We start from the raw sequence: 72089 nt of genomic DNA, 5'->3' as shown, positions 1-72089 counted from the left end.
AGGAGTATCAACCCAGCGTGATTCTCATGTTGATGTTCTTCGCAATCTCTTCAATTGCTTCAAGAGGTTTGACAATGAAAACTGCCAAGATACCTTTGATCGCCTCACTGACATATCAAATGAACTGCAAGCACTGGGAGCTCGAGACATTGCTGATCACGAAGTTGTGAAGAAACTGCTAATATCTTTGGATTCTTCATTTGATACTTTAGTTCTGATGATTCGAGAAAGACCAGACTACAAGACGCTTGATCCAGCTGATATACTCGAAAGACTCAATACTCATGAATTCCAGCAAGAAGAAAAGACAGATCTATATGGACCAAGCTATTCTAGACCACGTACACTGAAGGCTAGAGCAATTTCCTCATCTGAAGAAGAAGACTCGGATGATAGCATTAGTGATCCTGAAGAATTTGGATAGGAGCTTGCAATGCTCGTGAGAAAATTCCAGAGGTTTACATGACGTGGCCAGTTCGGTAAATCTTCAAGAAGAGATATGAGGAAATCAAAATCTTCATCTGAGGACTACAAGAAAAGAACCTGCCACAAATGCAAGAAATCAGGTCACTACATTGCTGATTGTCCCCGTTGGGGAAAGGAATCAAAGAAGAAGAAATACAAGGATGATAGTTCTGATGACTCGAAGAAGAAGAAGAAATCTTCAAAATCCTCATCTTCAAAGTCCTCATCACACAAGAAGACCAGTTTCAGAAAGGCTTGGGCACTTATTGGCAAGGAAATGGATTCCGAGGCAGAATCAGATGAATGTGATGAAGAGGAGGGTTCTGATGAATACTCAGAATCCGGACAGGCTAGTCTTGCACTTGCGACCACTTTCGTCAGCAAGTCAATCTTCAACCTTGAAGAAGATGCTAACACCATCCACACTGATGACTATGCTGATGACTTCGCTCCAACCTATTGCTTCATGGCAAAAGGTTCAAAGGTACAGAATGATGCTTCCTCCTCTGATTCAAGTGACTGTGAACCTCATGATTATAAAAAACCCAGTTACGGTAAACTTGCTATCATTGCCACTAAACAACAAACTGCCCTGGAAAAGCTTCAGAAACTGCTAGATAGAAGCGATGATCTGTTGAATGATGAAATGAATCTTACCCAAATCCTCACTGAAGATATGAAAAGTCTTCAGTCTAGATTTGATAATCTTCAAGATCGTCATGATACACTCCTCGCTGATCATGAGAAACTTTCCTATGAATTTCTTCAAAGGAAGCTTGATCTAGAGAAGTTGAGGATTTCTCATGATGATCTTCGTATGGAAAATGATTCATTACTAGCTCAACAGATCAGCGCTGCTCAAGCTGAATTCATTCCTCCATGTCTTAAATGCATTGAACGTGAAACTGCTAATTCTTCACCAGAATCATCAAATGCTTCTATTGCTACAACTTCTTCAACTGCTCCTGTAGTGTCAAATTCCTCACTTGAGGAAAACACAAATGTCACTGATGAAAATGCAGGGCTGAAGGAATTTTATGTGACAGGCATATACAAAAGTCTCAAAGGACATCAAACCCTTTGTGATGTCCTCAAAAAGCAGATCTTGAACAAGAATCCGAGGAAAGAAGGAATTGCCTTTGAGAGGAAATTGAATGCTGATGGATCTTATTGGAAGCCTGAGAAGTATCCCAAAACCTCATGGGTTGCTGCTACTCGGCCTCCTTTTGATCCATCCAATCTAACTGGATTTTCATGTGAATTATCCTATTCCTCAGATGAGTCATTTGAATCCAACTATAAACTGTTCAAAAATCAAGCTGGTGAAGTATTTGCTCGATATGATGGAACTAACTGCAGGAATGGCCCTCCCCTGAGGAAAATCTGGGTTCCCAAAAGTTGTCTTGAAAAGCTTCAGGTGAATGTTCTCATGACACCACCGATGAAGAATCTGAACCCCAGATCAAATTCCTCAGGAGGACGAAAGTCTTCAAGAGGATCAAAATCCTCAACTAGTCAAAACTATGCTAGTACCCGTGCTAATGCTTCTAACATGCAGGGAAACTACAAGGAATATGAATATGAGCGTTACTCTTCAAATCATTATGTTCATAAATCCTCATACCAGTTCTCTGCATATTCATATGAGTACTTTAACCCCCTACTGCTAAGAGAAGTGCATTAGCTTCTATGCCCCCTTTCTCATATGGTGCTCGCAGGATGATGAATACTTTACCACCCCTTCATATGTGGGTGGTGAATAAATTGAACTAATCACTTCTGCAGGTCAGGTCTCCAGATGAAAATCACCATCTGAAGAAGTTGTTGGAGACCTGAGGAAATACTTGATAGGACGCAAGCTAATATTGATGAAATAGAAATATTTCACACGTCCTTATAATTCTGTTATGATGAAATTTCTATCTGATGAAATTGATATCATATTCGTCAAGTCTGAAGCATATGAGATGGTAAGTTGTACTAATTCATCTGCAGGATGACAAACCCAAGAGTACTGAGTGGGTTCTTGATAGTGGCTGCACACATCACATGACTGGTGATAAAAGCTTGCTGATGAATATGCCACTAATTCCATCACCTCTGAAGCAAATCACATATGCTGACAAAGGTAAAAGCAAGGTATTGGGACTTGGCAAAGTGGCTATTTCCAAGGATAGGCACATGGACAAAGTGATGCTTGTTGAATCCCTTGGATTTAACCTCATGTCAGTCTCGATGCTTTGTGATCTTGATATGATTGTTATCTTTGGCAGATATAGATGTGTTGTGATCATGGAATCTGACAAATCCAAAGTCTTCGAAGGTGTCAGAAGAGGGGGTTTGTACATTGTTGATTTCTCTACAGGTCCTCAACCAGCCACTTGCTTACTAGCAAAAACCTCTGAAGGGTGGCTGTGGCATCGAAGACTCGGTCATGCAGGCATGAGGAATATGCACACGCTCGCGAAGAAGAAGCATGTCATCGGCATCGAATCAGTCAAATTCCTCAAGGATCATCTCTGCGGTGCATGTGAATCTAGGAAAATGACCTGATCCAAGCATCCCTCGAAGACTATCATGACCACTACTCGTCCATTCGAATTGCTTCACATGGATCTATTTGGACCTACTCACTATGCCACACTAACAAATGCAGCATCTTTATATGGCTTCGTCATAGTTGATGATTATTCCAGATATACATGGGTGCATATCATCTTATATAAAACTGAAGTGCAGGAAATCTTCAAACGATTTTCTTCAAGGGCCTCGACAAACTTCGGCATCAAGATCAAACATATCAGGAGTGATAATGGAACAGAGTTCAAAAACACTGGTCTTGATGATTATCTTGATGAACTTGGTATTACTCACGAATTATCTGCTCCTTATACTCCTCAACAGAATGGTGTCGTCGAAAGGAAGAACAGGACTCTGGTTGAGATGGCAAGAACCATGCTTGAAGAATATCAGACTCCTCGTCGCTTTTGGCCTGAAGCAATCAACACTGCATGCCATATCATCAACAGGGTATATCTTCACAAATTCCTCAAGAAAACCTCATATGAACTCCTCACTGATAAGAAACCCAATGTAAGTTATTTCAAAGTCTTCGGTGCAAAATGTTGGATTAGAGATCCTCACCATAGCTCAAAATTTGCACCTAAGGCACATGAGGGTTTTATCCTCGGTTATGGAAAGGACTCGCACACCTATAGAGTCTTCAACAACTATCACAACAAAGTTGTTGAGACTGTAGATGTGCGGTTCGATGAAACTAATGGCTCGCAAAGAGAGCAATTGCATTCTGATCCAGATAAGCTGTCTCCTGAGGAAGCAATAAAGCTCAAACCTACTGAAGACATTGTTCCCACTGAGGAAACTGATGAAGAAATCATCCCCATCACTGATGAAAAACAAGAAGGTGCTCCTGAGGAAATTGCTCCAGAACCAATTCCTCAGCTCAGACGAAATCCTCAACCAGCTCATCCGAGGATTGCAAATGAAGTAGAACTTGACAAAATCCTCGATGACATCAACGCGCCAGTACCTCTTACTCGCTCAAAAGCTTCACACTTAGTTAACTTTTGTGGGCATTTCTCTTTTCTATATATCACAGAACCTTCACAAGTTGCTGAGGCTTTCGTGGAACCGGAGTGGATCCAAGCTATGCAAGACGAACTTCTTCAATTCAAGATGAAAGATGTATGGGAGCTCGTCAAACGACCAGATCCTCGCAAGCACAATATCATCGGAACCAAGTGGATTTTCCGAAACAAGCAAGATGAGGATGGTCAAGTGGTGAGGAATAAGGCACGACTTGTAGCCCAAGGCTACACCCAGGTTCAAGGAATAGATTTCGATGAAACCTTTGCACCTGTTGCTAGACTTGAAACTATTCGAATACTACTTGCTTATGCTAATCATCATAACATCATATTATATCAAATGGATGTGAAAAGTGCATTCCTCAATGGTAAGCTTGAGGAAGAAGTATATGTTGCTCAGCCCCCCCGTTTTGAGGATCCAAAGAATCCAGACAAAGTCTTCAGACTCAAAAAGGCGCTCTATGGTCTCAAGCAAGCCCCTCGGACATGGTATGATACATTGAAGGAATTCCTCATGAAGAAAGGCTTCAAACCTGGTTCACTCGATCCAACTCTTTTCACTAAATCCTATGATAATGAGCTATTTGTGTGCCAGATATATGTCGATGATATTATATTTGGTTGTACTGACAAACGATATAGTGATGAATTTGCTTACATGATGAGTGAAGAATATCAGATGTCTATGATGGGGGAGCTGAAATTCTTCTTAGGTCTTCAAATTTGTCAACAACGCAATGGAATCTTCATATCACAGGAGAAATACCTCAAGGATGTTCTGAGGAAATTCGACATGCATGAATGCAAAGGTGCCAAGACTCCAATGCCTACCAACGGCCACCTGTGCACTGACGAAAATGGTAAAGAATTCGATCAGCAGGTATATCGCTCTATGATTGGCTCTTTATTGTATTTATGTGCATCTAGCCCAGATATAATGCTTAGTGTTTGCATGTGTGCACGTTTTCAAGCAAAACGGAAGGAATCACACCATAAGGTTGTGAAGCATATTCTTTGATACTTAGCTCACACACCAACACAAGGATTATGGTACCCCAAGGGCTCAAATCTTCATCTGGTAGGGTATTCTGATTCTGACTATGTTGGTGACCGTGTGGATCGCAAGTCAACCTCTGGCACATGCCATATCCTCGGAAGATCACTAGTTTGCTGGTCCTCAAAGAAGCAGAACTGCGTATCACTCTCCACTGCCGAAGCTGAGTACATTGCTGCTGGTTCATGCTGTGCTCAATTGCTATGGATGAAGCAAACCCTCAAGGACTACAGCATCAACATGAAGAATGTGCCTATCTACTGCGACAATGAGAGTGCAATCAAGATTTCATACAACCCAGTACAACACTCGAAGACCAAGCACATCTAGATTCGTCATCATTTTCTTCGGGACCATGTCCTCAAGGGCAATATCCTCATCGACCATGTGAAGACTGATGATCAACTGGCAGATATCTTCACCAAGCCCTTGGATGAGAAAAGGTTTTGCAAGTTATGGTGTGAGCTAAATATCTTAGAATCTTCAAATGTTTTGTAAAAACATGCACACATCCTAACACTTATGCAAAATTGATGACTTAGATGTGCAACACACGATGAATCGATTTTCTTCAACTGATGAAGAATATCACTCTGAGTGTGAAGAAATCAATGAAGAAATTGATTCTCAGGGCCCTACAACAATTGTACGCGGCGTCTGTAATCAACATTCTTATATGGTGGGTCACGCCACCGCCCAAGGTGAAATTCCTCAAGCTTAATTTCTTCAAAGTTTCAATTCTTCAAAATTTGATTTTCTTCGAAACAGTTGTTCTTCAAAATCGGTTTCTTTTGTCAAAACTGAAATTCATCAGAGTGACGATTTGTCGCAAAAATCCTCGAGTTATTCAAATCTTCAAAAACACTTGATGATTTTCGTTTACTTAGATAGACTGTGATTTCAAGTCCTCAACAGCATTCACTTATAGCTATTTCTTCAATTTGATATTTCATCTAAGTGAATGTGATCGGACCCTACTTTCCCTCTATGCTATTCTCATCCAGTCTATTCAATTCTTCATGTGCGTTCTACTTGAAACTTTGTTCAAAATCCTCACTGCGTCCTTGTCAGCTGATGATTTTGTGACAAAATCCTCAAATCTTCAAAAGTTTTTTTCACTGTAACTGAACCCCACTTTCCTCGTTTGGATAACCACGATCTCCACGATCTCCACTACTTCTCTCGTGAGCTACACGTGTCCTACGGAGTCGTAGAGGCAGGGGCTATTTGGTCTGATATTTTCGCGCCAACAGTTACCACATGGCTATAAATATGTCCTCATATCCCTCGGTAAAATCTTCTTCATTCCATCACCCTCCTGCTACAGCAAAGCTCCGAACCCTAGCGCCACCGCTGGAAGTCTCGACGCTGGCGAAGAAGAGCTTCACTGCCTCGACTTTTCCATCACCGAAACCACGCCGGCGTCGGACCATCCTCGTCCGCCACCGCTGTAGACGTCCTCTGCTGCCGAGTTAGGGCGCATTGGACACGCACCGAAAGAGCTTCTCCTGCTACTCTTCTCTGTTCTTCATGCACGCCATTTAGGGTAAATAAAAACCCTATTTTTTACAGCAAGTTTGATCTACTATTTTACCTCTGAGATGTGAAATCTGTTTTTCCTCAAGAATCCATCCGTTTCTTATTTCTCAAACACTGCCTATCACCAAACTATTGATGAACTTCACTAAGCATCTAAGTTTTTCACGAGATTCCTCGGTTGTGCGAATTTTCGGATATGTACAACTCTGGAACCCAAGAACAGTATGCTTAGGCAAATTCCTCAACCACTAGTCAAATTCCTCAACTGTCAAAAATTTTCTATTTCTTCAAATCTGAGAACGCATATGACCTCTCCAAACTCCTCGCAACTATACTCTGTTCATAGGTACACACATGGCAGTTGATGAATCTCTCGGTTCTCATCAAATTAACTCATTTGCAGCATTTCTTGAAGAAAATCTTCAAGTCTCATCAGAATCATCAAGAGTTCAATCTTATCAGCAAAATCCTCAGCTGAAGAAAATGGAGGATGACAGGAAGCAAAAGGGAGGCAAGAAACTTGAGCAGAACACTGTCGCAGATATCCCTGAGGATATATACCTAGATTACTGCACACCTGATGGAAATGAAACGATGCCCAAGAGAAAAATCAGGCTTCAGAAGATAGAACGCCGATGGGCTAAGGAGTGGAAGGAGTACAGATTCGTCACTCCCATATACGCGAACAAATTCGCTCTGAAGCCTCCTGGCAAACGGGCTCCACTTGAGGATTATCAAGATGCAGACCCCTCAAGCCTCAGAACAATTGATGACTACCCTGAGGAAAAGGCAAAACACTTGTCAAAGCTCAAGAAGCAGGCAGAGGCTGCTGTGAGGAAATTCAACGAATCATCTGCTGCTGCTTCAACTGTCGCTACTTCCTCTGCTGCGGAGACTTCTGGTACGGCAATTCCTCAACAAAAGTCTGTGCCACCAAAACCGAAGGCTTCAAAGCCTCAAGAGAAAATAGCTCAAGCATCAGCGCCAAAACCCTCAGCACCAAAATTCTCAGCACCACCACAGGCTTCAAAGCCTGAACAGAAGCTGGTAGTGAAGCCACTGCCCGCTGCCTCCAGCTCCTCACTCCCATCTGCAACAAGCTCGGAGACAAAGTCTTCACCCACTCCTCTGAAGACTAAGGTGACTGCTGGGAGAGGAACAAGACCCAGCCCAAGCAAAGTCATCACGGTCCCTTCTGCATCAGAAGGTAGTGATGAATTTGACGATGAAACTCTGCAAGCAATGATCAAAAACAAGCAAGAGAGGGTAGCTCAAGCATCTGGCAGCTCTATTCCTCTGGCCATGGACCCAAAAGTCCTCCTCGACTACATCAATATCTGGTATGAGGACCCCAACACTCCACTTGATGATTTGAAACTTCCCCCAGGCATCAGCCACATGGTGGCCACATTCATCAACGAGGCCAAGTGGAAGGAGGAGCAAGCTAAACAGGCCAAGGTTGCTAAGCTCAAGAAGGAGAAATTCCTCAGGCAGAATCTCCTCAACCTGACGCCTGATGCACTGGTGTCAACACAGGCTGAGTTGAAGACCTTGACAGATAAGTACTCCAAGATTTCTGACCGTCAAAGTCTCAAAAGCAGTTTCATCAAACTTGCCACTGAAACTATTGACAACTACAACAAGAAGGATGCCCCTCCAGTACCATCTCCTCAGCCTCTGATTGAAGAACCAGCTGATGAACCTGCTCATGTTGAGGAAATCCCTCAAGGAAGCCATGTGGATGAACCGGCAATTGAGGAAATCACCACGAAAAATCTAGGTTATGAATCTGCTACACCTGGTGAGACTGCCTCTGCTCCAGCTGCTGCTTCAAAGCCAGCTGATGACTCTACTCCAGCTGGTTCCTCAAAGCCAGCTGATGAAAATGTCTCTGCTGAGAATACACCTTCACCAAAAGCTTCAAAGGTGAACAAGGTGACTCCGTCTGCATCAGACGTGAAAAAGACAAGGGCTGCTGAAAATGAAGCCAAGAAGAGAAAAGCCTCTTCAGCAGAAGAAAACACTGAGGCCAAGCGCCTCAAAGCACTTGAAGAAAATGCTACACTAGATCATGTGCCTCTTAACAGCGCTCCATCTTATGAAATGGTTACCTTCGCAAGCGAAGACTAGGAGCAAGGGCAGATGAGGAAATGAAGGATGCTGAATCTGAGGAACACACTGACGAGGAGATTCGCATTGACGACAGTCCTCAACCTTCAATTCCTCATGAAGAAACTGCACAAGGATCAGCTGCACTAGCTGATGAATCTGGCACCGTCACCAAGCAAGTTGAGGAAAAACAAAGTGAAAATCCTCAGCCTGATGAAAGTCACGGTCCTGAGCAAAATCCTCAACCTGAGGATCAGGCTGACCCAACTCCTCCTCCTCCTGAGCAAAATCCTCACGCTGAGGCTCAGGATGAACCCATTCCTCCTCCGGAGCAAAACCCTCAACAGGATGCTCCAGTTGACGACATTCCTCAGCCTGAAGCTCAACCAGACCCCATTCCTCAGCCTGAAGCGCAACTAGAGCATGTTCCTCAGCCTGAAGCTCAAGCTGATGAAATTCCTCACCCCGAGGACCATGCTGAGGAAAATGCACCAGACCAAGAAAATGCATTCGTCGTCCTCAACCCAGAGTCTGCAATCGTTGTCTCCCCTCAGGTCCAACGGCAAAACCTTCAGCCAATGCAGCGTAAGCCGTTCTCCAAGCGGCCAAAGTTTCAAAAGGGATCCTTCTTTGAAGAACGCATGTACTTCATTGGAGAAAATCCCTATGACAAGCCTCGCATCAGGCATGTGAAGTTTTGGACGAGGACACAGCTCAATTACTATGCCTCTATGCTGTGTGGAAGAAACAAGATTTTCCAGCACAGGCATATTCCTCATGTTGAGCTTGAAGAAATACCATGCCTGGCTCCGGTCCTCAACGTCCTTCATGAAGTTGGACTCCTCCCAATGTGCTCCGATATCTGTGATTGGAACAGTGAGCTTATTCTTCAATTCTATGCAACTTTCACATATCAAGAGACCCTACAGACATCAACACATGGGTGTTTGACTGGATGACGCAAACAACACACTACAAGGCTCCTGCCATTGAGCTCCTGCATGAACTGCCAGTGTCAATTCCTTCAGATCAGGCCGTGAAGCTTTATGATGAACGTGAGCTGCCCAACAAGATGATGGAAGTCCTCATGAAGCCTTTGGCTAAGGGGAAACCACCAAGAACGACTTTCCTCATCCATGAGCTCAAATATGAACCAAGGACTGTTTACAGAATCCTCTGCAGCGTTCTTGAACCGATCAAGGGCCATGATGATGAAGAAGATGTCGTAGGCCTCATGAAGAATATGCTCTTCGACATCATACATGGTATTCCAATTAACATCTATGACTTCTTCTTGAGGACTTTGGCCGACAATGCAATGTGTCCTTTTGATCACAAGATATATGCTCCATGGATCATGAGATTCATCAGAACAAGGTCAAGCATCAATTATCACGTTGATCATAACAACCATGTTAGTTATATGCCTCCTATAAGGGTCAACAAGACGACTTTCGAACCTGTTGAAGGAAAAGGCAAGTCTGTCATTGATGAAGGCCGTAGGCCCCTTGATGGCTAGTTCAGAGAGCCCGAAGCTTATTCTTCATGGGATGACACTGAGACTCATCCTCCAAGTCATGTTGCTCCTCGTGTGCTGAATACCAGAGAGTTTCTTCTCAGTCTTCACCAGAAGGTGGATCAGAATCACAAGTGGGTCAAATGCCAGTTCGGCGCCATTGTGAGAGATGATCTTAGCCGGCGGAAAATACTTGGATATATAAGCATCTTTGCACTTATCCAAAGAATCGATACTATTTTTGGGCAAAGAGGAAAACCAAGTTTTTGCGCGATCTCGCAACGAGAAAGGAAAAAGCTTCAACTTAATCACGTCATTATCCACATCTCTTTTCTTTTGCATATCGCAAAGCTCAATGAAGGTATTGAGATGGGATGCGGCATCTTCAGTAGGAAGGCCAGAGAATTGCTCTTTCATAACAAGATTCAGCAAAGCGGCATTGATTTCGTATGACTCCACACTAGTGGCGGGAGCAATCGGAGTACTAATAAAATCATTATTATTAGTATTCGAGAAGTCACAAAGCTTGGTATTTTCGTTCATGGTGACTTCAGCAAGCAAGCAAGCACACGAGCAAACAAAAAGCGGGTGAGAAAAAGGGCGAATGAAAAGGCGAACGAAAAGGCGAACGAAAAAGGCAAATTGGTGAACTGGGGGAGAGGAAAACGAGAGGCAACTCGCAAACAAAGTAAATGCAAGAGATGAGTTTGCGACACTTACTTGGATGAGTTGTTGACTTGATCTTCCTCCCCGGCAACGGCGCCAGAAATCCTTCTGCTACTTCTCAAACAACAGCGCCATAAATTGACATGTTGACGGAGATTGGGCTTGTGTTGGTTTTTCCCTTGAAGAGGAAAGGGTGATGCAGCACAGGAGCAGTAAGTATTTCCCTCACTTTGAGAACCAAGGTATCGGTCCAGAAGGAGGGTCTCGTCAAGTCCAGAGTACCTGCGCAAACACAAACAAGCTTGCACCCAACGCTTCAAAGGGGTTGTCAATCCCTTCAAGATTGTTTGCAAAGTGAGATCTTAAGGCGGAAAGTGCAACAAAGTAAAAAAGTGTAAGGCTGGAAATATGGTGTGGAGTAGACCCTGGGGGCCATAGTGTTCACTAGAGGCTTCTCTCAAAATAGCAAGTATTACGGTGGGTGAACAATTTACTGTCGAGCAATTGATAGAACCGCGCAAAGTCATGACGATATCTAAGGCAATGATCTAGCATATAGGCATCACGCCCGAGACAAGTAGACCGATACTTTCTACATCTACTACTATTACTCCACACATCGACTGCTATCCAGCATGCATCTAGTGTATTGAGTTCATGATGAACAGAGTAACGCTTTAAGCAAGATGACATGATGTAGAGGGATAATCTCAAACCAATGATGAAAACCCCATCTTTTTACCCTTGATGGCAACAACACGATACGTGCCTCGCTACCCCTTCTGTCACTGGGTGAGGTCACCGCACGGTATGAACCCAAAACCAAGCATTTCTCCCATTGCAGGAATCATTGATCTAGTTGGCCAAACAAAACGCACAACTCGAAAAGAATTACAAGGATATGAAATCATGCATAAGAGAGATCAGAAGAAACTCAAATAAGATTCATAGATAATCTGATCATAAACCCACAATTCATCGGATCTTGACAAACACACCGCAAAGGAATATTACATCAGATAGATCTCCATGAAGATCATGGAGAACTTTGTATTGAAGATCCAAGAGAGAGAAGAAGCCATCTAGTTACTAGCTATGGACCCGTAGGTCTATGGTGAACTACTCACTCATCATCGGAGAGGTCTTGTATTGAAGATCCAAGAGAGAGAAGAAGCCATCTAGTTACTAGCTATGGACCCGTAGGTCTATGGTGAACTACTCACTCATCATCGGAGAGGTCATGGTGTTGATGGAGAAGCCTTCCGTGTCCGAATCCACCCTCCGGCAGGACACCAGGACGTGCCCTGGATGGGATCTTGCGGAGAAAGAAGCTTGCGGCGGCGGAAAAGTGATTGCGATCGTCCTCTAATTTTTTTGGGAATATTTGGGAATGTATAGGCGCAAGATCTAGGTCAGGGGACCTCCAGGGAGCCCACAAGCCTGCATGGTGCGGCCCCCTTAGCCGTGGGGTGGGGGTTTGTGGGGCCCCTGGGGTTCTTCTGGCTTGGCTCCCAAGTCCCCCGATCTTCTTCCGTTCCAGAAAAAATCTTTTCGGGGATTTTCTTCCGTTTGGACTCCGTTTCAAAATATCCTCTGAAAGGGGTCAAAAACATGGAAAAAATAGGAACTGGCACTTGGCACTGAATTAATAAGTTAGTCCCAGAAAATAAATAAAAGGCATGCAAAACATCCAAAGTTTGACAAGATAATAGCATGAAACCATCAAAATTTATAGATACGTTGGAGACGTATCAATGACAAGCAAAAGTATGCTGCTTATGTTGCATTGCATACACTTTGTATGAGTAGAGGGGGAAAATTTAACAGAGATTACAAGAAAAAAGTGGCCTAATTTTTTGGAGTAGGTGTCTGGAATATTCAAAGAGTTTGGAAGAAAGCGATGAGGCAAATTGCACAAGGTTTGGAGGTTGACGTTTCTAGTCAGAGAAAAGGGAACTTTGGAAGAAAGGCAAAGGACATCAACCTAGACCAAATCCCTACAATCCCTCTGAACAAAAGGTCTACCATCAGGTCCCTTGCTTGGCAACTCGGATGCTGCCCCACCACACTCCACAGGAAGTTCGTGTTGAAACTGATAAAGAGGCATTCAAATTGCGTGGAACCAATTTTTAAGGAAAAAACATGAAGGAAAGATTGAAATTTTGCTTCTCCATGCTCGATGAGACAACAATAGAAACTGGAAGGCCTAAATTCAAGACCATGCACAACATTGTGCATATTGACGAGAAATGGTTCTATATGACAAAAAGACAAGAACTATTATCTGCTCGATGAGGAGGAAGAGCCTACAAGAACTATACAAAGCGGCGTTAGTATTGGAAAGGTCATGTTCTTGACTGCTGTTGCTAGGCCAAAGTGGGATAGTGAAGGAAATGTGACCTTCTCTGGGAAAATTGGAATTTGGCCGTTTGTGAAAGAAGTTCCTGCTCAAAGGAAAAGCGGCAATAGGCCTAGAGGAACAATGGAGACAAATTCCATAAAAGTTAATAGGCAAGTGATGAGAGAGTTCATGATAGATAACCTACTGCCAGCAATACAATCAACTTGGCCTGATAATGATGCTGGGCAAACCATCTTCATACAGCAGGACAACGCAAAGCCTCATATCTTACCCAATGACCCATAATTTTTAGCAGCAGTTGAAAGCACAGGACTAGACATCAGACTAATTCAGCAGCCTGCCAATAGCCCTCATTTGAATGGGCTTGACCTTGGATTCTTCAGTTCATTGCAATCACTGACAAATTGTCTAAGCCCAAGAACTCTTCAAGACCTTATTAAGGGTGTGTTGGAAGAATTTGAAAACTATGAGGTTTACAAGCTGAATAGAGTTTTCTTATCCCTATAGGCTTGCATGACTGAAATTTTGAACCATGCAGGGGGAAATGGCTATAAAATACCTCATGTGAACAAGGAAATGCTCGAGTCTCTTGGGTTGCTACCGCTAAGACTTACATGCCCTCAAGAGGTTTACCAAACGCCCTACACAACCTACAACTAATGGAGAGGTGAGGCTTGTCATTGAGATGAGGCTTGTTGTTGAGATGCTAGAGATGCTAGAGATGCTTGTTGTTGATATGAGGCTTGTTGTTGAGATGAGGCTTGTTGTTGGGATGAGGTTTGTTGTTGATATGAGGCTTGTTGTTGGGATGAGGCTTGTTGTTGATATGAGGCTTGTTGTTGGGATGAGGCTTGTTGTTGATATGAGTCTTGTTGTTGACATAATAGAGATGCTAGAGATGCTTGTTGTTGATATGAGGCTTGTTGTTGGGATGAGGCTTGTTGTTGAGATGCTAGAGATGCTTATGGTTGAGATGAGGCTTGTTGTTGAGATGAGGCTTGTGTGGAGTATGTGTAACTCCTTGTTTGTGTGGAGTATGTTTAAACCCTAGAGATGAGGCTTGTTGATATGTTGATATGCTTGTGTGGAGTAAATGATATGCAAAGTTTATGGAATTTGAATTTAAGTTGCTGCAAAGTTTTTTGAATTTTCTAATTTTTGAAAATTTTCTGATTTTTGAATTTAAGATGCTAGAGATATTTTTTGAATTCAGTTAAAGTTTCAGAAGCAAAGGACTGTCATAGCCATAGATGGCAGTCTCTACGAGCCTTGAGATGAGGCTAAGATATGTTGCTATTCTGCACACGCTTGAGCCTTGAGATGGCGGTCTCTACGAGCCTTTGGAATAACTTGTGACCAGGGGAAAATGGTTATGACAGTATGGCATTGGCATGGATTACAAGCAATACCTAGAGATGAGCTATCTTCACTTCTTTTCAACCAAATGAACACCGTAGAAGTTGCAATTAGCTCTCGTGCACCTCTTGTGACCCTAGTCAAGAAATTATGTACCATCTTTAATTTCTTCCTTGGAAGAACATCTTTTTTAGCTAATGACTGATGCAACAACCATGTTAGTCTAATTTGTGCCATATATGCATGGTCCATGATACATGGAGCGGTGCATGCCCATCATCCACATTAGTGCAACATAGTTCCAGCTAATGACTGATGCAACCATGGCACCAGCTGGGGTGTCAAGGAGGGCATAATTAGGACTGACTAGCCATACTTTTGCTTCAATAGGTCTTCGTCGTCATCAATCTCGAATTCTCGATACAGGTTGGCACACAACAATACAATAAATGATGTGTATAAAAATAAGATGAAATGTGCACTAATTATAATTTCTTTCATATCTTGTGAATATTTTTTGAACGAAAGGGGTTTCCCGTGCCCCATTTTTATTCAAAACGAAGAAAAGGACTGTCGTAGTTAAGATGAGGCTATTCTGCACACACACTTGATGGGTGCATGTGCAGCGGCGTTACTATACAGCAAGGCTTGTGCCGATGAGTTTCGTTTGCAATAGCAGGGAGGTGGAAATGGAGGCTAGAATGATGTCGTTCCTTTCCTGCCAATTCTTTTTTCCCTAATCTTTACTGTAAGTTTCTGTTGCGATGATGCGATGTCGCAAACCAAAGTAACAGAGGAGTATAATTCAGAATAAGGAGGGCCGTATATACGATCACACAATCGAAACGTTTATCATTTCTTCTGTTTTGTGACCCACATATACTCTATGCAATACATGTTCAGTTTTTCCAAACTGAGAATGGTTCCTCCACCTCCATGAGAAGCTACCGTATGTGTGCACACTCCTCTCTGAACCCCACAACAGTCTACAACTACTCATACTCCCTGCCAGGAACATACCTGGACAGGCCAAAATGTACTCTAACAATAGTCTACAACTACAGGGAGTAATTATCATCAAGCCAACTACAGGGAGTAATTATCATCAATCCAAGAAGATACCTGGACAGGCCAAAATCGGATATCTTGAACATCGCGTCACTGCCAGGACAAGAGAGTAGGATATTATGCAACAATCCATTCAACAGCTCTCTCAGTTCAAAATTGATAGTTTCAACCTATAGTTACTCCACACAAGCATATCAACATCAAACAAAGAAGTTAACAAGGGATTTCTTCACTCCCTAAACCTCAGGCTTCAGGTCCCGGTGGACCAACCCCTGCCAGCCACAAGGGGGAAAGCTCTAGTTTTCACACATGGCATCGAATCGATGGTGGCAAATTAAGATGCTACTGTCACTACTAAAGGAAACAAAGATCGAGCGAACAATTGGGGAATTAATGGATGATAGGATCAATTAGTACCGATCTGTCTCATGAAATTCCTAGCGACGCTCTCCTCCACCCTACCCCCGTTGCGCTCGATGTAGCTCAGCCAGGCCACGAAGAGGGCCACACCCGCGACGAGGATGACGGACAATAGGATGGAGCAGAGAGTGATGCACAAGACGGCCACGCAGCTGTCCCTCGTGCGGTGCGCGATACAACGAGCACGGCTCCGAGCACCTCCTCCTCCTCCTGGTACGGCTACGGCTGCTGCTGCTATTGATGTAGCTCCATGACGAGGTAGATGCAGCCCGGGGTCTCGGGCAGGACAAAATGCTCGATTGGTACAAGACGACGGGCTGCGGCAATCGAGGGAGGCCTAGAGTTGGTCATACCCGGATGACATCGAGGAGGCGGATGATGTTGGGGTGGCTGACGACGGGGAGGAAGCGAAGCTCGCAGTCGAGGCTGTCACGGAGGCGGACGGGGAGGCTGGCCAGCCGCACCTACTTCACCGCCGCGGGGGCGCCCATCGAGATTCGCACTGTGCGCCACACCAACATGGTCGGGGCCCGCCCGCCAAAACGCTCGCACAGCTCGTAGCCGCCCTCCACCGACCTAAAGCTTAAATCTTTTGACCTTGGGAGAAAAGGGGGGGTGGCGCGGTGGTGGGGAGAGGAGAAGCCATTGACGGAGAGGCGGGTGAGAGGACGAGATCTGGCCGGTGACGACGGGGAATGAGTGGAGCGAGAGGAACGACAGCGAGATCTGGCCAGCGATGACGAGGAACGACAGCGAGATGCGGATGAGAGCGAGAGGAACGACACAGAGTGGAGCGGTGGGAGGGCATTTTTGGAAAGTTCAAATGTTTCTCTTCGTAAAAAAAATTGTACGTGAATCTCTTTAACGACCTATAATACGGAACGGAGGGAGTAGTCAGGAACCATAATCAGAACTCTTGGTCAAAATTTAACCTTTTTGGTGGGAAAATATCAAAATTGCGTCTGTGTTGGAAGTATAAAATCTGTTAAGTGTATACGTACAAATTTTGTGTCTTTCTACTGAAAAGTGTTAAAATTTGTATAATCAAAATTGCATCTTTCTGTGCGGAAGCATAAAGTGTGTACACTCAAAATCTTGTCTTTTCATGGAAAAGTGTAAACATTGCGTCTTTGTTCATGGAAAATATCAAAATTGCACCTATGACGAGGCTAATAAGAAATCAACTCTGATTTCTTTCTATATGAAATATGTAGGAGGACAATGAAGATGATAGGCTCAGCATGTTGGCTGATGATGTTTTGCTCAACATTGTTGAGCGACTTGATATTGCTGACGCCACACGAACCACCATCCTCTCTAGTCGTTGGAAGCATATCCCTGCAATGCTATCAAAAGTTGTTATAATTGTTGATTCTTTTGAGCCCAAGCACACAACAAGCAAGTTAACCTCAGATGATATAATTCAGTTCAACACCACCGTGCTGGATGCAACCAGGAGCATACTGGAAAGGAGGTCTAGAAATTTATACACCATTCACCTGTTGCGCATGCAATTCTACTTGGGAGATGAGTCCGTCTTCATTGGCCAGACTGTTGCCAACACCATAGCTACACAAAAGGTTGCTTCAGTTGACTTTACAATCTTGACGAAGGTGCGTCGAATTTGTACCAGTAATGACCTACTCACATATGGGAGGCAGTTCATGTCATTCTTTGACTCATGTCCAAACACATTTGGTTGTCTCGCACGCCTCAGGCTAGAGAATTTGAGGTTAGGAGAGTTAGACTTCCCCAAAATTTTCACTATATGCAAGCAACTGGAGTTCCTCTTCATCTTTGAATGTGACATGGGTATTAAGTCTTTGCTGGAAGTGGAACACCGACAACTCAGTGAACTAGTGATTTCCGGTGGCTGTCTTGATAGGGGGGTTCATCTGAAGTAGGCACCAAAGCTCACATTAGTGAAATTCAATGTTTTTAGAACTCAAGATGACCCCTTCTGTCTTGGCTATGTCCCAGTGCTCCAGACTCTGAGCATAATCAATACTGGTCTCTCCTCGCACAAGATGCTCAAGTTAAGTGAGTTGCTTGGTAAAACTTCCATAAGCTACCTGCATTTAAACTTCAAAAGCGAAAAGGTTAGTGAAGGTCATCAATGTTGTCAGTGATGTGTGTATGTTGCTAGTATGTCGTGGGGAGGTTGTAATCATTATTTTTGGTTAACATGATTCTGGATTATCCCTCTTTTGCAGATTTGAGTCAAACCGGAAGGTAGATGACAATTGTTTCCGTTGTTCCACAAACTTAGGATTGTAAATTTGGTTAACATTTCTGAAGAATGTGATCGGACATGGACAATATTCTTACTCCAAGGCGCACCCAACCTTAAGGAACTATGCATCTTGGTAAATTCTTGTACTGATTCTCATTTTTGATGCTCAAACTTTCTGTGAGTCATGAGGATATTTTTACTTGACCGAATGCAGGTGCGGGATCATTTATGTGAAATGATAACACGGGATCGGAGGAAGATGTGTCCATTTAGAGAGCAAAAGGACAAAGGATTACAGTGGGAACTGTCTGCGACCGACTTAAAGCACCACAACCTTGCTAAGCTCAGTATATGTGGGAGGTTTCAAGCAGAAGACAAATTCGCGAGCTATGCCAGAAGTGTCATGGAAGCAGCAGTGAATTTGGAGGAGATACGTATAGGAAGATCGAACGCAAGCGTGGTTCCGGTAGGTGGTCTATCGTACGTCCAAGTTGATGGAGACTTTAACCCACGAAGGGTAACGGCTGCGCGAGTCCATGAAGGGCTCAACTCACGAAGGGTCCATGGAGAAGCAACCTTGCCTATTCCATTACGGCATACGTCCATGAAGGAGTAGCCTCACTCGGAGTAGATCTTCACGAAGTAGGCGATATCCTTGCACTTACAAACTTCATGGCTTAACTCCACAACACGAAGTAGGAAGCTCCCAAGCGACACCTAACCAATCTTGCAGACACCACTCTCCAAAAGGTAATAGATGTGGTAGTATGATGAACTCGCTCTTGTGCTTCAAAAGATCGTCTTCTCAACACTTAATCACTCTATCGTAGATTTGGCTTGGGAAGAAGAGATTGATTGGGTGTAAAGCAACTTGGAGAGGCTAGAAATCAAGATTCATATCATAGGAATGGAATATCTTAATCTCAACACATGAACAGATGACTCTCTCTCGGAAAAATGGATATTACAAGTGTATGTGTGTTCTGAGTGCTTCCTCTATGAATGAGACATGATGGAGGGGTATATATAGGCATCTTCAAAAATTCAACCATTACAACATTATTGCCCAACTCGGTGAAACCGAAGTGAAACTCGGTGGCGCGGACTAATGCAAAATGTAGCAACTTTTGTCTTTTCGGTGATACTGATATATGAATCTTGGTGGTACCGATTTTGGCTGGCCTAGTGAGTTTCCACAACTCGATGAGACCGATTCTCAAAACTCGGAAATTCTGATTTTAAGAAATTGGTTACCCGAGCCGGGGGCACTAATTTTTGTTGCACCAAAATGGCACTTGGTGTCACCGAGATGCTAGGGTTTGGCATGGGATTTGTCCAAGGTAAAACTCGGTAGGGCCGAATGGGGTATGTTGTGTACCTCGAAAATGCCCCTTCAACTATTACACAAGGGAAAAAAACAAATATTGTGATGACATATAACCTTTTGGAAAAAACAAAACACGATCCTCTATGCAAGCACTACAAGGTTATTGTGCCAACCTCTTTTGCCTATTTTTGCAACACCCAACAAAGATTTGTGCAAACAAAAAAATAGAACAATGATATGATGTCAAGAAATTTGAGAACTAACTTGAAGCTTCCCACACATGTCGTGCGAGATCAGATCTTTTTTAATGACCTTGTTCATAAGTTTGGTGTCGCATGCATTGCCTCGTATGGGGCAGCTGCTAATAGACACATCATGAACACACAAGTCTAGGTAGAGGACCTGCTACACAATAACATAATAAAACAGGTTAAACAACATAACTATTTTATCTCTTGCAATAAAAAGGTACTCAAGAAACAAAGCACAAAAGAACTACTCCCTCCATTCCTAAATATAAGTCTTTTTAGAGTTTTCATTAGGAAACTACATACAGATGTATATAGACATATATTAGAGTATAGATTCACTCATTTTGCTTCGTATGTGGTCCCCTACTGGAATATCTTAAAAGACTTATATTTAGGAACGGAGGGAGTAGTATTTCGGGTATCCTAAATGATCACTACCAAATTATATAGGCAGCAACACACATTCTGTTTGTGCTTGGTCATATTGCAGAATTGTTCGTTTATATGCTCTGCCACAAAGAGGCATATGTTGGTATTCTCGAGCATTTTCGGTTCTAGGATATCACCGTAGCACTTGGGATTGAGATTCAAGTTGGTTGTGAGGGTAAGGAATGTGCTAAAAGAAACAGCTAGCCAGGATATGAAAAAATGTACCGTCAGTTCTTCCACCCATCCATTCAATCCCCTGATCCGCTCATTCACCTTTGGATGGGAACTGCTAGTGGTGTCGAACATATCTCCAAACCTTTTGATAGAATCCTTATCAGCAAAGTATCTGACACGTTGACCCTTGTTTGGCAAAGCAAATACCCTATGCGCACTCTCGGCATCAACACGGACCCCCCCCCCCCTCCCTGGAAAGACCATTTCTCCAGTGTGTCGTTTATAACTATACACTAGGAACTTGGTGAGCTCCGCAGGCAGTGTGTCAGCTATGTTTAGAAGACCACCAATCAGCCTCCCACAAAGGTTTGACTTTTGGGATGGAGTCAATGCTTTGTTCAGCTTGACTAACCTCCCTGGGGAATCCATTAGCCTACCGCCTGTGATGGGTGGTCTACATTCTGTGTAGCGATTGCCGGATCTTCTTGACTAATTTCCTACAAAAGAATAGATTAGAATTTGCAGAAATGCCAAGTTAAGAATTATTCTTGTGCGACTATATTTCTAAGCTTGCGAAATGAAAAGACTGTGCTGGCAAGTGAATTAATATACTTTGAAAAAATCACAAAACAATCAACACAAAACAATGGATGCAAAAAATACAGAGTCAGAAACATGCCAACTACAAGAGGGGGGATGCCAACTCATGTTATATTTTCTGCATAACTATGCGAAATTTTGAGTATTCCCCTCGGCAACAACTATAAAACTAAGCACTAGTGCAGGCATGCCAAGTCAATTAGTATTCTTGTGCAACTATATCATCAATGATGCCGAATGAAAACACTGATATTGCCAATTCAATTGATATACTTGCGTAAATAAAAAAAGGAGGCAAAATAATTTTAACTTACAATGTTAGTTGTTGCAGATGTTGTTCCAACTTCCCCTTGAGCTAAAGACATCTTTCGTCTCTTCCGTTTTACTAAATAGATTTTTTCAGCAACCTATATATGCACATAAAAAGCACGAAACCGTTTACTATGAGCCCGCAACAAAAAAGTGACCAAATCAAAATATCTAACAAGGGAATGCTCCTAGGTATGATATTCACCCGGTCAGTATCTATCTTCACGTCGTTATCGACATTGCGTGGTTTGTGCACGACATGCCTTTTTGAGTTCCATCAACCAACATGACTAGCTGAACCCTGCATTGACGAAAAAGGCTGATACACAAAAATAAGGATAGTTAGGTGTAGGACGGAAGGAACAAAACATATATAAAATTAAAGGATAAAAACATATAGACATGAAAAACACCTCCCCTTCACTCACATCCATTTTTTGATCTAAAAAAGGCACAAAATGAGTTCAGTGAATACATATGTTGATATACTACTACATCCTAGATGCACATTATAGCACCCTAGTTGTTATACTACTGCAGCATAGTTGCATACTACTGCACTCTAGTTGCATATCATAGCACCCGAGTTGCACACTTAAGCCAACTCATGTTTGCACATAACTTTCAATCAGAAAACTAAAAAAATCATTGACTAGTATCATATTGTCTATTGATAGATTGCACAACAAGAAAACCCTAGTTGCACACCACATAGAACCCTAGTTGCACATCACGGAGAACCAAATCGACCACCCATCCATAGATTAGATGAACATCACGGCCACATGATCACCCATGGCAGCATCACGACCACATGACCACCATGGGATGAGATTTCGCTCGGGGGGGGGGGGGGGCTCCCCTAACACGACCAGAGGAGGTCGCCCATTCCTCCTCCGCATCATGGACGCTGCCGCCTACCTCATCACTTCGCGGCCCCTTCAACTACGCTGTAGTGCGACCTGGAACTACTCGCTGCCGAGCGCCTCTCTTCGCGCATCACCGCACCTCACCGTCGTCGCGCGCCTCGCCTTCGTAGCCGTCCTCACCACCTCCAAATCCCAAAACAATGCCTCCGCGCGACTCCTTTACGCTTTCCCTAGACCTAGACGTCCATCTCGACCTTGCCAACAAAAATACTCCAAGCGACACGGCCTTACATGCACCGCCGGAAGATCTCGCAAGCCCCCGCCTTCAACCGTGCGTCCCCACAACTCTCCCTCGCCGAGCGCAACAGCGACGACGACGAGAACTAACAACGGGAAGGAAATGGAGAGAGGGAGAGGGGGAGGAATGGGCGAGGAGGAGGAATGGAGACCGAGTCGCTCGAAATTCGAAACCGCACCACCCACCACGCACCACTAACGCGACGAATTTCTCTATGGCGAGTGGGACCAGGGGCACGGGCGAACCAGGTGGGCGACTCGGCGCGGCCCAACCAGGTGCCACCTAGAGACTCTCGTCTGTTCAATCAGACACGGTCGCACGACGCGCATTTGGCTGCTCGCGAGCGTGAGATGGTGCGTGTGCACTTTTTCAATTTGAGGTTTTAATATACGTGAAGGGAAAGACTCGTGCCACTTAAATGGGCTGCGGTCGGTGCGGCCCATTTAGCACTTTTGTAAAATCTGTAAATTATAATCACACTCATACACATGCTACTACTCTGAATTTTGAACACATTAATTTTGAAAGAAAATGTGAAACGTGTGTAGATTGTAATCAAAATAAACACATGCGTTATTTACAAAAATCTATAAATCAGGCCCATGCCATGTTGTGGGTTATAAATATTAGTGGTACACAAATATTCTTTTGCACAAAAAATAGCTATATGCACCTATTATTTGGAAAAATACTATTTTGAGTAAAATCCATGAGTTTTTAAAAATGGTTAGTAACTATAAATATTTCAAATATACAGTATGGATTATACTTAACCTTTTTTATTTTTTTATAAATGTATGGTGAACATTGTTTTATTTAATTTAAAAAAAAATATGGAACAACATCTGATATATATTTATGGACATTCACTGGTGTATAATCTCGCTCATGGCTTGTATTCATAATTTCCATGTAATGTGAATATAATCCACAAGTTTATATTCTTATATATATTTTAAATTATGGATTATTTTAGTTATATAAAAGTATGTTAAAAACCTACTTAAGAATTATAAAAATGTGCATATAATTATTCAACTGTTTGAACAATTAAAATAATATTTATGGACTGTAACTTTAAAATAATATTTATGGACTGTAAATTATATAAAAGCATTGTTCAATATAATACGTACATCATTATAATTAATATATATTATGTAAATTATATGAAAGTTTTATAATAATACTTGAATATTTTTAAGAATACTTTAACATTTTTTTTCAAGTTCGTTATTTTAATTTCATGTATAATATTTATAATTATTAATACCACATGAATACTTGAAGTTTATATGTATTACTGTGATTGTGAGTTACAAATATTTTACAGTTTTTTAATTAATATGCACTAAATGGGCCGCACTAAGTGCAATTCATTTAAATAACACAAGCTTTTTATCCTGCAGTAAATGATTCCTACAACATAAAGCTTTGGGTTATAGAGGTTAGCACAGGTAACTCTAACTCTGCAGGTCGCACGTTCGATAGTTTTTCATTTCAATTTCCCTTCTCTACTGAAAAGGGGGACCATCTAATCATAGAGACAAAAATAATACAGTAATCAATTTTCCTGTTTTCGTTGCTAGAAGTGGATCCCATGCCACAACAGCCAAATACGGTGCCAAATCAGCATACTTTACGTCCTTAAAATGAGATTAGCACCGTATTTGCATACCCATATCAAGTTTTGAAATCAGTTCAACTATTTTTTAAGATCAGACACTAAGCTAAACACCAATGTCAAGTTCAAGCACCACGAGTGATATTACCTCAAAAGAAAAATGTGTAGAGCTCCTTTGATTTTATTTTCTACCATCAATCGTATGTACTTTCACATCTTCCTTTCTTTTCTATCTTTTGATTTTTTTTTGCCACCCCTGATTCTTTTATTGGTTTCTCTAAAAATCGTATCATCTGCCTCACCATTTACTGACTTATCGAATACATTTTTCTTTCGTATGTGCTTACCAAATATGGGTTATCAAATAGAAACCTATTTTTGGCACAATCACACTAACATGGCTCGGTATATCACAGCTATCTGAAGACAATATTTATCCACCAGTTGCGACACATGGGCAATTCTCCACTTATATTTTCTCGCTTCAGTCTTGAAGACAAACTGAGCCATGGCCTGTCTTCTTATCTAGTTTTTTCTATGAACTTTTTTGGTGTGTATTTGGTCCAACAATAAAAGATGGCCCAGTGAGCAAAGCTATTGCAATGGCATTGACCCATTCTTAGCTTTCTCTCTGTTGGCTAGCGTCATGTGGAGTTGTGTTTGTTTGTGACTATTTCTTTTTCAAAAACTATGTGCAAAGTATAACACACGTTTTGTGTATTGAAAATCATGTGCAAGGATAGGCCACATCACACATACACATTGTTTGCAAAAATTATGTGCAAAGCATTGCACACATTTACGTCTTTAAAACATGTGCAGTGATAGGCTACATCATACATACAAATCTTTTGTAAAATCTACGTGCATGACATCACACACAATTGCATTTTAAAAACCGTGTGTGATATTACAACATCACAAACACTTGTTTTCTTCTAAACTATGTGCAATGTTACATCACACACCATTTTTTTCTAGCATGTGTGATAGGTGGGGCTTGATAACATCATTATGCGTTAGTGGCATATGAAATCTATTCATGAATTTCATCCGATAGTCATATGTATTTTGGTTTCAAATTCTCATATTGTTAGTGTAAATACTAACATTTCATACAACACAATCTCATTAAATAATTACAAACAATTTACGCAGCTACTCATGAGATGTCATCTCTCTAACTAATGTAATCAAGTAACGTATCTTATTCTTTTTGTTAATAAGGGAAAAATACATCAATATTTTCTCAAACACATAAATATTTGTTTGACACGAGATATATATTTCTGAATAATGAACATATTCAATATATTAGAAACGTTTTTTGGAATATATTTTTATTAATTAAATACATTTGTATTGGTTAATATTCTTATTTATCCACATTATTCACATTTTCAACATATTATGCTGACCTTTTCACCCACAATATAAAGAGTCCAAAGGATGTGATAGTATTGAGCTTACCCGTACATGGACAACCTATGAGTTACATGGTCTATTCACTGCTAAGAATGATGAATATGAACTCTCTATAGGGTGATGTTACATTATCTGCAAGGTGATGGGGGAATTTAACATCCTAGGAAGAAAAATCTAGATCAAGAAGTTGTCCAACTTTTGTAATAAATCCTTTTAGACAAGATGTACATTTTTAAGACAAGGTAGACCTATTTATTTATTTAATACAAGCTAGACCTCTTTTTTTAAGACAAGCTAGACCTTTTTTTGCGGATTAGCTAGACCTTGATATTTCCCTTAAAAAACTAGCAAAAGGGTCCATGCGTTGCAATTGGAGATAAGAATATCACATGGTCTTAATTTACAAAAAATGATTTATAATCTGAGTATTTGTAGCTACACCCCAAATAAAGATGATCTTAGCCTACAAAAGCGCAATTTAAGATTCCGCGGGTCTTCTATTTAAACACAGCTTGCATATAGATTTCACATGTACAAAGAAACATGCCAGTGATCTTTAATTTCGTCTCCAATCGTAATTTTGTCGAGGTATTCATCCATAATACGGATCAGTATTGATTAAGATTGCACCCTAGATATTGTTTTTTAAATGGTTAACAGGTAAAATAACATCATATTCAGATTCTACATATTTTTCTAATCAAATTTCATATATAACATGTTAAATTTAAAGTTACGGCTTAGAAGATATGAGTATTTAAAAGAAAAACATTTGATATGTACTACGGATTTAATGTTAAAAGTATCAAGGAATTTTCTACAAAATAATATGATGTATTAAAAATACCTATATTTTTATTAATAGGTATAGATAGATATATAGAGATTAGAAATGTAGACCTTCGTATGGAACTGGGACGAAAGTGCAAGCACACCTTGGGCCTTAAGGGCCGCATGCCGGCCATATAATGGTGACCCCTATGGCCAAACGGCCCGGCCCGGCCTGGCCCAACACGACCCATTGTAATCAGGTCTAGCACGACACGGCCTGTGGCGGGCCGTGCCATACCAGTCCGTGGGCTGCGCCTCTAGACCCATGCACGGCTCGGCTATTAAAAGGGCCAACATGTTGATCCGATTAACACGCTGGACCGTATATTTTTAGCCTCATGAACTCATTTTTAGACCCATTGGACTATATATATATATATATATATATATATATCTAAAAAATATAATAAAAATTAATCGGCCATGTCATGCTGGCTGTGTGACCAGATCCAGACACGGCTTGAGGCGTGCTGCGTGCCGGGCACGAGCACGACTAAAGCGTGCAGGACCAGGCCCGTATTGTGGCAGGCCGGCGTGCTATCGGGCCGGCCCGATTTACACGCCCGTTTGGCCAAATCTGCCGCCTCTACCCTCTAGTAGTCGTCCTAGAAGATTTAAAAAAAATACTAGTAGTCGTCCTAGGGTTTCACTAGAGAGGAAAGTGTTTGCCATAAACACAGAGGAGGTGTTTGGTTCATTACTTTGTAACGTAATCGGTTTACACCGGTAAGAGATAACATTAGATTTTGTTTATTTTGACCGAGTGTAATCAGATAACGGAGGAATCAGATCCCAGCCTAGTTGTAATTCGATTCCGTCCAAAGTCGTGGGTAAACCGTTACCGCAAAAAAAAAGGAAAATCCTATCTCTTTGCATGGGTCTTCTTTCACGATGTGGTCTTCTTGGTAGCCTCCGGCAAGCCAGCCGCCGCGGCCGGGCTCGCTCCATGTCCTACGTGGAGCCCCGTGATACAGACGCCCTCTCGTCCCTCCACTCAGCTCCTCCATGAACCCTCCTGGGTAGCCACACACTGCAGCTGCTTCGGCGGCACGACGGCGGAGGCCCGCTCTTAGCACGGCGTCGATGAGCGTCCTAATGGTGAACACGAGAACGAGCTCACCTTGTATAACGCCAGCCCAAGCCTGCATTCGGCGCTGTGAGCGGCTAACTGAGGAGCGAATTATGCCACCATGGCGTACTTATGGCGTCCTGGAGCAGCCAGGACCCAGGAGATGGCCCGGCGGGCGCACGAACTGCAGGCCATGGAGGCGCGACGCTCCGGTGACGAGGGCCGCGCGGTGGTTTGTGAGCAGCATCGCACCGGCAGTAAAGGCTTCGCTGTGCGACAACGCGAGCTAGAGGGAGATGGCATCGAGGACAAGAGCCGGCAAGCGATAGCGTTACAGCCGCTAGCCAAACAAATTGCAATTTTATTCGATTACGTTTACACTGACGCCGTAACTTCATTATGTTTACATTTCCGTTGCTTCATCCGAACCAAACACCTCCTGAGGAAAGGGGATCGGGGGTCAGATATGCGCCGGCTGCCTCGCCGGCTGCCGTGTACCGAGCTCCCCCCTCGCGCCGCCGCCGTCGCCGTCGCGGTCGAGGCCCGCATATGAGGATCGAGTGGTGCTTGAGAAGAGACGACCAAATAAGCAGCTCCCCCTCTGGGAGCTGCAATCTAGAATCGACGCAGCAGCTCATTTTCGAGCTGCGATCCGCAATCGAGCGGCTGCTCTCGGAGCAATCGATTCAATCAAGCGTCTCCTCTCGGAATCGCAGTCTGCAATCAAATCAGTTCTTCACGGGCTACAATCAGAAACCGCCCCTCTTTCGATTTCGTTCTCCGAATTGCCACAGGAGGCGGGGTTTCGTTTCCGCCGTTTTATATCTGCCCGGGCGGACATCGCGGGAGTCCATCTGTTTTTAGGCGAGACCGGCGACTCCCCGCGTACATCTGGCGAACACTCATCCCCGGCGACCGGTGGCCAAACGATCCGTCTTCGCCGTCTGCAAGTCCTCCATCGACATGGTGGTGAGTTCCTCCTGATCCTCTCCCTCTTACGACATCACCCAATTTTTTTTTACTATATCTGATACGTACTCCCTCTCCGTTCCTAAATATAAGTCTTTTAAGCAATTTCACTAAGGAACTACATACATAGCAAAATGAATGAATCTACAATCTAAAGTATGTCTATATACATCCGTATATAGTCCTTTAGTGGAATATTTAAAAAGACTTATATTATGGAACGGAGGGAGTAGTACAGTAATTAGGAACCATAATCAGAACTCTTGGTCAAAATTTGACCTTTTTGGTGAGAAAATATCAAAATTGCATCTCTGTTGGAAAGTACTGTATCTGTTAAGTGTATACGTACAAATTTTGTGTCTTTCTACTGGAAAGTGTTAAAATTTGTATAATCAAAATTGCATCTTTCTGTACAGAAGCATAAACTATGTACATTCAAAATCGTGTCTTTCCATGGGAAAGTGTAAAAAATGCGTCTTTGTTTGTGGGAAATATCAAAATTGCACCTGTGACGAGGCTAATAAGAAATCAACTCTGATTTCTTTCTATATGAAATATGTAGGAGGACAATGAAGATGATAGGCTCAGTATGTTGCCTGATGATGTTTTGCTCAACATTGTTGAGCGACTTGATATTGCTGACGCCACACGAACCACCATCCTCTCCAGTCGTTGGAAGCAGATCCCTGCAATGCTGTCAAAAGTTGTTATAATGGTTGATTCTTTTGAGCGTAAGCACACAACAAGCAAGTTAACCTCAGATGATATAATTCGGTTCAACACCACCGTGCTGGACGCAACCAGGAGCATACTGGAAAGGAGGTCTAGAAATTTATACACCATTCACCTGTTGCGCATGCAATTCTACTTGGGAGATGAGTCCATTTTCATTGGCCAGACTGTTGCCAACACCATAGCAACACAAAAGGTTGCTTCAGTTCAGTTTAGAATCGTGACGAAGGTGCGTAAAATTTGTACCAGTAATGACCTACTCACATATGGGAGGCAGTTCATGTCATTCTTTGATTCATGTCCAAACACATTTGGTTGTCTCGCACGCCTCTGGCTAGAGAATTTGAGGTTAGGAGAGTCGGGCTTCCCCAAAATTTTCAGTATATGCAAGCAACTGGAGTTCCTCTTCCTCTTTGAATGCGACATGGGCATCAAGTCTTTGCTCGAAGTGGAACACCCACAACTCAGTGAACTAGTGATTGACTGTGGCCGTTTTGAGAGGGTTCATCTGAAGTGGGCACCAAAGCTCACGATACTGAAATTCAACGTTTTTAGATCTCGAGATGACCCCTTCTGTCTTGGCTATGTCCCGCTGCTCCAGACTGTGAGCATAACCAATACTGGTCTCTCCTGGCACAAGATGCTCAAGTTAAGTGAGTTGCTTGGTAAAACTGCCATAAGCAACCTGCGTTTGAACTTCAAAAGCGAAAAGGTGAAGGTCATCAATGTTGTCGTGATGTGTGTATGTTGCTGGTATGTCGTGGGGAGGTTGTAATCATTATTTTTGGTTAACAGAATCCTGTATTATCCCTCTTTTGCAGATTTGGGTCAAACCGGAAGGTCGAAGACAATTGTTTCCGGTGTTCCACAAACTTAGGATTGTGAATTTGCGTAACATTTCTGAAGAATGTGATCTGACTTGGACAATGTTCTTACTCGAAGGTGCACCCAACCTTAAGGAACTACACATCTTGGTAAATTCTTATACTGATTTTCTCATTTTTGAAGCTCAAAATTTCTGTGAGTCTTAGGATTTTTTTACTCGACCGAATGCAGGTGCGGGATCATTTATGTGAAATGATAACAGGGGAGCGGAGGAAGATGTGTCCATTTAGCGAGCAGAAGGACAAAGGACTACATGGGAACCGTCTACGAACGACCTAAAGCACCACAACCTTGCTAAGCTCAGTATCTATGGGAGGTTTCAAGTAGAGGACAAATTCGTGAGCTACGCCAGAAGTGTCATGGAAGCAGCAGTGAATTTGGAGGAGATAAAACTATACAAGTGTCCAGTGTGTTTGAAGTGCAAGCACATGCTGCAGGAGTGGACATTGGAGGAGAAGTCATATCTTAGCTACAAAATCCTCAAAGGGATGCCCTCGCTAGTCCGGATCCACTTCCTTAGGGCAGGTCTTACCTGAGAAATAATAATGCTTGTGGACTGCAAGCTGCAGTTGACAGAAACTGTTGTATGAATGGATTGATTGTCACCTTTGAACCTTTTCAGTCATGTATGTACTCTTAACATTATTGTCAAGTATTTTGTCCAATTGAAATTGTGGTTATTTCTTATTGTGATAAATTCATGCACCTTGTTTTCATTGTGAAATGAATTGTACTAAGCGGGACATGCCCTCTGTAGAGATGTGGGATGGCATAATGTCCCTAATCGCAATTGATTTAATACGGCCAACAACAAATGAGGAAATAAGCAGTTTAAGGGCACCAACAATGCATCGACTATTAGCATGTTAGAAGATGGTAAAACTTTAGAGACAACTATGACAATGCGTTGTTTAAATCATTTGTTAGGTGTTGTACGCAAAGAAGTTTTCATTTAATACACTTAGGGATCAAATTTGCATTTCAACATTGTGTCCTAGTCGTGGCATGAACTAACAAAACCCACTTTTTTTAAACACACAAAGATGGGCATATGAATTTAAAATGTAACAGTGTTCATACGAAAGTACCGAGACATAATCAAAAGAGCATATCAAACTATCTTTCAGGCTTTATGAATATACATTATTTTGTCCCAAACTCTTTCAAATGGAGGATGGTGCGAACCCCCACACGGAAACGTTAAGTTAAACTAGTTAAACGCCCGTGCGTTGCCACGGGACAACATAACAATGTTGCATTGGTTGTATTTTACCCGACAACTCCATTTCTTCTTCCGTTGGTTCAAAATTTTATCTCAGTATACTTCTTGTTTTAGCTTCGGTGTCATCACACAAATTTATTCCATATAGTTCCACTATGACATGACAAGTTAGCTCTTATTTGATAGTATTTTTTTATGGATTGGTAAGGTTCATATGTAGATGCATGTTTTTCAAGTTTTGGACTTTTGGACTACCATGCCATTCAAATAAATGCTTCCTGTGATTTTCATGAGCTGGATGCATTGTCATTGTCTGGTTAAAAAAAAGTGTTGCATAAATCCATAAACATACTAGTTGGGGAAGATGAAAACAAAAGATGCACGAATTCATACCGAAATCTGATAATGATATATAGAAACTCAAGAGAGTTCCATTAGTACATGCTTGTCCTCTAAATGGAATTTTAAACAGAGACATGTGAAAAATAATCTAAGTACATATTGAATGACATATCATTTATTTACAAAGTCATACAGTGAAGTTTTGAGACCAAGTATTGAACCAATTGGTAGTTCTTTCAAAATTCGTTCACAAACTCTGATATGTTTCTTCCACTTCCCTCCATTCTCGACGATCATCATGTATGTTTCTCCACATGTAAGTCCCATCCAAAACACATATAGGTAAAGTTTGATGATGGTCTTCATCTTCCTTCAGGGCTTCTCTGTCTGGTCTCTAATCTCTATTTGTGACAACGAACAATATTTCTGACAACAAGAATTGGGTGAGAGAAAAGAATGGCACTACTAATCTCTACTATAGGGACTAAGAGCTAATTCAGGTCTTATGTAACACGATGTTATAGGGGCAGCCGACTTCTCTACCATGGCTATCCATAGGTCATGAGCATAAGTTAGCCCGTATCCACCACATAGAACACATCTAATGGCTCTCATGTAAACTACTTTTAGAATTGAAAGGTCTACATATGTTCAAAAAAAGAGGTTAAAAAAGAGTACAATCTTCTCCAAAGCTTCATGATTAGAATATATTTTCAGCACATATGATTATAATGGTCTCCAAAACTTCGTTGGACACAGGCATGAAACTTGTTGATTGTACAAAGTTGTATGGGCCAAAAATCTGAAACTGTATTTTTGTGAACCTTTTCAGTTCCTAGCTGATTTTGGTTCAACTTTAAAAGATCCAAACTTTCTATTTTGTGAACTTCTCTAGGTCTGGAAGATAACAGCTGAATGTGAAACAATCATACCTGCTATTTTGTGAACAGAGTAAGCTATTTTCTTTCTTCTTTTATGCAAAATATAGCAGTAGTGGAAGTAGTACACTCCTTAGTAGCAGCAAGAAGTAGTTATATAGGTATATATGTCTCCCTTGACCATCACAATTACATATAGGATCACATCAGCTCCAACTAACGATGTAGCAGCAGTAGTAAATACACAAAGAATGGAAATCCCGATCATAGCCAAAAATAATAGAAGTGAAACCAATTTGTCCCATCCTTGTTTGCATGTTCAGTAAGCTCCCTATCTCTCTAGCACATAAAAAAGAATGGAATTTGATTAAGAAATACCAGCAGTCTGCTGCATGTTGCGTAAGTCCCAAATCTCTCTAGCCGATCTTGAGCATTGTTGTTTAGGACTTCGTCGCCGCCGTGTCCATGGAGCGGCGCCCCGTCTCAATGTCATGGTGATCCTTCAACCCGCAGGGCCTTCTCCTCGTATCCTCCTCTGCTGTCAAATGTGAGCTTCATGTCATCACGGATGCAGAACGGGTCTTTCTTCTTCTTCTCCTTCTCATCGGTTTTCAAACTTGATCAGCAACCAAGCCAGGGGCATGAGTTCTCGTTGATTAGCAGAATATTTATATTGCAAAAACAACTCAGTTTTAACCGCACATTGATTCAGATAACACTTTTTGTGAGGGATTTAGAAGATACTTAGTATCAGAAGTCAAACAAAAAATCAATTCAGTTGCTTTTACATTAAAATGGACTAATTCATTAAGAATAATCACCAACCAAGTTTATTAGCAGTTTGTTCAGAAAGTTGGGACTATGATTTATAACCCAAAAAATCCATATATTGCCTAACAGAAACATCATAGAAAATTTGGATCTACGCTAGCAACACGATATGAGACCTATCCGTTCCCCACGAGGAAGGGGATTACACGCAAACAAAAGGAAAATCAAGTCTGCATTAAAAAGTTCAAAAGAAAATCCTGTACGAGCAAATGGGTAAAGGGAAATATTGTCGCGTAGTGTGTACCTGAAGGCCTAGTTCTATATGAACTCGTAGTCAATCTCCACGGCGGCAATGAAGGCGGAGGCTAGTGGGGACTTCTGGTCGCGCCATCTGCAATGGGGAGAAGCAACCATGCCAGTCCCGCAATCCTGTTGTCGTCGGGGGCTCCCCTGTCGGGCACTACAAACAAAAATTCCAACTAAAGACCCATCCAAAGAAGAAATCAAAGGAAAAAAAGCACTACTGTACAAACCAGGACAATGATGATGTGCTCCTCGTTGTTGTGGGAGCCACGGAGGTGATGCGTGGCCTCGTCGGAGGTCCATCCTGAAGCAAGAGGGTTACCGAAAAGCTTCGTGTCCGCGTGCCCAAGGAAGATGGTGGCGGAGCCAGGCGATGGTGGTCATCACCATACTCCAGCGGAGGCTCGGGGCGGTGAGATCTACGGACCCCATCAGCAACCACGAACCGTAGGAAGCGCTGGGGAGCGGTAGTGGAGCAACTTCGCCGACAACCTAGTCATGCTCCTCGCACTCCTGCAAGCATTCATACACAAATGCGAATAGTAAAGGGAAAAATACAACTAAATTCCATGAGGCAAACAATTGATCAAGCACGAACACATATCGGGAGCTAGAAGCGCACCAAATTTTCAAACACACATGCTCATGTTCTCTTCTTCCTAGTGGTACTAACCAAAAACTACCCTCAGATATATAGCCACATAGTATAAATCAGTGAAAACCACAGTATGGGGAAGAGGCCAGAAAATGTCAAGACTGGTTTTTAAGTTGCAGGATCAACTTTCAAAGTAACCATTGGAGGAACAAAAAACACATTGCTATCAACCATTGATCGATGAACCAATCATCTTTGGATGATCCAGAGCTGCTATAAATCAGATAACCAGAGTTCATGAAACATATGTTTTGGCGCCTTCGTGATGCGACAAATAAATTCTGCATTGTGGAGGTCTAAACTTTTCTAGACAGGGCACACATACATGTTCTTCTCTTGAAAAATAGGTGCCATTTGGAATAGTTCAAGCAGAGAAGTAATCTTCTTGGTGGGATCATGTGCCTGCTATAATTAATGAAAAGATCTTATTAGGATGGAACATACAACAAATGAAAACATAGAAAGAGATATAGTGGCAGATGCTTGCATACATCAGATACAATATAATGCTTTCACATAAAACAAATCCCTTACATTAATTGATCAATGGTGATCATAACTCAGACTAATTTATGGCCAAATTAAAAATCTAACTGACGCTACTAAAAAACATGGCAGCGAAATACTCATACACACTTGTGAGATGACACTACTACATAGTTGATAACTTGTTACTCATCCATTTGTTCCTTTCCTTCCTCTACTTTGCTGAGCTAAGTATATAGGACTACAACCAACAAGACTACACTATGGACGACCTTTCTTCTTCTGCTTCGACCACTTAAGCGCACAACACATCACTTGAGCGCAATATCCATTTAAAGTAGATGAGGCATCGTGATGCCTTGAGCTTGAGCATGCCATGCTTCTTGTCTTTCTTCGAGCAGCTCCAAAGGTGGTCTGCTGCCCTGCTCACGTCTGACGGGTCGACATACGGATCGTTGAACTACACGATGTCAACTATCCGCTCCGCCTCTGTACTAAACCATTATAGCTGGTTCACGACCAATTGCCTAAAACAATGATGACCGAACTACATCGTCACATATCCAACCAACTATATGTTCTAGGTTTATGACATATATGTGACAAGTTAAATACGTAAGGTTGTCTTCACTACCAATTGCGTCAAAATGATAGATACTCTAACTGAATATTGAAGGTTCAGGACTGGTAAGTTCTGTAATAAAAGCTCGGGGCTCTCCCATAAATTAAGTGCATACCCAAAGAGCAAAACCGTGATATAATACATGATGTATGTAGAAACAACAACAAAAAATAGTAACATCATTAAGCTCATGACGTTATACTTACACTGCAGAACTCAACTGGTTCACCATTCACGTGACGAGGATGATCAATGTTAGCAGCATCATCGTCGTCCGTATAGTAGAAGCCCATCTGCAGGCTGCAAATGATCACAGGAAAAAAGCAATATACCTACGGCCTAGGGTCAAGCGATCGGAACTGAAACTCCTAACGAAGTCTGCGACAGCAAAGCTTAACAATTTACTAATGGAGGAGTCAACTACCTCGACGGACACGAGCTATAGCGAGGTGAATCAACAAGCTGATGATGGTTCTCATGCCCAATAATCTTCATCTCAAATTCAACAAACAATTAGGGCCCATGAAACTCGGTAGTGGAATGTCAGTGTACACAGGAGGCGTGACGACGACCAACACGAGGGGCATCATGAAGAGGAAAGTGCAGGGCAGGCGGCTGCGGCCACCGCGACATCAAAGCTGACGAGGAGGTGAGCGGCGGCGTCCACGGCAGGACTTTGGCCAGCACGACGTCGAGGCTAATGAGGAGGGGAGTAGTTGAGGCCTATCGAGATCTGGGCGGGCGACGACTGCGGCCACCGCGACCACAAGGCTGACGAGGAGGTGAGTGGCGGCGTCAACGGCCAGGACTTTGGCCAGCACGACATCGAGGCTGACGAGGAGGGGAGCGGCGGCGACCTACCGAGATCTGGGCGGGGCGAGGTGGCGACTGACGAGGAGGGGAGAGATGGGATCGAGGCCGAGGGCTGCACACGGGATAGATGGGGGCATGTGGGACGTGAGTTCGTGGGCGGCTGGTTCGTGGGAAGAGCGGTTTTTTTTTGGTTTTCAGAGGGTTGGAAAAAAATCTGTGGGAGAGGACGTGGGTGGGAGAACTTCTCTAACGATAAAAGGGGGATCACTGCAGGTCGAACCATCACGACGGCACATCCTCCTTTAATAGTAGAAAGGCTAGCTTCTTGCCATTGCTTTGTGCTACTCAATGAATGAGGACGAAGATAGGGCCTCTTCTCCATCCAACTTTGACATATATCTTCTCCACCCAAATTGGATAAATAAAAAATATAATCTCCATTCTAATTTAAAAAGCTCAAAATCAAGAGCCCCCAAAACAGTAAAATATCCCCAACGAACCAAAAGGTCACTACACGTAGACTGAATGTCTTCCTGTAAGGCCAAGAGATCAATAAATTGTAAGATACATAGAACTATCTATGACATGAACAACACCTCTGTAGATTACATTATCTTTTGGTGATCACTACACATAGAGTGATGCGCTCCAGTCAGAGTAGAGAGAATATATTTAAGGGAGAAACTTACTACTCTACAAGAAGAAGAAAAAAAATCTAATCAGGAAGAACTTCTGATGGAAAAGATGAAAATTCACGAATTGTAAGTTTGTTACAGACAAATTCCACCCACTTATTTTAGACCAATGGTATATTATGTGTCCTTTCTGTGAAGGTGTGTAAGAAGTATTGTTGCAAAAGCTATGTTGTCCATGTAAATAAAAAAATGCATGCACAAGTGAGTAATAAAAACTTAAAAAAACAATTGGGGTTCATTTAATGAAACAAATCCACTGAATTGCCCCGATGTCGGACGCAGGTAGAACCTCAAACTCAAACTCATACTACAAGCTATGTCGACACACATATTGCTCAGCTTAGGCATTTCCCGGTATCAAAACTATCGTTAACTGCGAAGCCATATCAATTAGTCCAACGCTTATACTCATGACAACTAACAAAAAGCAACAATTTAACATCTTGCTAGTTTGTACCCCCCTCTGTACACTAATGTAAGGAACTGCAAAAACGTCTTACATTAGTGTAAAGAGGGAGTACCATTTAGTAAGCAACTCGCAGATGAATGGTGCTCTGTACATAGCAGGGAAGAGACAACATTTGGGGGCTTCTGACTAAATGTCTCCCTTATTCTCTACGAAGGTCCAAAAAATTCCTTCCCAAATGACTAAACTGCAATAGTATTCGATGGAAGAACAGAATCCGCTCACCATTCTGTTCGTGAAGCTCCCAAAAGATTCGCCTTCCTGGCGCGTGCTATTCCTATAGGAAAACAGTGGTTCCAAAACCTTCTCAATATCTTGAAGCTTCACTTTATTCATCAACGTTTCTGCCAAGGTGGTCTGGTTTGGTGTTCCTCCAAGCCAGATATGCGGTCACAATAAAGAAAAGCTCAATTGAGAAAAATAAAATATGCAAACAAAATCATGAATGTGAACAAAAAGGAAGTATCACTGTTTGCATAAATGATGCCAGAACTATTTCGGCACTATTTTACCTGATAACTGTTTGGGCCGTCACCAACAAAGCCAACCTCGGCCATGTATGGTGTGGCGCATCCATTAGGGCAGCCAGTTATCCTCACCAATACAGACTCCTCTTCCTTGATGCCAACATATTAAGCAAGCAACATTGACCCAATTATTAAGTGAAAAGATAGGTACAAACTACGCATTACATATTCTCAAGTGTTAAAGTTGATTTCAAGAGGGCAACAAATGAATACCATGTCGAAAACTGCTCTAATTCGCTTAAGAATCGGTAGGATCCCTCGTTCAACTTCTGTTTGTGCTAGAGGGCACAAAGGTAAGGCAAGGCATGACATGGAGGTTATGTTCAGGAGATCAACATCCTTTGGTTCCTACATATATGAATACCCAACTTTTAGTGAGGAGAAAAAAGGGTCACCCTGTTGCACCGCAGACAATATATATAGGAAAGCGTTGCAGTTTTCACTTCTGAATTTAATAACCAGCCTTGCACTCAAATTTTCAATGTGAGAAGAACGAATCTGAAGAGTAACAGTCAGATCAACATTATCAATTGGACAGGGTCCTAATAATAATACCAACTCAAAAAGTGTGTACTCCACATCACAGGGCAAAACGACAAAAGAAATCTTACCAACAGGCCAGCTTGAGCAAGAGGTGCAGTTATTGGTTCTCTCCATGCCTGATCAACCCCACATAAGATAAGGTTCTGATTTGGAGTAATGCTAACATCCAAGTTATACCTCTCAATTATCTCTCGCACAGTTTTCATTGCTTGCCCCCCAAGACGGCCATTATCAATGTGCACTCCATAGAATAATTTACCATCACCCTGCAATAAACAATAAAGAGAAAAATAATTGAAAAGCAGAATTTCAAGAAATAACCAATTGATATAAAAATGTTGTGAACGAACAAACATACGGGAGATATGCCAGGATTTATCAAACGCTCTTATGCAGACTACAACAAGAGAATAAATAAATGCGCAAGCCAAGTCAAAAGTGGAAACACCGAGGAAGTAAACTAAATTAAAAATGACGAACAACAGAAATTTTGTATGAAAATATTAGCAACCCTCCCTAAACACAGTAAATAATTTCTTCCAAAAAAATTCTTTGCCACATCTTGACCAAGATAATTATGATGGGGAAGTATACCTACTCTTGCCACCCAAGGTAGTTGTTGAACTGCCATTCTGGCAATGGACGAAAATCTTCAAATTTCTTTCCATAATATTTTTCAACTTCAGCTCGGAACTTATCAATTCCCGAGCTGTCAAGCAGATACTTCAGTCTGCTATACCCGCGGTCATCTCTTCTTCCATTTTCCCTCTGTGTAACAACTATTGCCTTTATAGCATATGATATATCCTCCTTAGGAACATAACCAAGTGGATCAGCCAGCCGAGGGAATGTGGTTTCTATTCTGTGTGTCCTTCCCATGCCACCTCCAACCTGAAAAAATTGGATAAATAAAAAAAGGTAAGCATTGCTAAATGCAGTACAAGATGGAGCATAATTTTCTTTGGCACTTACATAGAGGTTAAAGCCAACAGGCTCCCCTGCATATATGAAACTACAACAACACCGATGTCATTCGTGAGAATATCAACAGAGTTATCACCAGCAACTGTGACCGCAATCTTGAACATCCTGGGCAGATACTGGGTCCCATGGATTGGCTCAGGAGAATCAGGGAAGTTTGTTCCATGTGAGTTGTCATTTCGGGCTTTGGTGACCTCAGGAGGTTCTTTCGCTGACATTATCTTCTCTCCATCCACCCACAGGTCATAATAAGCCCCTGACTGTGGCGCGAGAAGTGCTGCAATATTTTCTGTTGTTTCTTGAGCAAAAAGAATATCTTTTCTCACATATGGTGCGACAGATGCAAGCACATTCCTATTGAGATCTCCACAAGCAACTAAGGTTGATCCCATATTCTTAATCACAGTGCTGATGACATGCTTCAAGTTCTTCTTAAGAACGTCGTGCAGCTGAAATGTTTGCCTGGTTGTCAGACGGAGCGTTCCAATCCCAAACTCATCAGCCAGTGTATCCATAGCCAAGTAAAGCTGGTTTGGAACTTTTCCGGAAAAATTCTTTGTCCGGAGCATAAACGAGTAATTCTTCTGGCCACAGACTTCTCAGTCGCTCTGCTGATAGCTTCCATGGAACTTAATCAGCTGGACAACAGTTTCATTGACGTTGGGAGCATCTGAGACCAGCTCCTCATTCAAAGGGTAGCGAAGAAAATTGCTCTTCTCCTCGAAGGCGGGGGTTGAAGTGGAGGAACCTGGGCGGGTCCTCGCCGTCGACTGTCTTAAGCCCCTGCAGCTCCATCATGAACTGGGAGACCATGAGGGGCTCCTCCCCCTCCCTGAGCTGCACGATCTTGGGGTCTCGCTCGGGGTGCGCGGCGTGCAGCGTGGCGGCGACGGTGATGTAGGAGCCGAGCGGGAGCCCGCACGGCAGCTCGACGGTCCGTCCCCTCGCCCAGAACTCGTCGGCGGCGAGCGCGATGGAGTGCGGGCACTTGCCCCTGTCCTCCCCTTCCTCGTTGGACGCGTCGAGCAGGTCGGGCAGAGCATCACCCGGAACTCGTCGGTGGCAAGCGCGATGGAGTGCGGGCACTTGCCCCTGTCCCCCCCTTCCTCGTTGGACGCGTCGAGCAGGTCGGGCAGGGCATCGTGCAGGTCGGCGAAGACCAGGGGCGGCGCCACCATGGGGTCATGTAGGGGCGGCCGCCCCGGGTAAATTTTGGAAACCTAGGTACTCCTACTGCCTTTGGCCAGCGGCCACCATGGGAGGCGAGAAAGATTCAGTCAAAGGTGTGAGTTGAGGTCGACCATGAGGAGAGAAGGAAAGAAACGGTTCGCTGGGAGATAAGCCAGTAAACAATTCGCTTGGAGATGGGCCAGTCAAGTAAGGCCGAGTGGAAGATAGATGCGCCCATTATTTTTTGTACCCCAGCCTGACCTTTTTTCTGAAATTACCCCAGCCTGACCTTGATGCTCCGAGTTCCTATCCAAAACTGACCAGTTTCACTTTTAGACGACCACGTTGCATACGGCCGCCTCGCTCTCTTGATCTGACGCCCTCCATTTGTTATTCACGCGTCGGAGCTGTTCAGGACCGACCGATAGTGATGGGTGGAGAAGGAGAAGGGAGTCCACCTTTTCCTTGTGCCATCCGCATGGGAGCAGAACTCCCTGCTAAAAACTGCAAAGTAAATCAGCAAGGAGCAGGTTCGTATGCTCTCCCCTAATCTTCCTCTCTTCAATTATGTCATTCTCTAATTTGTTGTCACACTAATTCTTGAGAGTTAAATAGGAGTACCAAAATTTTAGCTACAAAATCGATATTATCATGAACCAAAAAAGATGAAGTAGATTGATTTCCAGTAAATCAGCCCAGACATTGAGTTTGTGAATCCGAAGAAAATAGAACCATTCTAGAAGCGGGAGTCCAAATTAGACTTTATATGAATCTTCATGTTATATATTTTCTGGTTAGTTATTTAGAATGAAACTACTTTGATCTTGTTGATTGTCTCGCCTAAATGCATACCACTTGGCGAACTAATAATATTGATTGTGTTATTTAATTGTATCATGGCCTTCATTTTTTTATCTCTATTATTAAAAATTCACCCAGGGTAACTTTAAATCCTAGATCCGCCACTGGCGAAGACGCGGGCCCCGGCGGCGGCGGCCTCGGCGGCGACCTTGCGCAACGAGCCGCCGGAGCGGGAGGAGTTGAGGCGGCCGAGGTCGAGGCCGGATACGATCCCCGACGGCGCGGCCTCGAGGGCCTCCCGGTGCGCGCGCTTGGACGGGCGCAGCGGCGCGGCGCCCCTCCCGGCTCGGGGGCGGCCGCGAGCTCATGGGGCGGGGGCGGGACCGAGCGGTGCCGATATGAGGTCGGGAAGGTGGGGGAAGGGCGAATGGCGTGCGTGCGGAGGGAGAAGTAGATCGTGGGCTGGTTTTACGGTTCAGTCGTGTGCGGGACAAAATCTTTTTTCGAAAGGGCGGGGGGAGGAGAGCGAGGCGGGGAGTTTTGGGAGGTGGGATCGAGAGAGGTCGAACCATCGCTGGTTGAACCATCACGATGGCACATCCTGCTTTAATAGTAGAGATGTTGATGCGGCCTTTAACTGCGATTGCCTTCAAGGGGCTATAGGGCCAATCGTCCAAGATGATAGTGGACACATGATTGTAGCTTAGAACAAGCTCATTGATTCATGTTATGGTGTTTTGACTGATGAGGGAACGCCTCTGAAATTTGGTTTAAACTTGACGATGAGAGCAGGATGCAACAGATTGGTCATCAATTCGGATAACCAAAAACTCATGGAGATTATGAATAAAGATGGCCAATATGCTCGAGATGCGGCGGCCATTGTTCACGACTTCTATCATCTCGCTTGTGAGTTCAGCTCTATAGTTTTTGAATCTTGCGTGAGGGAGTCGAATGCGACTCCTCATGAATTAGCTAGGATTGCTAGAGTTTCTCATGGGGATACTACCCCTGGTTATGCCAAAGGCGGAGATTAGCCGTCTCCAAGACATTTGGGGGCTGCCTGGCCCCCAAGGCCGGTTGGCGATAGCCGACCCAATAGACCCATGAGCGCATGGCCGCCTGGCAGCAACCGGCCTACTCGACCGGCGCACACCCTGCCGGCTGGCGATAGCCGGCCCACCTATACAATGTGCCCCGACCGATTGGCAGGATTCGGCCGACCGGCTGGCCCGCCGCCAGCAGAACGGCCGACCCTATCCCATCCGGTCGTACCGTCGTACGGAGACAAGACAAGACAGATGATTCAGAACCCATCACGACAGCAGTGCGTGCTGACACGCGGCATGGCCGCGGCGTGATGATGAAGGGTCTGCGAGGTTACATGGCCTGTGTCACCGCCCACGCTGACCAGGCGAGGCGGCCGTGTAGCCACGCTCCCCCTTTTCCCGTGCCATGACGACTCGGCGCGTCAGCCACTGATGCACACGGTCGGCGGGCCCCGCAAAAAGGTAGCATTCCACATCAAAAATTTGGTCTTTATCACTTCCCTACTTGAGGACGAGCAGGAGTTAAGCTTGGGGATGCTTGATACATCTCCAACGTATCTATAATTTTTGATTGTTCCATGCTACTATATTATCAACTTGGGATGTCTTATATGCATTTATATGCTATTTTATATAATTTTTGGGACTAACCTATTAACTCAGTGCCCAGTGCCAGTTTCAGTTTTTTCCGTATTTTTTACCTTTTTGAGAAAAGAATATTAAACGGAGTCCAAAAGGAATAAAACCTTCGGGATGATTTTTTCCATAATAGAAGGGATCCAGAAGACTTGAGAACCAAGGCAGAGGGCCACGGAGGAGGCCACGAGCCCCCTAGGCGCACCCCGGAGGGGCCTAACAAGCTCGTGGCCCCCCCGTGCCTCCTTTGCCCTACCTCTTTCGCCTATAAATTCTCTAAAATCCCCAAACCAACAAAGAGAGCCACGAAAATACTTTTCCGCCGCCGCAAGCTTCTGTTTCCGCTAGATACCATCTGAGGACCGTTCTGGTGCCCTGCCGGAGGGGGATTCAGACACGGAGGGCTTCTTCATCAACACCATTGCCTCTCCGATGGTGCGTGAGTAGTTAACCACACACCTTCGGGTCCATAGCTAGTAGCTAGATGGCTTCTTCTCTCTCTTGGATCTTCAATACAAAGTTCTCTATGATCTTCATGGAGATCTATCCGATGTAACTTTCTTTTGCGGTGTGTTTGTCGAGATCCGATGAATTATGGATTTATGATCAAATTATCTATGAATATTATTTGAGTCTCCTCTGATTTCTTATATGCATGATTTCGTATCCTTGTAATTCTCTTCGAGTTATGGGTTTCGTTTGGCCAACTTGATCTATAATTCTTGCAATGGGAGAAGTGCTTGATTTTGGGTTCATACCGTGCGGTGTTCTCACCTAGTGACAAAAGGGGTAGCGAGGCACGCATCGTGTTGTTGCCATCAAGGGTAAAAATATGGGGTTTATATCATATTGCATGAATTTATCCCTCTACATCATGTCATCTTGCTTAAGGCATTACTCTGTTTGTTATGAACTTAATACACTAGATGCATGCTGGATGGCAGTCGAGGTGTGGAGTAATAGTAGTAGATGCAGAAAGTATCGGTCTACTTGTCTCGGACGTGATGCCTATATGTATGATCATTTCCTTAGATATCGTCATGACTTTGCGTGATTCTATCAATTGCTCGACAGTAATTCGTTCACCCACCGTAATACTTGCTATCACGAGAGAAGCCTCTAGTGAACACTATGGCCCCGGGGTCTATTTTACACATTATATATTCAGATCTACATATAAAAATACCAAAAATACCTTGCTGCACTTTTATTTATTTATTTATATTTACCTATTATCACTATCAGATCTCACCTTGCAAGTAATCGTAAAGGGTTTGACAACCCCTTTATCGCGTTGGGTGCAAGTTTGTTTGTTTTTGCGCAGGTGCCTTGGTGCCTCATCTTGATACTCCTACTGGATTGATACCTTGGTTCTCAAACTGAGGGAAATACTTATCTCTACTTTGCTGCATCACCCTTTCCTCTTCAAGGGAAAAACCAACGCAAGCTCAAGAAGTAGCAGGGCCGCGACAAGGATAGAAACGCATCTCGTCGTTTCGCAAGAATGGATATCGTTACAAGTACATGTACTGAAAAGATGAGTATAAGGAGTTGGCTTACACTCGCCACAAAGCTACATCAGAGTCACAACAGTACAATTCATACAATCATCATGAAGAAGAGCACGGTCCGCCTATGAACGAAAACAAACGATAAAATAACGACATCCATCCTTGCTATCCCAGGCTGCTGGTCTGGAACCTATCCTAGATCGACGACGACGAAGAAGAAACTCCAAATAGCACAATCAGCATGCTCACATCAAAGTAACTCTTTACCTATCCCTGCAACTTGTGTTGTAGTAATCTGTGAGCCATAGGGGACTCCACAATCTCATTTCCAGAGGTATCAAGACTAGCAAAGCTTAATAGATGAGGTATGGTTAAGTGGTGAGGCTCCAACGAGCGACTAAGCATTTATTTGAGGTAGCTAACTTACGAGTTACGAGTACAGAATAAAAGAGGGGGGAATATCTACGCATCGCGGACGTGAACTACTGATGATCAAATGAATGATCCTAAACACCTAATTATGTCGGACATAACCCCACCGTGTCCTTGATCGGAGAAGGGGATCACGAACGAGACATTCACGGTTACGCACTCAGTTGGAATATTTTAATTAAGCTTACTTCAAGTTATCTAGAACCGGATGTTAAAAAAAGTTTCCACGTTGCCACATAACCGCGGGCACGGCTTTACGAAAGATTTAACCCTGCAGGGGTGCTCTAACTAGTCCATCACAAACTACCACAAGCTGCGACGAAATGACCTCGATCAGGGAAACACATGATCTCCTCGGGTTCCTGTTGGAAAACCTCAACCTCGAGATAACCCAAAGCATCCTCGGAATCCCTCGCACAAGACGCTCGAGAAAGGTAAAACAAGTCCAGCAAGGTCGCCCGACGTATCGACAATCCCGATAGGAGCCGGTATCTCGTTCTCAGGACACGACGGATGAGCACTATGTATGGCGGCCGGATAGACATCCCCCGAGTTGCCCCGGGTGGCCCCGCAAGTGGCTCTGTTTTGGACCAGCACCATCAGCACTGGCCCTCCCTGTATTATGTTGAATTACTCCTCGGGTTCATGACGCCCTATGTTTTTCAGTATTAACGGATTTATTATGTTGGGAAAATATAGTACCAATGTTGGGCCTTGCCAGACGAGCTTTATCCCAAAATGAGAATCTAGGGGGTCCCCATAACAACCCCAAGCATGTTAGGAGCGCTCATTTATGGAACATAACACCGGTAGCCGAAACTAAGGTGACAAAGGTGGAACAAAACACCGCGATAGAAAGGAAGAGCCTTCCACCTTTTACCAAGCATATAGGTGCATTAAATTAATTAACAATAATATGGTGATATAACAAGGAACCCATGTTAACACATGGAAGCAACTGCACCTGCAACTAGCAACTCTAACACATGGTTAAGCAAGCGGTAACATAGCCAATCAGTGGTTTGCTAGGTTGTGAAGAGGTTGAAGGTTTCATGGCAATGTTGAGAGGCTGCCATTTAACAGGTCGTAGGCAACGAGACATATCGATAGAAATGAAACAACTAGCATGGCAATGATAGTGATGGTATCTAGGGAAATGAACATCTTGCCTGAGATCCTGCTTGGAAGAAGAACGACTCCGTGAAGCAGACGAACCGACGTAGTCGAACGGGTCCTCACATTCCTACACGCTTGCGGAACTCTATCGAGACGAAGCAACCGGAAACAAGAATCAACACACGATATTCACTACAGCACATGCACGACATGATGCAATTCACATATGATGCATGATCAGTTTCAAATATGCAAGGCATGGCATGGCAATTCACACATTTAATTATTTAGTTCACTCCCGTTTATTTACATGACGGAATTCCACACAACGGAACTCCAGCGGCAAAGGCAATTCACATGACGGAACTCCGCATTTAATTATTTAGTTCACTCCCATTTATTTACACGACAATGTTAAATGTTGTTAAACATGGCAAGGGTGAAGCACCTTCGGCTCTTGGGCCGACGTGGTGAGGAGGTGGAGCTGGGCCGGCTCTGGGGCCGGGCGCTGGTGGGCCTCAGGTGGCTGGGGTGTGGAGGCAGGCCGGTGACTGGGCGTGGCCTACGCGGGCATCACGCGAGGCGAGCGGGGGGTTTCTAGGGCTCCCGATCCTCTTGGGACGAAGATGGCGGCGCGAATCTTGGGGAGATCTGGCCCCGGGCTGCGCGGGGAGGAGGCTCCAGGCGGCGGGGGCTCCGGTGGCCGGCGCAAGGTGCTGCAGCTGCGGGGAGAGAGGCCCCCGGGCGATCCAACCTCCGGTAGCGGAACATGGCATGACACGGGGCTCCGGTAGCCGGGAGCTACGACCTGAGCAGGGAGGCCGAGTGCTTGGCGGCCGCGGCTGGGAGTTCCGGCTGGTCCGGCGGGGTCTCCAACGTGGATGTGGTGCGGGGTCCAGCCGGAGGCGGAGCTGGGGCAAGCGGTGGCTCGAGGAAGGTGCTCAAGGCTTCTCCCCTTGATCTCGAGCGCGACCTGCAGGCTGCAGGGAAGCTCCTGGTGTGGCTGGTGCAGCCCTTTGCTACTGCAACAAAAGACCTTCCAACGGTGCCAGAAACACGTGCTGACGGGAGACTATTCTTGTCTTGATTCTTCTCAGCAACGGCACCAGGAATCCTTCTGCTACGGCTACGCCTTCAGGGACTTCCTAGGAAAATATGCAAAGGATTTCCCCCGTGGCCTTGGAGCCTTGCGTTGGTGTTCCCTCGAAGCAGAAAGGGTGATGTAGCGCAGCGGGGGTAAGTATTTCCCTCAGTTTTGAGAACCAAGTATCGATCGAGTGAAGGAGTATGACAAGTACCTGCACAAACACAAAAAGCTTGCTCCCAACGCTATGAAGGGGTTGTCAATCCCTTATAGATTGTTTGCCAATTGAGAACTGAAAGCAACAAAGTAACAAAGAAAAGTAAAAGCGAAAGTGGAAACGATAGGTGTGAATAGACCCGGGGGCCGTACTGTTTACTAGTGGCTTCTCTCATGAAAGCAAGTAGACGGTGGGTGAAGAAATTACTGTCGAGCAATTGATAGAACCGTGCAAAGTCGTGACGTCATCTATGACAATGATTATATCTATAGGCATCACGTCCAAAACAAGTAGACCGATACTTTCTGCATCTACTACTATTACTCCACACGTCGACCGCTATCCAGCATGCATCTAGTGTATTAAGTCAAAAAGAACAGAGTAACGCCTTAAGAAAGATGACATGATGTAGATGGACAATCTCATATCTACGACAAATCCCATCTTGTTACCCTTGATGGCAACTACACGATGTGTGCCTTGCTTCCCTTTCTGTCACTGGGAAAGGTCACCACACGGTATGAACCCAAAACCAAGCACTTCTCCCATTGCAAGAATCATAGATCTAGTTGGCCAAACAAAACCCAAAACTCGGAGAGACTTACAAGGATATCAAATCATGCATATAAGAAATCAGCAAAGACTCAAATATATATCATAGATAATCTGATCACAACTCCACAATTCATCGGATATCGACAAACACACCGCCAAAGAAGATTACATCGGATAGATCTCCATGAAGATCATGGAGAACTTTGTATTGAAGATCCAAGAGAGAGAAGAAGCCATCTAGCTACTAACTACGGACCCGTAGGTCTGAAGTGAACTACTCACGAGTCATTGGAGGGGCAATGATGTTGATGTAGAAGCCCTCCAACTCCAAAGTCCCCTCCGACAGGGCACCGGGAAGGGTCTCCAGATGAGATCTCACGGAAACGGAAGCTTGTGGCAGCGGAAAAGAGTTTTCGTGGATTCCCTGAGTTTTTTTTCTGTATTTTAGGGAATATATAGGCGAAGGAGCTAGGTCAGGGGGGCGCGAGGGAGGCCACAAGCCTGCTAGCCGCCGCCCCCTGGTGGCGGCTACAGGGCTTGTGGGCCAACTGTAGCTCTCCTGCAGTTGGCCCACAATCAGATCTGAAAAGAGCCAAAAACACAGAAAAACATGAACTGGCACTTGGCACTGAATTAATAAGTTAGTCCCAAAAAAGATATAAAAGGTACATAAAACATCCAAAGATGACAAGATAACAACATGAAACCATCAAAAAATATAGATACGTTTGAGGCGTCTCAAGCATCCCCAAGCTTAATTCCTGCTCGTCCTCGAGCAGGGAAGTGATAATGAATGAATTTTTGATGCTTTCATGCTACCTAGCATAGATGTCCTTTGTAACTCCTCTTATGTGATGTGAATGTTCAGATCCATTAGATTCAAAACAATAGTTTGCTATTGACGTGGAAACAATAATACTTCAAGCAAACTAGCAAGGTAATCATGAACTTTCAAAATAACAAGGCCAAAAGAAAGTTATCCCTACAAAAGCATATAGTCTGGCTATGCTCTATCATCATTGCACAACGAATTTAAATCATGCACAACCCCGATATTGGCCAAGTAATTGTTTTCACACCTTTACTTTCTCAAACCTTTTCAACTCTCACGCAATACATGAGCGTGAGCCATGGTTTTAGCACTATAAGTGGTGTGGAGTGTGGTGGAGGTTGCAAGACAAACAAGGAGAAGATGATCACATTAACTAGGCATATCAATGAGCTGTGGAGATGCTCATCAATAGATATCAATGTGAATGAGTAGGGATTGCCATACAAATGATGCACTAGAGCTAAGAGTATGTGAGAGCTCTTAAAGAAAACTAGTGGGTGTGCATCCAACTTTCTTGCTCACGAAGACCTAAGGAAAATTTGAGGAAGCCTATCATTGGAATATACAAGCCAAGTTATATAATGAAAATTTCCCACTAGCTATATGGTGGTGACAAAACGAGAGACTCTCAATCATGAAGATCATGGTGCTTAATAAGCACAAGTGTGGAAGGATAGTAGCATTGTCCCTTCTCTCTTTTTCTCTCATCATTTTTTTTGGTGGGCTCTTTTGGCCTCTTTTTTTTTATTTTTATTTTGGTGGGCATCTTTGGCCTCTTTTATTTCCTCACGTGGGACAATGCTCCATAAATGATGATCATCACACTTTCAACTCAAAACTTAGAGCAACGATGACTCTATATGGAATGCCTTCGGTAGTGTACCGTGACAATGATCTAGCATGGCATAGACATTAATGGAAACATCATGCTATCTATCTTACGATCATGTAATGGCAATGTAGAAGTGGAGGCACATGTCATGGTGGTAGTTGCATGGCAATATATCTTGGAATGACTTTGAAAAAGCCATAGTAGGTAGGTATGGTGGTTGTTTTGAGGGAGGCTAATGGTGGGTTTTGTGCACCGGCGAAAGTTGCACGACACTAAGAAGATAGTGATGGTGGAAGGTGAAAGTGCATCTAAACAATGGAATCAACATTAGTCATGAAGAACTCATATACTTGTTGCAAAAGTTTTAGTAGTAATCGAAACAAAGCATTCAACGCATACTCCTAGGGGAAGGGTTGGTAGGTATAAACCATCGCGCGATCCCGACCGCCACACAAAGGATGACAATTAATAGACTAATCATGCTCAGACTTCATCACATAGTGGTTCACCATACGTGCATGCTACGGGAATCATTAACTTCAACACAAGTATTTCTAGATCCACAACACCTTACTAGCATAAGTTCAATATTACCACAACCACAACTCAAAATTAATTGAGATGAATCAAACTTCTCTAACTATTCAATGCACATGAAGGTGGAAGTTTTCATATCCTTTGGATAACTACCCCTTTTGAGACTACTTTCAAAGCATAGATCAACTACCAAGCCATGCACCGCCGTGCTCTAAAAGATATAAGTGAAGCACACAGAGCAAAATTAACTAGCTCAAAAGATATAAGTGAAGCACATGTGAGCTGAATTGTCTACCAAAGGATATAAGTGAAGCTCGACAAAATCACGGTGAGTGCATGTCTCTCTCTCTATGTGGGCAGCAAGGATGATTGTGACACAACAAAAATAAAGGACTCCTACGATACAAGACGCTCCAAGCAAAACACATAACATGTGGTGAATAAAAATATAGCCCCAAGTAACGTTACCAATGGATTGAAGACGAAGGAGGGGATGCCTTCCCGGGGCATCCCAAAGCTTAGGCTTTTACGGCATCCTTGAATCTCTTGGGGTGCCTTGGGCATCCCCAAGCTTGAGCTCTTGCCACTCTTTATCTCTTTGTCCATAAGAACTTCACCCAAAACTTGAAAACTTCACAACACGAAACTTAAACAGAAACCCGTGATAACATTAGTATAAGAAAGCAAACCACCACTTACTTAGGTACTGTATCAAACTCAAATTCTACTTATGTTGATGTTGGGTTACTGTATTTTCAATCTTCCATGGCTAATACCCCCCGATACTAGCCATAGTTTCATCAAAATAAGCAACCAACACAACAAAAAACAGAATCTGATAACAGCAGACCAATCTGTAGCAATCTGTATACTTTGTATACTTCTGTTACTTCCAAAATTCTGAAAAATTACGACAGTCTGAAGTATTTGCGTAGTAATCAGCAGCAAAAAGAATCAACTCAAAAGCTCTTACAGAAGAAAAACTAAAATTCTTTTCGTGAGCAGAAAGTTTCTGTCTTTTCCAGCATGACCAAATGATCATCCCCAAGACTAATCATAACGGTTTTGCTTGGCACCAACACAAAAAAGAAACACAAAAAACACAATCCTAACATAATTATGAAAGTGTGGAAAACACAAAATGGAAACAAAAAGGATAGATTCGTTCGGTTGCCTCCCAACAAGCGCTTTTGTTTAACGCCCTTAGCTAGGCAAAAGGTGATGGAATCACGTATAGTCATCTTTGGTGCTCAAACCATAAGTAGCCCTCATCATAGATTCATAAGGCAATCTTATTTTCTTTCTAGGAAAGTGCTCCATGCCCTGCTTTAAAGGAAATTGAAATCTAATATTCCCTTCCTTCATATGGATGATAGCACCAATAGTCCTTAGGAAAGGTCTACCAAGAATAATGGGACATGAAGGATTGCAATCTATGTCAAGTACAATGAAATCCACGGGTACATAGTTCTTATTTGCAACAATAAGAACATCATAGATCCTTCCCATGGGTTTCTTGACAGTAGAATTTTCAAGATGCAAATTAAGAGAACACTCTTCAATCTCATGAAAACCAAGAATATCACATAAAGACTTTGGAATCGCGGAAACACTAGCACCCAAATCACCCAAAGCATTGCACTCATAGTTCTTGATCTTGATTTTGATAAGAGGTTCCCACTCATCATAAAGTTTTCTAGGTATAGAGACTTCTAATTCGAGCTTCTCTTCAAGAGATTTCATCATAGCATCTACGATATGTGCGGTAAAGGCTTTGCTTTGGCTATAAGCATGTGGAGAGTTTGAAATGGATTGCATCAAAGAAATGCATTCAAACAAGGAGCAATTATCATAATTGAATTCCTTGAAATCCAAAGTGGGAGTTTCATTACTACCCAAAATTTTGATTTCTTCTACTCCACTCTCTACACCTTTATCATCAAGATGGGTAGACTCCGAATCATTGGGGCGTTTTTAAACCAAAGTGGATTCATATCAAGCCCCTTCATCAATAGGTTTGACACGCGAAAACAAAGATTCAAGAGGAGTCACACCAAGCACTTTAAGATCTTCGTGATTTGCATCACTAGAACGCACCCTTTTAAACCATTCATGCCTAGCGTGAATTTGGGCGGTTCTTTCTTTGCTCTCATTCATGGAGACACGCATAGCTTTCAAAGTTTCATCCAAGTTGATCTTGGGAGGAGCACATCTAACTTTCAAAGCATCAATATCACAAGACATCCTATCAACGCTCTTAGCCAAATCGTCTATTTTGAGTAGTTTTTCCTCTATGGACGCATTGAAAATCTTTTGAGAGTTGATGAACTCTTTGATATTACTCTCTAAATTAGAGGGTAATTGGTTGTGATTTCCATAAGTGTTGTTGTAGGAATTGCCATAATTGTTAGAGGAGTTACTAGGAAAAGGCCTAGGAACACAGTTTCCTCTAAAAGCATTATTGTTGCCAAAATTGTTCCTACCAACAAAATTAACGTCCAAACTAGCGTTGCTACTCTCAATCAAGGAAGATAGTGGCACGTCATTAGGATCTAAAGGAGCATTTCTACTAGCAACCAAATTCATCAACTCGTCCATCTTAGCACTAAGAGAGTTAATTTCTTCTATAGCGTGTACCTTTTTGCTAGCAGGTGAACTTTCAGTGTGCCACTGAGAGTAGTTTGTCATGATATTGTCTAGGAGTTTTGTAGCGTCTCCTAATGTGATTTCCATGAACATTCCACCTGAGGCGGAGTCCAAGATATTGCGAGAGGCAAAATTCAAACCAGCATAAAAGATTTGTATGATCATCCACAAACTCAAGCCATGAGCGGGACAATTTCTAATCATAAGCTTCATCTTCTCCCAAGATTGTGTAACGTGTTCATGATCAAGTTGCTTGAAATTCCTGATATCGTTACGTAAGGAGATGATCTTAGCCGGCGGAAAATACTTGGATATGTAAGCATCTTTGCACTTATCCCAAGAATTGATACTATTTTTAGGCAAAGAAGAAAACCAAGTTTTTGCGCGATCTCGCAACGAGAAAGGAAAAAGCTTCAACTTAATCACGTCATTATCCACATCTCTTTTCTTTTGCATATCGCAAAGCTCAATGAAGGTATTGAGATGGGATGCGACATCTTCACTAGGAAGGCCAGGGAATTGCTCTTTCAAAACAAGATTCAGCAAAGCTGCGTTGATTTCATACGATTTCGCACTAGTGGCGGGAGCAATCAGAGTACTAATAAAATCATTATTATTGGTACTTGAGAAGTCGCAAAGTTTGGTGTTTTCAGCCATGATGACTTCAACAAACAAACGAGCTCACAAGCAAGCAAAAAAATGGCGAAGGAAAACGGCAAAAAGGCAAAAGGCAAAAGAAAACGGCAAAGGAGAAAGGCAAATGAAAACGGCAAATGTGAAGTGCGGGAGAGGAAAACGAGGGGCAAATGGCAAAAAAAATTAAATGCAAGAGATGAATTTGTGAGACCTACTTGGATAGATATTTCCTTCCCCGGCAACGGCGTCAGAAATTCTTCTGCTACTGCAACAAAAGGCCTTCCAATGGCGCCAGAAACATGTGCTGACGGGAGACTATTCTTGTCTTGATTCTCCTCAGCAACGGCACCAGGAATCCTTCTGCTACGGCTACGCCTTTTGGGATTTCCTAGGCAAATATGCAAAGGATTTCCCCCGTGGCCTTGGAGCCTTGCGGTTGTGTTCCCTCGAAGCGGAAAGGGTGATGTAGCACAGCGGTGGTAAGTATTTCCCTTAGTTTTGAGAACCAAGGTATCGATCCAGTGAAGGAGTATCACAAGTACCTGCACAAACACAAAAAAGCTTGCTCCCAACTCTATGAAGGGGTTGTCAATCCCTTATAGATTGTTTGCCAAGTGAGAACTGAAAGCAACAAAGTAACAAAGCAAAGTAAAAGCGAAAGTGGAAACAATAGGTGTGAATAGACCCGGGGCCGTAGTGTTTACTAGTGGCTTATCTCATGAAAGCAAGTAGACGGTGGGTGAACAAATTACTGTCGAGCAATTGATAGAACCGCGCAAAGTCGTGACGTCATCTATGGCACTGATTATATCTATAGGCATCACGTCCAAAAGAAGTAGACCGATACTTTTTGCATCTACTACTATTACTCCACACGTCGACCGCTATCCAGCATGCATCTAGTGTATTAAGTCCAAAAGAGCAGAGTAACGCCTTAAGCAAGATGACATGATGTAGATGGACAATCTCATATCTACGACAAAGCCCATCTTGTTACCCTTGATGGAAACTACACGATGTGTGCCTTGCTGCCCTTTCTGTCACTGGGAAAGGTCACCACACAGTATGGACTCAAAACCAAGCACTTCTCCCATTGCAAGAATCATAGATCTAGTTGGCCAAACAAAATTCAAGACTCGGAGAGACTTACAAGGATATCAAATCATGCATATAAGAAATCAGCAAAGACTCAAATATATATAATAGATAATAAGATCACAAATCCACAATTCATCGGATCTCGACAAACACACCGCCAAAGAGGATTACATCGGATAGATCTCCATGAAGATCAAGGAGAACTTTGTATTGAAGATCCAAGAGAGAGAAGAAGCCATCTAGCTACTAACTACGGACCCGTAGGTCTGAAGTGAACTACTCACGAGTCATTGGAGGGGCGATGATGTTGATGTAGAAGCCCTCCAACTCCAAAGTCCCCTCCGACAGGGCACCGGGAAGGGTCTCCAGATGAGATCTCGCGGAAACGGAAGCTTGTGGCAGCGGAAAAGTGTTTTCGTGGATTCCCTGATTTTTTTCTGTATTTTAGGGAATATATAGGTGAAGGAGCTAGGTCAAGGGGGCGCCAGGGAGGCCACAAGCCTGCTAGCCCCCCTGGTGGCGGCTACATGGCTTGTGGGCCCCCTGTAGCTCTCCTGCCTTGGCCCTCAAGCCCCCTGATCTTCTTCCGTTCGGGAAAAATTTATTTCGGGGATTTTATTCCGTTTGGACTCCGTTCCAAAATCAGATCTGAAAAGAGCCAAAAACACAGAAAAAATAGGAAATGGCACTTGGCACTGAATTAATAAGTTAGTCCCAAAAAAGGTATAAAATGTACATAAAACATCCAAAGATGACAAGATAACAACACGAAACCATAAAAAATTATAGATACATTTGAGACGTATCACCCTCCGAGGCCCGTTTCAGCCCGGGCGGCCTCGATCTGGGTTGCAGCGGTGGAGAGGAGAGAGGAGGAGGTGGGAGTGGCGGCTGGCTGTTGGGGGGCACGGAAAACAAGGCAAGGCTTAGGGTTTGGTCATTAGGAAGGGTTAGCCTTCCTTTTATAGCGGGGGTAGCTAGGGTTTGCTATTTGGGGCATGTTTGGACCCTCCGATCTCGATCGGACGGCTCCTGTTGCGTCCTAGGGTTAGGTGGCTGTGTTAGAGGGGCTAGGTGGGGAAGAAAGGGAACAATTGTGTGGCCAGTGACAGAGTTTTATAAACCGAAAACGTCCGATGATAAACCGAAGACGGTGCCGCTATGGTCTACCGTTCGGCTATCAAACGGACTCCAATTGCAACGAAATTTGGCAGCCGGTCTAACTACACTATATTAAGACCGCACGCCAAGTTTCAACCCAATCCGAGAATATTTTTCGGACACTTTTAGAAACAATATTTTATCGATGTCACGGGCGCGTGCGTATGTTTTCGGGCTCAAAACGACAACGACGAACACGGAGAGAACCGACAACTAATAACGGATGCATGTTTTGAAAACTGGCGACAACGGAGTGCCGATGCAATGCAGATGATGCACATGATGCGATGATGAGTGCGACAAACAATAATTAACCCGGCGACACCGGAATAAAAGGGGAATCTTCTAGAGCATCGATCTCGGGCTGTCACAACTTGCCTCCTCGACATGGTGTACAAGTTGCGTGCAGGCCCCCGTGTACGCATGCCCGGTGCTGTCAACACCGACGCGCACCATCGTCCTAGTTGTGTTCCCAGGCCTGGCAAGCCTGGAGCGACGCATCTTCAACACCGACTTCGTCCGTCTACGCCTTCAAGAAGGTTACGACATCCACGGACGCCGCCGTCATAGGCTCCAGCCATGGCCATAAATAGCTTTTCACCCAGCCCTCGCAGTCCTTTGGTTGACAGTCGACCCGTCAGTCTACCTTCCCTCGATGCACCTCCATGCACCAATCACCCCATCGGTCGCTGCCTAGAGCCGCCACCACGTCAAATCTCGATGTACACCACCCCGTCGGTCGATGCCTAGAGTCGCCGGTCCAAGCAGCGTGCCCAGCTGGGCCACTACTTGACGCAAGAACCATGGCGCTCCAGCCCCTTGTGCAGTGGCGCGCTCATCATAGCAAAAACTACGTTACCCGCCCCCTCTGCACCCTACCCCTTGCTGCCACCCCACCGGAGAAGACCAACGACCTCATCGTCCCACTCGACATAGCCGCGCGACCAAGTTGTACCTTGCCGCCGGTAGGCACATGCCCAGTGCCACATCTGACTTGAGCACCTTCATCGTGCTCACCCTGCAACGCTTACCTCCACCATGCACCCGCCTCGCTCCCCCGCGGTCCTCACTGGCGCGCACCCACCACTGCATCAGATCTGGGCGCGAGGGCCCCAGATCCGTCGCCTGCCGGAGGAGAGGACCTCCCGATCGCCGGCGCCGTTCGCGGGATGAACCACACGCTGGCTCCCGCACAAACCAGACAAGGGTGCGCCCACGCCCTGGAGAAGACGAAGCCCTGCCGCCGCCGCTGCCACACGGCCTTTGACTGATGGCGCACCCCGGCCGCAGCGAGGGGGAGGATGGCTGGGAAGTATTTGTCGGCGGCGGCAAGTGTCGCGGCCCGTGTCTCCCGTACAGAGCGACAGGGGGCACAATTTCCATAATACTATTTTATCCGATAACAATTAGGCGAGATACATGGCTAGTCATAATAAAAAATCGCTTGTACAATGAACAGAAATAAGATCATGGCTCTATTTAACTTCTTTACTGTGTTTCGTATGCGCCCAAGGGAAATTCGTTTTGGCTCTAAGGTCTAGATACTCCTGGAATCTGGATCGCTCCTGTCACACGCGATGTGCGCACGGCCTTGTATTTTAGTATGTATTCGCATGAGATAATTCCTTTTGAAATAGTACCATGGCCCACCGTCTGTTCGCATTCAATGCCCGTGTGCCCATGATGCAACTTGCGGTCCAGACGGATCTTAACTGATCTGGACGGTGTAGCAACACACGAAGTAAAAATCGTCCATGGCAAATTGGCAATTCCTCTCGTCTACTCCTCCATCAACACCTCCTCCCATAACAACATATCCATTGTGTGCCTTGCTTTTGCGCTAACCCGGGTGGCCAAAGATCTCTACCATCACACTTCGGGCCGGTCCTTCATGGAACCACCCTCAACAAGTTTTGAGTTCCCCACGTCATCTGAATCCCGTAATTTAGGCACCGACCGATGGGTGCCGTCGGCTTCAGTGCGCAAGGCAGTTCACCCAGCGGCAATCTATCCATCGCCAGGAAAGATTGGCAATCTGAAACTGAAAACCAAAAATTATGAGCTTCAGAAGCACAAGCCCAAAGCTAAACATTCGGTATGAAAGCCATTGCCATGGCGCAGAATCCTCCTTCGACTAAATTAGTCTGTTCTTTTCTATAAATCATTCCGAACCCCAGCTACACAGTGTTTCAACTTCTACCTCCCGGTGTTGCTATAGACGTTTAATAGGTAGCCCAGATTCACTTCGATCGTCGCATACTTGTCATACATGGGACCAGATCGAGGTCCTAGACGACGGTACAAACGTTCACCAGCCACCTTGTATTACCTTTTTTTTGAGTGAAGCCACCCTGTATTACAGGTACAACACATTGACAGTCCACGTCTAACGTCGGTCGGCGCCCATCCACTCAATCGTCTGTTATTGCATACGGACATCCTGCTGTACTGCTGTATACTGCATTTTCTGCACAGACGTATATGGCAGTCAATATTTGGCAACACACATACCCATGGTGAGGTGTACGTAAAGGATTCTAGGAGCATTTGCACCTCAGAGCCAAAACGTCCCTCCCTTGTGTCCAACTGTTATTTTAGTTTTTTCTTTGCGAATAATATTCGAGTGTTGTATATGTAAAAGCTCTTGAGTTGGGTGGATGTGTGTGTGACTGAACGCTTGTCCTGTATTGCACTGCACCTCATCAGTTCTAAATTTCAAAATTTGAAGCGGGTGTGGTAACAACGAGCTAGCATTTGTGTCTCTGCTGTTAGACAGTTTCAAACGTGTATTTTTTGGGGGAAACAGTTTCAAACTTGCTGTCTGCAAAGCAACGGGAGGGGAGCCGCTGAGCGTGGGAAGTAGAGAAGATGGTGCACTCGATGAGCTGGCTGTACCATCGGTACATGGACATCCATCGGCCGTCTGTACCAACACGGCGTCAACGAGACACATTCATGTTATTCCACGTGAACGTGTGCCAGGTCGGGAAATGCTCATGCTGAATACGCGTGAGAATACATTCGAAGCGTGCATCTCAATGCACATGGACGGTACAGATTGCAGGATCATTTGGACCGGGGAGCCAAAATGGATCTCCCCGCAAACTCATGATTAACAAACCTATTCTTGATAAACAAACTATATAAAAAAAGAGGAATTAGAACCTAGGCCGTAAGACCAAGCCACCTGCAATCGGATGCAGGTCGGGGCCTCCGCAACACGACCATCTACCGAGGCAGCGGGCGCTCCGGGGCGATGGAGATGAAGGAGCATCATGTGGGTTGTTGGAGTAACGTCAATCAATTGAGGTGGATATGTGACGAAGGATAGAAGAGCTGGCCGGCGTGTGGTGAATCAGGAGCTTAGCCACACAGTAGTACTCCAGCATGGAAGACAAAGCCGCGTCAAATAATTGTGAAGGATTTAATGACCCTAAGGGCTTGTTCGGTTAATCCTCATGGGGAGAGGATTAGAGGGGATTGACAAGGATTGGGACGTATTTTGACTTACAAAGGGTTTAAATCTTCCTCAAACCCCTTCAATCATCTCGAATCCACACGCAATCGAACAAGGCCTAAATGGATGGAGGGATTAGGAGATATGGGCACGTGAAGCACAAGAGGTTAGAATGGAAACTCTCAACCGTAGAATGAAATGAGAAATCCGTCACAGGATTGGTCTGATGATTTGTTTGCACGTCAGACCACTCACGAGAAGCATTTCTTATTTTTCTTAAGAAAGCAACCATGCCACATCGGCACCTATGCGTGTCAATTATAAGCTACACCTTTTTGCATTAATTTATTCATGCAACGGTGCCACATTAGCAAACTATACATACTGTCCATCAGTTATATTTTTTGAAAATAATTTTATTACCGCATACTTTTATGTGTTGGATACTTGGAGCAAATTTATTTAGTTCAAGATTTGCACTTTTGTAAAAGAAAAATGACATTTTATTAACTACAATGTGAACCAAAGGATGGACATTAAGAAAATGGCATCTTATTAACTACAACAATGCAAGTCGTGAACTACGTAGATAGGCATCCTGTATTGCATTTCCATACAATTCATGCGCATTTTATCAGAAAGTACAACGGATGGCCCTCATCCTCATTTTTAACTTAGAACTGAAAGTTGTAGCATTGTTGAAGGGAATTGTTCCTTTCTTCTTTCCCGGCTTTTTTTAAGTAAATCCTTAGTCTTTTTTTTGATCCACAGCGGCGGCTGAAGCTCTACCTTTGTAAATCCTTAATTTTTACTACATAGGCAGAGCTCCAACGACTCTGGGTCAAAAAGAGGAAACCCCGCCATTGCTTTTGTGCGCCTCAGCTCAGCCCCGTGACACAATTCCGTATGCTCCCGTACGAGTTACTGGTCATGGTTGCCCAGTTTTCGTTCAACTAACAATGGTAAACCAAGAGTGCGAAAATCAGAGAAAGAAAAAGACTAGTATGCGTTTTATTGTAACTAGTATAAATGCCCGTGCGTTGCACCAGGCTAGAAAAAAATGCAAAACCTACTTGTTTTACCATTATGCGGCATTAATTTTAATAAATGTTAATTATAATGTTAAATGTAAGACATCTATTTTTGGACGGAAGGAGTTTCTTTTAAAGTTTTAATTTCTATGGGATGAGTTACAATGCCCCTGCGTTGCACCGGGCTAGAAAAAATGCAAAACCTACTTGTTTTGCCATTATGCGGCATTAATTTTAATAAATGTTAATTATAATGTTAAATGTAAGGCATCTATTTTTGGACGGAAGGAGTTTCTTTAAATTTTTTAATTTCTGTGGGATGAGTTACAACAGTAACAACAATGAGGGCAGTTCACCCATTTGCGTGTGACACCAATACGGCAATAAACACAATAGCAAAGGAAAACATGACCCTATGAGAAACCGTATTCCATAAATGGGTATGTTAAACTACAAGCTTTGAGGATAAGAATATACTGCTTTCTTTCCACCTCCGATGAATCATAATGGTGCATCCTCTAAAAAACAGCAACACTCCATGAAAAATCCGACATCAAGCTGGCCATCTAGAAATGATGCGCCTTCAAATCTTGTGATCCATATGGGAATCGAACCATTTGAAGATCTCTTCATTCTCCAGGCTGGTAAATTCATGGTATGCATATGCAATATTCAACTCCTCTGTCATATGCCTCTCCTAATCCCTCCTTGTCGCCGGGAATATGATGGGAAGGTGACCTAAAATTAGCACAAAGTTCATTCCAAGCACTGTTTCCTGAAAATTTATATGCTAGCACATACCAAAACATGAAAGGGGTTCCCACTGGAACATCAACAGGATAACAGCTATGTCAAGCTATAAGCATTGGGTGAATTGTATTATCATATGCAGATTGGAGGTAGCGACCACAATATGACCACAACCAAATGTTTTTATATAACCCAAAACCATGCACAAGTCGCACGTAAAAAAAATAGATAGATATGTTGGAATTATGCCCTAGAGGCAATAATAAATATAGTTATTGTTATAATTCCTGTATCAAGATAATGGTTTATTATCCATGCTATAATTGTATTGAATGAAGACTCATTTACATGTGTGGATACATAGACAAAACACCGTCCCTAGCATGCCTCTAGTTGGCTAGCCAGTTGATCGATGATAGTCAGTGTCTTCTGATTATGAACAAGGTGTTGTTGCTTGATAACTGGATCACGTCATTGGGAGAATCACGTGATGGACTAGACCCAAACTAATAGACGTAGCATGTTGATCGTGTTATTTTGTTGCTACTGTTTTCTGCGTGTCAAGTATTTATTCCTATGACCATGAGATCATATAACTCACTGACACCGGAGGAATGCTTTGTGTGTATCAAACGTCGCAACGTAACTGGGTGATTATAAAGATGCTCTACAGGTATCTCCAAAGGTGTTAGTTGATTTAGTATGGATCAAGACTGGGATTTGTCACTCCGTGTGACGGAGAGGTATCTCGGGGCCCACTCGGTAATACAACATCACACACAAGCCTTGCAAGCAATGTAACTTAGTGTAAGTTGCGGGATCTTGTATTATGGAACGAGTAAAGAGACTTGCCGGTAAACGAGATTGAAATAGGTATGCGGATACTGACGATCGAATCTCGGGCAAGTAACATACCGAAGGACAAAGGAAATGACATACGGGATTATACGAATCCTTGGCACTGAGGTTCAAACGATAAGATCTTCGTAGAATATGTAGGATCCAATATGGGCATCCAGGTCCCGCTATTGGATATTGACCGAGGAGTCTCTCGGGTCATGTCTACATAGTTCTCGAACCCGCAGGGTCTGCACACTTAAGGTTCGACGTTGTTTTATGCGTATTTGAGTTATATGGTTGGTTACCGAATGTTGTTCGGAGTCCCGGATGAGATCACGGACGTCACGAGGGTTTCCGGAATGGTCCGGAAACGAAGATTGATATATAGGATGACCTCATTTGATTACCGGAAGGTTTTCGGAGTTACCGGGAATGTACCGGGAATGACGAATGGGTTCCGGGAGTTCACCGGGGGGGCAACCCACCCCGGGGAAGCCCATAGGCTTTGGGGAGACACACCAGCCCTTAGTGGGCTGGTGGGACAGCCCCAAGGGGGTCTATGCGCCAAGAGAAGGAAATCAAAGGAAAAGAAAAAAAAAGAGGGAAGAAGTGGGAAGGGAGGGGGACTCCTCCCACCAAACCAAGTCCAACTCGGTTTGGGGGGGGAGTCATCCCCCCCTTGGCTCGGCCGACCCCTTGAGGGTCCCTTGGACCCCAAGGCAAGGTCCCCCTCCCTCCTCCTATATATATGGGGCTTTTAGGGCAGATTTGAGACGACTTTCTCACGGCTGCCCGACCACATACCTCATAGTTTTTCCTCTAGATCGCGTTTCTGCGGAGCTCGGGCGGAGCCCTGCTGAGACGAGATCATCACCAACCTACGGAGCACCATCACGCTGCCGGAGAACTCTTCTACCTCTCCGTCTCTCTTGCTGGATCAAGAAGGCCGAGATCATCGTCGAGCTGTACGTGTGCTGAACGCGGAGGTGCCGTCCGTTCGGTACTAGATCGTGGGACTGATCGCGGGATTGTTCACGGGGCGGATCGAGGGACGTGAGGACATTCCACTACATCAACCGCGTTCTCTAACGCTTCTGCTGTACGATCTACAAGGGTACGTAGATCACTCATCCCCTCTCGTAGATGGACATCACCATGATAGGTCTTCGTGCGCGTAGGAAAATTTTTGTTTCCCATGCGACGTTCCCCAACAAGATATTCAATCATTTTTCGCTTTATTGTTATTTCACGCCAATCATCAAGCTGCAGCAAATGACAAAGTACCATTTTTCTTGACACAGGTCGTCAAGTTACTATCTTTATTACTGCAACTGCAAGACACTAAGTCTTAATTTTACTGAATTATCAACATGATCACTTTTCAGTTCACATTTTAACCAATTAACAGATAAGTTATGAGATCAAAATGGCAATGCAAACCAGTTCGGCGAGTCAAAATACACAGACAAAGGTAAAAGGACATTATATCTGCGCAATCATAATGTTCATTTCTATCGCAATCAAGATACTCATCTTATAATATAGATAAATATAAGGCAGAAAGGATGTGAACAGATGTAGTTGAGAATCTTGTTCATTTATCCTGTGAGAGGTAGAAAGCCGACATAAAAGTGTAAGGTAAAGAGACCATCCTCTACATCTATGATGTTCCTTCAAAAGACTTCTGTAATTATTTCAGTTTTAGCATATTGTCTTGTGATGTCTGGCTGACACATAGAAATCACGCAAATGTAACTACAACGTACAATGTGGCGAGTGGGGAAATAAGAATGTTGGTTTTACCAAATAGATTGTCAGTTTTGAAGAGAGTTCATCTTAACATAAGTAAAATTCAGCATTTATGATCACGTTAGCTAGAGGCAGATCCTATGTGACTCAGTGGCTGCAATGTGATGAATACCAGTTTTAATAGAAACATTTTACAAGGAAGCGGTTTAAAATTGATGGTAAAGTTTCACTATGAGGGTTACTCACACAGTGAGCTCTGAATAGAGTAGCTTCACTTATTCAAGAACATTAGTTTTCTGGATGTCATATAACAAGTTGATTGTCAAGTAGCAATGAATGGGAATTTTTGGCTTCATCAGAAATATCAGGTCAATAGTTCGTAATATACTAAGAGATATACTGATATTTACCGTGGTAGGCATGTCGAATCATTAAAGCAAAATGGGCAAAGTAGCACAACAAACCCAAAATCGCATATCTTGAGCCGCGGAGCTGGGCTGCCATCGAAGAGAACATTCTCCAGCTTCAAATCCCTATGGCATATTTGCTGGCAAGCAGTAAAGTGATTGCAACATTTAGCGTATTTTCAGGTCCCACTCACATTTATTTGAAAAATCAGCGCTGGGACCTTCTACTCAAAGAAAGTTGTGAGCTGTAACTTGCTTGATGTCCAGCTAGTATGAGAGTAATTTATTGCTTCTCCATACCATGTGATGGCAGTAGCTTACGCCGCAGATCAGCTGCTGGAAGAAATATGTGGTCTGCAGCAATCAGAGGGGGGAGAACGCTCAACAGCAAATTTCACTCTGGATTTCGAACTTGTGCTGGGGAAAGAAGATAGAAAGAAGGGTTGTAAATCGTGACCTCCTCCTCGCTGAACCGCCCACGATCAACGATTCGATCAAAGAGCTTGCCGCCGGCCGCGTACTCCATCACAATTGCAAGATGCGTCGGTGTGAGGATCACCTGTCGAATTTTTCAAGCACTCGCGATTGTCAGTTTGAGATAGGAAAGGAAACACCTTGGTGACGAAGTAGTGGAGAAGAATCGAAATTTTTGCCCCGGCAGTTATTCACGCCACCGTACAAACTCTAATGAAAAAATGTTTCCGTCCAGTAACAGCGCGGCAAATTAAACACAAAGGGACAAGGCAGATGCAGTAGTAAAAATTTTACAGCTTGCTGCTCCCTTTCGAGAAGTCCGAAGGGAAGACCGGAAGACGCACCTCTATGAACTGGATGATGTTGGGGTGCCAAAGGGAGGGAAGACCGGAAGACGCACCTCTATGAACTGGATGATGTTGGGGTGCCGAAGGGAGCGGTGGTTGAATATCACGACGGATTGGAACGCGGGCCCAAACCGAACCCCAGATCGGAGCAACCACGAATCGATTAATTGTTGAGGAGCAGGAGGAGGCCGACTCGGTGGCCGCGCTCGATGAGCTTGACGGCGACGAGCTCGTCGTTCTCACGGTTGCGCATCAGCCGGGCCACCCCGAAGTTTCCCGACCCGATGTCCCGCACCTCCTCGTACTTGTCCATCTCGGCGCGGGCGCCCTCATTCACGGCCGCAGCCGTCTCCGTCGCCATGGCAGTCGTCATCGCCGGTCGCCGACGTGGTGGCCGGCGGGGCTGTGGCCGGGTGGTAGGAGGAGCCGCTCGGTGGAGAGGAGGGGCAGTGGGGCAGAGGAGGCCGGGGGAGGCACGGGGGTGGCTGGCGCTGGGCGGCCATGGCGGCGGTGGGGCGGATCCGATCCGGGGGCGAGGAGGGGCAGTGGGGCGGAGGAGGCGCGGGGGTGGCTGGCGCGGGGCGGCCCTGGCGGCGGTGGGACGGATCCGATCTAGGGGCGAGGGGCTTTCTTGCAAATCTAAAACATGTTTTCACTTAATCAGGGACCGCGGGTTGAATACTCGGAAACGGAGGGACTTTTTCGCAAAAAAGCCACGTTAGGTTAATTAGCATATTATACAGGAAGAATAGTGTGCAGGAAGCCCCATGAGTAAAAATAGGAATTAATTAATTTGCACTTTATATCACCATCTTAGATCTCTTCTTACTGGCTAGGTTCATGCTTTGATGTGGTGTGTCGCATAAGTTTATTTCCAATAAGTATTCAGCTACTGTACATTCCACAGGTTTAGGCTGGATTGTTGATTAATTCGACTATGTAGCAAGACGTTTAGGGATGCTGTGTACAATGATTTATTGTTAGCGTTTAGTATTTAGTGCATTTTGTTGCAATCTTTTCACCAGTTTCAGTCAATCTGGAATAAAATCATGTGTCTTACCTCATGTTTTGTGGGTGGCTGACTATTTCATCTTGATTTCTATGTATTGGTTACTGCTAGGTGGTCTAGGCAGCCATATTCTACAGTAGATCTCTAATATCGTCATCTCTTTGTCAATTTACATGAGTATTTGTCGATTTACTCTCCCAGGAGAAGAATTGTGTATTCAAATTTGACTTCTTCCTAAAATTTGGACGGCTCGGAGCCAAATACTCACATTACGAATTTGATGCTATAATACACGTTTTTTCGTCAGAGATAATGGGCTATGTGAAGTTAAAGTGTGTTATCCAAATTATGTAATTCGTGACTGGAAAAGCTTAATTATAATGCAGAGTAATTGATGATGTAGATGTTTCAAGTTTCATGGGTTAATATTCAGTTGTATATGCTGACGCATCTTGATTAATAGGTATTAGTTACTGCTAGGTGTTCTAGGCAGGCATATTTTATATTCAGATGATCTGGAGAGAACGTATATTTCATTTTCTAACAAAAACAAGAGTTCCATCCTTGACGAAACCACTTTCTAGGATCCATTCTTGTGGTACTGAAACAAGAGTTTCCATCCTTAACAAAATACGATGCTGAAAAATCATTTTAGGGTGTCCCCTAAAACATTTTTGCAGGAAAACGAAGGCTCCGACAGAACAGAACCCGTAAATTGGTAACGCAAATTTCAAATTTTCTTCGTACTAAAAGTAGTTCATCACACGACCACATAGCAAATACGAAGTTTGCTGTTAATTGCATCTTGGATATCAAACATATCGATTTATATACTTACCAAAAAGGGATATAGGCTGATCTCTCCATAGTAGCAATGAAAAGAAATGGTAGTTATGCATGTTGTGCCATTTGATCTTTGTGGAAAGGTCACATCTGGTAGGATGTCTGAATTTGTAGCTTGGTTAAATAGGAAGTGAAATTGTGGAAGGACATAACCATGTTTGCATCAAACTTAGCATTGTTCATGCCACCAATGCTGCATATGTTGCTGAATATTTACAACAGATTCTTGTATCTGTACATAAAGAATCATAAAGAATTCTCTGGAACATCAACTTGATCTTGCTGTCTTAATGAACCCGTAAGTTGGTAAACATGTCATAGAACAGAACCAATGATAGCACAAACAATTATGATGCTTCTCTCCTTCTAATCCAGCAAGCATTTCTGGTCACCGGCTGCAGGAGTGGCACAAACTGCTCTGGAGGAGTGGCACGCATGACTTATTCACTTTATCAGTCATCATCGTTCTGATGCTTTTCCTCTAAACACTTTTCAGGAGGAGGTTTGTCCACCACCGACTGCAGGCTTGATAAAAATAAACGTTGATGCCTCTTCTCAAGTATCTTGGGCGATTGCTCCATTGGGTGCCGCGCTGCTCGCCGCCACCGTGCTCTCCTCCAGCCCCTTCGCCGGCTCCGTCGCCTCGCTCGCCACGCTCCCCACATAGCGCTTCGCGGGCGCCTTCTGGCTCGGCACCGACCAGCCCCGCACCGGGCTCGCCGTCCTCGCATCCTCCGCCCCGCGCGCCTCCTCCTCCACCTCGCCGTCCTCATCTCCTCCGCCGCCTCCATCCTGCAGTGCTGCGCGTTCGTCGACGGCCCCGAGCTGGAGGTCAAGCTGCTGGCCGCCGCGGCCAGGCTGCAGCTGCTGGCTTCGTCAACTCCCCGTGCCGTCCACATCCCCGTGCACGTCCCCGCGTGCCTCGCCACCGCATCGGAGCGCGCCACCTCTCCTCTGCTCCAGGCCAGCCGCCGCCTCGATCTGGATCGAAGGAGGGCGAGCTCCGTGCTCCGCTCCGCCCGTTTCCCGCAGCAGCCGCCATTGACCTCTGGTCGAGGAGGGGTGTGGATAAGAAGACCTTGACCACGGGGAGGGGTGTTTCTATAAAAACGGAACGTTTTTTAACTAAACAAAGGACCGCGGGTTAATTTCTCTAAAATAGAAGGGTTTTTTTGTAAATCCGCCAGCGACGGACGACAGACGCGCTCCGTGCTTTATTATTAGGTGAGATTTTATCTTTTGGTTATCTATCCATTGTAGTGGATTTTATTTTCCTCGATATTAATCTGATCTAAGATGCTCATTTTGGTTGTCTTTATTAAAGAAAAAAAGAGTGCGAAAATCCTTACAGATTGTTATTTTATGAAAAATACAATGCATGTCCCTCATCCTCACTTTTACATGGAGGAAGTATTAAATTGTACTATGTAAACAGCGTGAGCTTGGACTAATATGTATCATATAGGAACTTGTAGAGCTGCTCTCGCAATTTTGCTCATATTTTCTCCCATACGGCATAGTCATTGCCGTGCGCGGCCACCTTGAAGCCTCCCGGAATGAGGTTCCCCACATCGTATCTTGGCCCGAGCTTGACGATGACCTTGCCGTCGATCTCGGCGAGATAAAGGTCGGCGTCGGCCTCTATGATTTGCAGCTTGCTCTCGCTGTGTATCCCGTGCCGGGTCCTGACTGACACCAGGCGATCGATCTCCTCCTTCAGGCCCCAGTCGAAGAAATGATCGTAGAACTGAAGAACCAAAATTATTTTTCATCAGTTCGGTCATGGTTTGTTATTATTATGAACGAAACAAGAAAAGAAAATTGAGATGTGATGTATTGGTACGACGAACTCACGATGCATGGCGTCCCTGGGTGCGTGAGGATGTAGGCATATCCCTGCATGACCCTGTCAGAAGGGAAGGGCCACATGTGCTGCGTGGAGCCGGTGTCGTGGTTGTCCACAAAGGTCACCGCCTTGGCTGGCCACCACCCGATCATGCCTGGCGCCTTACCGTCTGTGCCGCGCAGCCGCCACAGCTCGCCCTCCACGGCCACGTTGAGGATGCCCTTGGTGGTGAAGTCGAACGTGGTAGCGGGCCCTTTGCTGCCAACCTTGTCCACCCAGTTCACCAGCTCCTGCCGGTGCTGGTCCTGGTTGAGGTTGGGCTTGCCGTCCCCGCCGTACGCGAGCGACGTCCATATCTCGGCCACGGCGAAGCTGGGCTCCGAGCGGTCAATGTAAATCTTGGCGACGTCCGCGGAGTAGCCCTTGGCGAAGTCGAAGCGCCAGCCGTCGAAGCCGATGTCGGCCTTGAGCCAGTTGAGCCACTCGACGAGCTCCTTCTGGACGCGCAGGTTGAGGTGGTCGATGTCGGGGGCGGCCCCGAAGTCGGCGCCGGTGTCCGGGTTGCCGGTGCCGTCAGCGTAGGGCCGGTCGTCGCGGCAGATCATGTGGGGCCCCCAGTCGAGGCGGGCGTCGGGGGTGCCGCCCTCGAAGATGCAGTAGATGCCCCGGCCGTCCTTGTGCTCCGCCGTGCGGTGGTTGATGACGATGTCGGCGATGGCCTTGACGCCCTTGCCGTGGAGCGCCCCGATGAGGGACTTGAGCTGCGCCTTGTTGCCGTACTTGGAGGCGTCCAGGTCGTACAGCCGGCCCGGCATGTACCCTTGCTCGGCGACGGACTGCGACGCCGGAGGGAGCCAGACGTGCGTGATGCCGGCGGCGGCGATGTCGTCCACCTTGCCCATCAGGAAGTTGTACCACCCGCCATTGTGCTTCCACGACTCCCAGTTGAAGCCCTGTCGCATGCAGAACCCAAAACTCAGTCCAAAACATGATCGCGGTACATACAGAATCTGAAGATAGGACAAGATCTTACCTGAAAGAGGACTTGCCCGGAGGCCAAGCTGGCCGACAGGCCAAGGAGGACGAGGAAGAGGGAGAGGGACAAGTGTTTGTTCGCCATGTTCTTCAGCTCTCTCTTGCTGTGCTCTCGAAGAGTACGATGGAGAACTGATGCATTCAGCTTGTGTGTCTGGCCAGGTATTTATAGTGTGCTGCAGCATGCCGGAATTGCTGCCGGTGTGCAACTTGCAAATCACTTTCTCGTGTGCTCGGCTTGAATGCTCCTTTGGGCCAGTGGATATGTTGGCCGGAGTTTGTTATCGGCCGGTGCGGTGAGCTCAAAAGGCGATTCAATGCCCAAGTGATGGAGATGGAGGCAGCCTTCGCCTTCCATAAGAAGGCACTGGTCAATACGACCGTCAGTTATCCTGAACCTCTGTTTTTCTGAGGACAGAACATTCGAGCATTTTTCATGGAATAGTGTGCTGTGGCTAGCGAGTTTCAAACTTTTTTCAGTCCGAAGAGATCAACATATATCCAAATATTCATTCGTTCGATGAGCATTCAATTCGTGAGGGTAGGAGTATGTTGTTGCAAGAAAATATAGATTCTTCACTAAGTTTTATCCCATTTAATTTCGTTGGCATCCCCAAGGAATTCCGAATGGGTTGCTGCAACTCTGGACGTCATTTCTGTACCAGAAACAAGCTGCACCTTTTGCTCAAACTTTCGGACCCGCATGGGCCGTGATAAACGCTAGCCGGAGACGTTATCGCCAGGCCAAAGCAGATCCAACTGACTCAACAGAACAAACGGAAGTGTGTTTTCAGTTGCCACCATGCTCTCTACAGTCTATCTATGACTTCACGCTGCACTGCTACGCAGCGCCGCGCCGCGGCTGTCGGCCTCCATAACCGGGGCGCTGTCCGTAGCTACGGATCCGTCCGTCGGTCTTGTTGACGGGCTGTTTTAAAGAGTCTTTTTTTAAATCTCTTGATTCGGGTTTTTCTTTCTTCCGTCAGTCACTTTGATTGACGTTTTCTTTTTGGTTTTTGATTTAGGATCGGGTCAGATCGTCCGCCGCTGCCGTCGACCACCGCGCCTCTACTCCGACATCGCCACGGCCCGGCCTCTTCACCGACTTGACGGCCTCGCGTGACGCGGCGGCCCCTCATGGGCGTCGACCGCGCGTCTGTTTGCCCGTCGCCCTGCATCAGCCGTCGCTGCCCTGGACTGCTCCGTCACCACCCTCCTCCGCCGTGCGTCTACAGCCGCCTAGCCATCTCCTTGCCGGCCCCGTCGTTGGCTGTTAGGCTCGTCGGATCCGGCCACATGGGGCTCGTCGGATGCTGGTCGTCAGCCTCGTCGGGCACGTCGGCCCGGCTGCGTCAGGCCGACTACCTCATCGGCCGTATCAGGTTGTCTTTTCAGCTCTAGCCGCGACCGTCATCATCTCGGATGGCACCACCCCGCGTCCATCGAGCCACGTCCCCGACCTCGTGCGCGATCGGATTGATCACCCGCCCGTCCGCGGTCCACCTCATCTATGCGGTACGACCGATCTGGCCTATCGGTTGCACGCGCTTCCGCAGCTCCCCTGAAGACTGTCCCGAGTAAAGCGCGTCCCTTCATCGATCGAGTGCCGGGCTACCCCTGCGTCGCCCCGTCGGGCCGCAGTGCTGCCTCCCTATGGTTCTCCCCGTGTCTGCACTGACTCTCGCGTTACTACTACATCGCTCCTTTGGGTCGTAGCCGCGACATGTGGTTCCGTGACCGGCGAGTTGGCGCTACACCGCCTCTCCAAGCTGTAGTGTCGCGGCACACGGTTCCTACCGCTGTTGGAAATATGCCCTAGAGGCAATAATAAAATAGTTATTATTATATTTCCTATTTCAAGAGAATCGTTTATTATCCATGCTATAATTGTATTGAATGGACAATAAAACCACTAGTTTCAAGAAAAAGGGCAAGGGCAAGAAGGAAAACTGAGTGCTATTATTGCAAGGGGACTGGTCAGTGGAAGCGAAACTGCCCCAAGTATCTACCGATAAAAGGGCGACCAACGCCAAACAAGGTATATTTGATATACATGTTATTGATGTGTACCTCACCAGCTCTCGTAGTAGTGCGTGAGTATTTGATACCGGTTCTGTTGCTCACATTTGCAACTCGAAACAGGAACCGTGGAATAAACGAAGGATGACGAAGGATGAAGTGACGATTCCCGTGGGAAATGGTTCCATGGTTGATGCGATTGTTGTCGACACGATCTCATTTCAGTTACCATCGGGATTAATGATGAACCTGAATAAATGTTATTTAGTGCCTACGTTAAGCATGAACATTATATCTGGATGTTGTTTATTGCGAGGGGTCATTGAAATCAGAGAATAAGGTTGTTCTATTTATATAAGTAATATCTTTTATAGTCATGCACCCAATGTGAGGGATTTATTCATGTTGAATCTCGGTAGTGATGATACACATATACATAGCACTCAGACCAAAAGATGTAGAGTTGATAATGATAGT

At 44.4% G+C, this 72089-nt stretch overlaps 1 protein-coding gene and 3 pseudogenes across 1 annotated transcript; 2 read left to right on the top strand and 2 right to left on the bottom strand.

Moving 5' to 3' along the window:
* Window positions 1-16520: 16520 nt before the first annotated feature.
* LOC123405722 lies at window positions 16521-27606 on the top strand (annotated as a pseudogene).
* A 499-nt stretch (window positions 27607-28105) lies between these two features.
* On the top strand, window positions 28106-30873 carry LOC123403389 (annotated as a pseudogene).
* Window positions 30874-37570: 6697 nt separating this feature from the next.
* On the bottom strand, window positions 37571-40670 carry LOC123405721 (annotated as a pseudogene).
* A 27377-nt stretch (window positions 40671-68047) lies between these two features.
* Window positions 68048-69724, bottom strand: LOC123406109 (alpha-amylase type B isozyme-like). Its single transcript, XM_045099596.1, has 3 exons — window positions 69592-69724; window positions 68567-69511; window positions 68048-68459 (listed from the first exon to the last, which is right to left on the bottom strand). The coding sequence occupies exons 1-3, from the start codon at window positions 69676-69678 to the stop codon at window positions 68208-68210; spliced, it is 1284 nt and encodes a 427-aa protein (XP_044955531.1). The 5' UTR covers window positions 69679-69724; the 3' UTR covers window positions 68048-68207.
* Between the last annotated feature and the right edge of the window lie 2365 nt (window positions 69725-72089).

Source organism: Hordeum vulgare, chromosome 6H (genome assembly GCF_904849725.1).
Source record: "Hordeum vulgare subsp. vulgare chromosome 6H, MorexV3_pseudomolecules_assembly, whole genome shotgun sequence".
In the NCBI taxonomy this organism is placed as follows: Eukaryota; Viridiplantae; Streptophyta; class Magnoliopsida; order Poales; family Poaceae; genus Hordeum; species Hordeum vulgare.
Note: the sequence above shows the minus strand (reverse complement) of the source record. Positions and strands in the feature narration are given on the sequence as shown.

Coding starts and splice junctions, on each gene's coding strand:
- LOC123406109 (XM_045099596.1), bottom strand. CDS start 69,678: ATGGCGAACAAACACTTGTCCCTCTCCCTCTTCCTCGTCCTCCTTGGC. Junction 69,512..69,591: donor CCGGGCAAGTCCTCTTTCAG/GTAAGATCTTGT, acceptor TGCATGCGACAG/GGCTTCAACTGGGAGTCGTG. Junction 68,460..68,566: donor ACCCAGGGACGCCATGCATC/GTGAGTTCGTCG, acceptor TTGGTTCTTCAG/TTCTACGATCATTTCTTCGA.